The sequence below is a fragment of the Zingiber officinale genome, chromosome 3B (genome assembly GCF_018446385.1).
Source record: "Zingiber officinale cultivar Zhangliang chromosome 3B, Zo_v1.1, whole genome shotgun sequence".
NCBI lineage: Eukaryota > Viridiplantae > Streptophyta > Magnoliopsida > Zingiberales > Zingiberaceae > Zingiber > Zingiber officinale.
The window spans coordinates 19198753-19270841 of NC_055991.1; the positions used below are offsets into that span (position 1 = coordinate 19198753).

At 36.1% G+C, this 72089-nt stretch overlaps 4 protein-coding genes and 1 pseudogene across 7 annotated transcripts; 4 read left to right on the top strand and 1 right to left on the bottom strand.

Moving 5' to 3' along the window:
- Positions 1–4020: 4020 nt before the first annotated feature.
- On the top strand, positions 4021–5230 carry LOC122054725. Its single transcript, XM_042616163.1, has 6 exons — positions 4021–4270; positions 4349–4446; positions 4530–4554; positions 4624–4744; positions 4820–4954; positions 5026–5230. The coding sequence occupies exons 1-6, from the start codon at positions 4021–4023 to the stop codon at positions 5228–5230; spliced, it is 834 nt and encodes a 277-aa protein (XP_042472097.1).
- Positions 5231–5497: 267 nt separating this feature from the next.
- LOC122056073 (probable protein phosphatase 2C 59) lies at positions 5498–10510 on the top strand. Of its 2 annotated transcripts, none has more exons than XM_042617852.1 (9): positions 5498–5614; positions 5710–5926; positions 6399–6526; positions 6742–6840; positions 6922–7080; positions 8135–8221; positions 8293–8384; positions 8511–8585; positions 10102–10510. In XM_042617852.1, the coding sequence occupies exons 2-9, from the start codon at positions 5859–5861 to the stop codon at positions 10249–10251; spliced, it is 858 nt and encodes a 285-aa protein (XP_042473786.1). In that variant the 5' UTR covers positions 5498–5614; positions 5710–5858; the 3' UTR covers positions 10252–10510. The 2 variants fall into 2 exon arrangements, with proteins under 2 accessions (XP_042473786.1, XP_042473785.1); XM_042617851.1 differs by having other exon boundaries at positions 5505–5614; positions 5691–5926.
- A 1814-nt stretch (positions 10511–12324) lies between these two features.
- Positions 12325–13151, top strand: LOC121968115 (ethylene-responsive transcription factor ERF003-like). The gene is made up of 2 exons (XM_042518615.1): positions 12325–12596; positions 12679–13151. Exons 1-2 carry the CDS (start codon positions 12517–12519, stop codon positions 13013–13015), a joined length of 417 nt encoding a protein of 138 aa, XP_042374549.1. The 5' UTR covers positions 12325–12516; the 3' UTR covers positions 13016–13151.
- Positions 13152–14070: 919 nt separating this feature from the next.
- Positions 14071–19465, top strand: LOC122056076 (annotated as a pseudogene).
- Positions 19466–19880: 415 nt separating this feature from the next.
- Positions 19881–25237, bottom strand: LOC122056075 (calmodulin-binding protein 60 D-like). Of its 3 annotated transcripts, none has more exons than XM_042617854.1 (9): positions 25103–25237; positions 24793–25003; positions 23639–23714; positions 23052–23110; positions 21841–22334; positions 21590–21750; positions 21296–21499; positions 20836–21070; positions 19881–20695 (listed from the first exon to the last, which is right to left on the bottom strand). In XM_042617854.1, the coding sequence occupies exons 2-9, from the start codon at positions 24876–24878 to the stop codon at positions 20094–20096; spliced, it is 1917 nt and encodes a 638-aa protein (XP_042473788.1). In that variant the 5' UTR covers positions 24879–25003; positions 25103–25237; the 3' UTR covers positions 19881–20093. The 3 variants fall into 3 exon arrangements, with proteins under 3 accessions (XP_042473788.1, XP_042473787.1, XP_042473789.1); XM_042617853.1 differs by having other exon boundaries at positions 24793–24973; positions 25103–25221; XM_042617855.1 differs by lacking the exon at positions 25103–25237 and having other exon boundaries at positions 24793–25092.
- Positions 25238–72089: the final 46852 nt, after the last annotated feature.

Sequence of the window (72089 nt, forward strand, 5' to 3'; positions counted from 1 at the left end):
GGTATATATACTTCAATGATACATATTTATATAGTATAATCCAGATGATACTGCGGGTAATTTTTCTAATATTACTTTGTTACCCAAGATAATATTTGTAATGCATAAATATTCTGTATTATCTCCATCCATAGTTTCAACGTGATATCCATTTCGACGAATATCTTTAGAACTCAACATATTTATTTAGGGGAATATAAAACATCAATTTTGTTCCTTTGGGTAAATAGATGTTAGCTCTTCCAGAGCCTTCAATCATTTCTATACTCTTGCATAGTGTTCACATGTAGTATTCATTATTAACGATGTAAAGAATTTCTTTTCTTTAAAAATAGTATGAGTTGATACACTATCTGCGAGACAAGCATCATTGTCATTGATTGAGAATCCGATTTGAGAGTTTTCCATTTTCTTCATGTAAACACAGAAAAATTAATAAACATTAAAAAAATATATGACAAAGTAATTGTTGGGACCTTGATGCTTGACTAGAGGGGGTGAATAGCTTATCACCCAAATTGTCATTTTCTACGCTTGTTAGTGCATAGCGGAAATACAAAATAAAACTAACAAATAGGGGTGTAAATGAACTAAGCCGCTCATGAGCTATTCGAAGTTCGATTCGATAAAAGCTCGCTTGAGCTCGTTTAATGAGAGGCTTGTTAAGATAAACAAATCAAGCTCAAACTTCACAATATTCGGCACGTCAGCTTGTGAATATGTTCGTTAAGCTCATGAATCAACTTTTAAATAAAAAAATAATAGTTTTGATATTGAATTTATAGATTTTACACTCTACTTATGAAACATGTAGACAAATATATTAAATTTATTTATTAGAATAAAATTATAAATTTTAATAAGAATATTATAATTTTCTCTAAATATATAATTTAGTTTTTAATGAATATTTAAATTTATAATTTATATTTATTAAGCTTGTTTAGGCTCGATAAAAACTCGAATAAGCTCATGGGCTATGAATATATTCATTAAATAAAGCTCGAGCTCGGTTCGATTATAAAAAAGTCAAACTCAAATATTCAAGAGTTCAGTTCGGTTCGGATCGATTACACCCCTACTAACAAATAGAAAGCTAAACCTAGAGGCAATAACCAAGACAGTCAAACCTCTAACATGTTTATGTAACGTGATTTAGAGATTACTTACTCTTACTCCACAGCTGTTCGTAAGGTGGATACTCCCAACTCGTCGGTGGATGATTCCCCAGAGAACTTCTGGCTAGCTTGTGCAGCTCTTTGTGGACGGAGAAACCTCACGACAACTCGCACAAGATCACACTAGATCACTTGAGCACTTGGAGACTCTAATTAGGATTAACCATTACTAATTTTGTCACCTTTCTCAAGCATCCTGAATTCCATTAAATACAGCTCGGATGGAAACATCCAAGCAATGTTCCCGCCACCAGTCGGTTGCCATACTTACCAGTCGATTGACCTTCGTGGATTTCGATCGTTATAGGCCAACGACTCGATACTAGTCGACTAATGAAAACACTAGTTGACTGCTATAATAACATTACAATAATGATACAGTAGCACTACAGTAACGCTACAGTAACTACTACAATACCTGGAATTTGACCCTGGGTACAATCTCTCATGCACTCGTCCTTGCCCGCATAACCTAGACCTAGTCTTCTAGCCTCCTCCATCAGCCTCGCGCCCCTCAGATGACGTCCTTCGGATGTCTCCCCATCCTTCACACCTTGCCTTCTGGAGCTTCCATCGACCTTGTCATTATTGTCGGATCTTCCTTTGTTAAGAGGTCACGCCTCTAGGACTTCATCCATTGCCAAGTCACACTTGGACTTACGTTGCCAAGACTACATGCTTGGACTCACACCGCCAAGACTCACCCTTGGACTTTTCTCCTTTACTAAGATCACACTGGGACTCTTCTTGTTGTAATTATATCCTGTACACTCACAATACATATCAAATACAACAATAAACCTAACTTAAACTTTTACCCAAATATTAAAACCTAGGTACCCAGATTGTTCCAATAGTAATAAAGTAAATGAAAATTATTATTCATGATTATAACGGAAAAATAAAATATTAATTCATGATTACTGAACAATGTGATCAACATTATTCTCAGGCTCGATAAAGAAATATGCCACATCAAATTGGGAGATATCATCAAAACTATAATCAACTTTGTCATCATTAGAGACAATTTGTCTCTATCACCCTCTTCCCTTTGTTTTTCATTGATTCTTGATAGAGATCAGCAAGATATTTTGGCGTACGACAAGAACGAGACCAATGGCCTTTCATGGCACAACGATAGCATATATTTTTCTACATTTTTACTGCATTGGCCTTTTTTTTTCCTCATGTGCCTCTGTAGTACTTTCTCCCTTTTTCATATAACGAGGACGATCATTGTGAAAATATTGTCGACCACGTCCACGCCCACGACCAGGCCCGCGACCACGACCTCGAGCTTGACCTCCAAAGTTATATGTTGTCACATTTACTTAAGGGAATGGAGTAAATCCAGTCGGATGCGCCTCATGATTTTTTATCAAAAGCTTATTATTTTGTTCGATCAATAGGAGACATGAGATCAATTTAGAATACTTCTCCAAGTCCTTTGCACGATATTGTTGCTACAGGAGCACATTTGATACATCAAAAGTGGAGAATATTTTCTCCACATAATTTCATTTGAGAAGTAATTTGAAATAAGACTGAATTATATTTACTCACAGATTTAAAATCTTGCAAACACAAGTGCATTCAATCAAATTGAGCTTTTGGGAGGATGATTATTTTTAGATGATTATACATTTCTTTCAAATTTTTCCAAAGAACAAACGGGTCATTCACGGTGAGATATTTAATTTTTAAAGCCTCATGAAGATGACGATGAAGGAAGATCATCACTTTGACCTTTTCTTGGTTGAACTTCGTGATTTTGTCTTTAATGGTGTTTCCAAGATCATTGCCAACTAGGTGAATTTCAATATCTAATATCCATGAGAAATAGTTCTTTCCAGTGATATCAAGAGCCATGAACTCCAATTTCATGAGGTTTGACATGATAACTCAAAGACATAGAAGTGATGACTTTAGAAATCAAATGAATGAATTTTTTTGAAATTATCGTTGACTACCTCAAATAACTTAATTTTCTCGAACGAGAAGAGCTTCGTGCTAATAATATATTATAAAACTAAGAGCATATATAATAATGAGAGAGCCATAGATGAATATGAGAAAAGAAGGGGAGATATTTATTTGATTTCCAATCAAGTACATGTTAATAATGTTGTACATGTCCTATTTATATGACTAAGAATATAAAAAATATATTAATGAATAGAAAGATGAAGTGATAGATCTCTTAACATTAAATGGGAGATGAAAAATTAAAAATCTTAATCGAGGTAAGTGAAAGGATAGACCTTCAATTATAATCACATTCACTTATATTTTTAAATACATTCAATTTTTTAAATACCGTTAATGAATAAATTTTATTAAAAAAATTAAGAAAATAAATTTTAATTATAAAAATAAAGATAAATGTGTAGACAGTAAAATTTATAAATAATTACAGATAATGTAAAATGAATATAAGTATGCTAATAAAATATATTAATATAACAAATACGTGCTACGTGAGCACTATTTATTTTTGTTTTCAGAGGCCGTATATATTAACATATGTGATATGCCCTTATAAATCAAATAATTATTTTTTAATAATAATACATTAACCACGTGTTCTAAAATTTAACCAGTCTGTTTTTTTCTTAATTATTCACTTTGATCTCGTCTTCTTCTCTTGTTGCGAGTGTTTCTTCTTGTTGGCTTTGATTTCGCTAATGTTCTTCGAAACAACCGCGTGTTGTTAGGGATATCCTCTGATTCTCATATCGAAGCTTTGTAGATAGTGTTAAAAATCCGATCTTTTCCTTCTCTGCAACTTGGGAATCGGCTCGCCTTAATTTAAAAGGGGAAGCTTTCCTGCGCATCCTTTATGGCTTCCAACAACCATCTCTTCTCTACGAGCTTCCACGGCGCGAACCTCCCCTCCTTCGCTACGAGCTTGAGTTGCTGCTTCAGAAGAGCCCGCCATTATCCGACTCAAGCTTCTGATGAGCTTCCGTCAGCCGCTGTGAGATTGAAGCTGGCAAACGAAGGCGAATCGAGCAGACAAGTCGCTTCTTTTGGAGCTCCAGGTTTCCTGCAGAAGGAGAAATTGACTGTCGCTGTCGATGTAGATGAAGGTGATCACTGCAGCTCCATAGTCGCCTAATGCATTTTGTTCATTTCATGTTTTATTATTTCCTCTCCTCGATCTCCAGTTCTTGGAAGCTTCCTCTCTGCTCTGAACCAATTCATCGCCGACCACTACTCCTCCAATCATTCCGTCTCTGAATATCATGTTTACGACTTCTGCAAGGTACTACTATCTTATAAACTGGAGAAGATGCTCCATCTTTTTTATGCGAGTCAACTCTCACTGACAAACGACTCAATCGACAGATATGGAAGTGCTCTCAAGCGGAAGGTACGCTTCATCCTGTAATATAATCTTTCTAACGCACTCATTATGATTAATGCCTCGGCTGTGTTTTAGCCAACATCCGAGTTCATGAGTTCTTCAAAACTCCTTACTTCAAACTGGGCATTCATCCCATCCCTGGTGCTCGATCTGCTCTCACTAACCTGTCCAGTTTCTGCAACTTGTTGGTCGTCACGTAAGCATTCCGAACTCTGCATCCGCAGCATCCATTATTCACTGCCTTCTACTGTTGACTCGTTTCCTTCAACAGATCTCGACAGAATGTCATCAGGGATCACACGGTTGAGTGGATAGAAAAATACTTCCCTGGCCTGTTCCGAGAGATCCACTTCGGCAACCATTTCTCTCTGCACGGAGCTTCTAGATCAAAATCCGACATTTGCAGGTGAACAGACCTTCTTCTTCTTCTTCTTCTTCTTTAACAGTGTATCAGATTGCACCTGTATGATCTTACAGGTGTTTGGGAGCTCAGGTTCTGATTGACGATAACCCCAAGTATGCTCTCGAGTGTGCAGAGATCGGCATGAAGGCTCTGCTCTTCGATTACCAGAGTTCTTACCCTTGGTCACGGACAGGCTCGGCGACTGCGCATCCGATGGTGACAGAGGTCCATGACTGGCGAGAGGTAGAAGACAAGTTGCAGGCATGGATGCTCGCTTAGAGCTGGATGTTTCTTAATTTACAGCTGTGCTTCAGATTGCGAGATGGAAGAGAAGAGATACATCATACATTCAGACTTGCAAAGTAAAAAAATGGAATTAACTCTCACTGGAAATAGATACCATTTTGCTTTTAGAAATTTACAATAAAAAAAAAATATGGAAGGTGTTGACGTGAATAAACGAATTGAATGGGTTGTAAATGCAAATATCACGTACTTAACGCCACTGGAGACAAACTGGAGGGTATTCTCTTAATTATGGAAAGTACGAGGTTTTGCAATAAAATATAAAAGACAGCTTCCGTGAGGATTGCCAAAAGGGCCGTTTCTCTCTTTCCTCCCTTTCTCTCTCCTGTTCTCGATCTCTCGATCGCGATCGATTAGGTTTGCTTCTCCTGATCATTTCCTTCGATTGGTTTTTGTGGTTTGTTTATTGATATATTATGAATTGCTTATTCAGGTGGTCGATTTGATTGTAGATTTTCTTTTTGGGATCGAACGCCGCCTTGAGTATGAGGGTATCGATTGAGGATCTGGATCTCTCTCCGGGATAATTTCGATCCGATATAATTGGTTGATTTTTCTGAAATTCCTCTCTAAGATCTTGATTGGGAGATTTGGAAGAAAGATGAATAATTTGAATTTGATTATTGGTGCTCAAGCTAACGGGGCGCCAGTTAGCGGGGGAGGACTCAGGTATCATTTTTCTTCAATTCGATTATCTTCCTCCTCGATGAAGTTGCGTCAGACCTCCTGATTTTGATTGTCAACTCTTATTGCGGTGATTCTATTATTTGTATTTTGTATTTGTTAGCTTTCCGTTTGTCTAGTGGATCTGCTGCCCTATTTTTTCTGGAGAGCTTTCTTGTGTTTAATGTTCGAGTAGATCTTTTCTTTCTTCTAGCATTAACATTATGCATTTTTAGCTTACAGTTCAAGTCTAATTTTCATGATAGAGTTATATTCCATGGAATCATTAATTTAAGTTTTTCTGTTCAAGTGGATCGATGAACATGCCTGGTTATTTCCATGATGTAACATTGAATTGTTAGCTATGAACTAGACTATTGGTTGAAAATTTCACGCATTGTTGATATGGATCACATTATGTGGATGTAATAATGTTTCATATTACCATGAGAACTCATGTTTGTTTCTTTCACAACAGTCAAAACTTGAAGTTCAGTTATGGATATGCAAGCTCTCCAGGTAAAAGGTCTTCGATGGAGGACTTCTATGAAACAAGAATTGATTGTGTAGATGACCAAATTGTAGGCTTGTTTGGTGTATTTGATGGTAAGATTGTCTCCAGTTTCTGTCTAGTATTTCCTATTTAGTATGTTTCAGTATTTTATTTTCTTAAATTTTTAAGTGGCAAAAGTTGGAAAATGTTCTCATGAATATCCTTAACATGCCTCTTTGAATAAATCTTAAATAGGATTTTGTTGTTGGAGTTCTTATGCACTCATTATCTTGATGTCAGTTTTTTACCATAATCGTATGATGTGCAGGTCATGGTGGTGCACAAGTGGCAGAGTATGTTAAACAGAACCTTTTCAGCAACTTACTTTTGCATCCCAAGTTCATTAGTGATACCAAATCAGCTCTAGGTGATGCTAGTTTCCTTTTGTTATGTCTGGATATTTAAGTTAGAGAATCTAACTTTGTAAAATTTATTTGAATTTCTTCAGCTGATGCATACAAACATACGGATTCGGAGTTTTTAAAATGTGAGAACAGCCTAAATCGAGAGGCTGGTTCAACTGCTTCAACTGCAGTTCTTGTTGGTGACCGGTTAGTTGTAGCTAATGTTGGAGACTCCAGAGTTGTTATATGTAGGGGAGGAGATGGTAAGACCCAGTATTTACATTCAATTAACTTGAATTAGCTAATTTAAAGTTGTATGATTCACTAAAACTTCTAAGAACTAGACCCAGAAAGCAATATGAATAAGATCAAAGAAATGTGGGTCCTGATCGAATTAGAAAATTATTATATTCTAGATTACAGACTCTTAAGCCATGACTGGAGGAACAGCTGAAGTGAATAATTGTGTGCTAGATTACAGACTCTTTGGCCATCCTTTGAAGATCTATAGATTGTTTTATATTGTTACAGCAATCTTCATTGTTTAATCATACAGTGGAGACTTCCTTGATCCTTAATAATCTCATGGTTCACTTTGTATATATATATATATATTTTTATCAAGTACCACTGAATAATGCCTTCTAAATATACTCAAATTCCCATTTCATTTATGAATTATGAGCAATAAATCGTGTAGGGTTGTTCATTTGTTTTTTGGTTGAAAGATATGCGCTTATATTCTACATGTGTGTTGCAGTTTTGCATTTTGTTTTCTTCTTCCCTTCCTTTCCCCTTCATTCAAATTTGTTTATTCATTAATGGTCAAACTGATTCAAATATTTTCATGTGAAGATACTCTGAGCCTCATGCAAAATTTAGAATCTTGTCTTTTGATACATCATGTGCAGTAAATTTTTCTAGGACTTAATTTTGGGATCACTTTTTTTCATTGAATGCTAAATTAAAATCATGGTAGAGTAGTACACAAGATTTCAAAGTTTGATTGTAAGGGAATATAAATTTTTTACTTCCCAAGTGGTTTGCTGTTAAAAGCTAGCCATCTTACCAGAAATATCTTAACATATCAAGAGATTAGTTTTCAAGTGAAGGATTTGTTGATCACTTTCAGAACCATATATATTCTAAAACTAATGTGCTGGTTCAGAACAGAAACAATTTTCTTAGAATTGTTTGAAGTTTCATAAACCAACACTTTATGATATGAGCACAGGAAATAGCGAACCTATTAATTGACCTTCTTAAAATTCCCTCACTACTAGGCCTTCTAATAAGTTCCTATTGCCCCATGTGCAGCGCTAGCTGTCTCAAGGGATCACAAGCCTGACCAAACAGATGAGAGGCAAAGGATTGAGGAGGCAGGAGGCTTTGTTATGTGGGCTGGTATTTATCACTCCTCTAGCCTTACCTTTCATTGCATGAATATTTGTTTAACCTTGACTTTGTGACTACAGGAACATGGCGTGTTGGCGGTGTTCTTGCTGTTTCTCGTGCATTTGGTGATAGGCATTTGAAGCGATTTGTTGTTGCAGATCCTGACATCCATGTTTGACCTAACCCTTCTTTTCTTCTCTACAATATCCAATAAACTATAATGTTTCTTTGGCAATGTGCTATTAGATTTCACTGTTGATTTTTCTGATCCCAAATAAGTACTCATTGCTTGATGCAGGAGGAGGTGGTTGATGGATCTCTCGAATTTGTGATCCTTGCAAGTGATGGATTATGGGATGTTGTTTCAAACGAGGTACTATGCATCCATGGTTTTAAAATCTGAAGTATATTTAAGTGAAGAAACAAAACATAAATTTCATGAAGTGGATTTGTGCCTTTGTAGTTTAAGTGTATTGGTCTGATTTGAAATAAATCTAATATGTAATAACAATTTCTATCGTTATTTATGTATAAAACTAAGAGTATAGCTTATTTTATTTGTAAGTGTTTATCTTATTTCCCTTTAGAAATATGCTATAGACTTATACAAATAGTAAATCACTTGTATCTTAAGTTTTAAATTTGTATAGGTATGATTTGAACTTCGACAAGACTTGTGGCTACCAGTTAGTCTAAGTTAAGTGCAAAAATAATTACACCCATTAATAGGAAACATAAATCAGTAAATTAAATGATAAATAAATGTTGAATTAGATTTTCCTTTTTTGCTTGAGTATAACATTAATACTTCAAAGAATAAGAACCCTGATCAATTTCTAAACATAAATTGCTCCGCTTCTAAACAGATTCCAAAATAAAAGGTCCCTGAACTTATAGATAAGATCTAAAGTGAATTGTTAAAAATTAATTCGATTTTATGCTTGAAAATATCAATAAATTAGAAAATGCTAAAGGTTTGTACATTAATTTAATTGATTTGAAAAAAAATTGTATGTGCTGCATTAAAGCTCAGCTTCGTTCTTAATTTTTTTTAAAATTTTAGTGCCATATAAAATTATAAACATTATTGTTATTCCAAAAATGAGTATGCTAATAACTAATGAGAGTTTTGCAAAATAATATCTAGTACTTTCATTCATTCATAAATGAGAACAAAATCCCTGCAACTCATTGAATATTTGCCTAAAAGTCCATGCTGGCCGGCAACTGAACACACAACTCTTGCCCTTTCTCAACCGGACTTGGGACCGGCTATTGCGGGTTAACAAAATCCATGCAACTACAACTTATAAATTATTTTCTTTCATTCATTAACAAGGGAAGATTAACTAAGATGTCACTGATAGAATAAAAGAGGTTGACCGGTTAAAATAACATTTTACCGTTTCCACACACCTCTTAAGCTAAATGAAATCAATGTCAAATGTGGGCTGATGTTGGTTATGAAACAACACAAGTAAAATCAATTATAAAATATGTGATGGATACATGAGATAATTGTGATTTGTTTATAAAAATGATTAAGTTATCTAGAATATGTTAAAAATGTTGTATTAGTTAAATTAACTAATTTGAGTGTGCATAGAAAATGTAGATTCAGTAGATTTCTTTATTTAGATTGAATTTGTGAATCTGAATCTTTAATGAATAAGACCGATAATTTTATGCATCACTATAGGCAGTCATAGTAGATTTACCCATTGATGTTGAATCTTGTTGTGATGAATATTTGCTGAACAAGTTGTCCTTCAGAATGATAAACACAAAAATGAATTCTCAAAAACTTTGCCTGCGTGTTTAACAATTCCCTCTAAGAAATGAAAGAAAAGATCTATCACTACTTGCTGATAGAATCCCATTCCGTACAGGAAGCTGTGGAGATGGTGAAACCCTTTGAGGCTCCAGAGCAAGCAGCAAAGAAGCTGTTGCAGGAGGCGTATCAAAGAGGCAGTGCAGACAATATAACCTGTGTTGTCGTGCGTTTCTTGGCCGGGACGGATGAATCTACGAGAGAGTAAGCGGTGCAGGTAGAAAGCCTCCCTCTGCTTCCTTTTCGCTTTTATCCCTCTATGTTGTCTGTAATTGATTTAGGATTTGGAATTTGGCAATAAGAATTGGTTGCTCTTATATTTGGAGTGATCAATGGTGTTGTTTCTGTGCTTGTTGGGGTACTTTAAATGCCCTCCTGGAAGCTAACCTACTGAATTTGCGTGAATGTATGTGGTACATGATTATGAACCTGATGAACATTGATTGTAATACAGATATTTTCTTTTAGATATGGTAAAATGTTTATTTTTTTTTTAAGTTGGCATCAGGTATTCGGTTTACACTTACTAATCCTGAGTGATCGGTTTGGTCCTATGAAAATTTTTTAGCAACCACTAGAGTAAATCAGGAAGTACTCGGTAAGCGGCTAGTACAATGTCCATTTTGATTCCTATGACACAATTCTACTTAATGATGTGACAAATGTGGTCTATTAATGCATGATTTAATTTCTTAGCCTACAAGATGACAAAATATTTCATATGGATTTGATTGGTGTCATGTGGTAGTAACCACATGGTTTGTCTAATGATACCAACATGAGCCAATTTATAATTTCCCCCATTCATGCTACCACATTTTGTTTATTTATTTATTTTTACTTGCATTAATCCACCAATATATTCATAGAGGATGTTTCTTGCTCCTCCACAATATTTCTTAATCATTGTAATGACTTGCAAGTTCTGTTTTGTTTCAGTTTATTGGCCGCATTAAAGTTACATTATACAACTAAACATCAAGCAATCTTTTTACATATTGAATGAAAGAAAGTATATATGCCCTCTCAACCTATGGATAGGGGTAAATGTTAACTCTACTAGTAGTTTAATGGTTGGATTATTATGACCGAGGTTGACCAATCTCTATAGATAGAGCCATAGACTAGTTTGTTCTTGTTGTCCTTAATCTATGCCATCTCGACCTTAAAAAAGTAATCGACACTGAGCTAGTACTTTCCCTATATGTGTACCATTGCACACTCTAAGTAAAATACATTAATGAGTAATAATTATTACATTTATATGCTAAGGTACAATTATTATAAATTATACAAATATGCTTCACTATATAATCTTCATATAAAACAAGAAGTTAAACATTTAACAAAACGTTACAATATGATTAAAATAACTAAGGAGAAGAGGTGTTCCATTACAAAGGAATTTTTGTCTTGGTCAAACGACCACATGGAGCTTGAGGTCGGCATGGCACATGCAATGCCCAAAGCTTTGCTCATCATGTATGGCTTGCATGTGCCTTCATCTTCACCCTTTTAGATCTTGTCCATTTCCCATATCTTGACACCCACCCTTTAAAAATTCCCTTTCACTTTCTAACTTAACATTTTTATTTTTATTTTAGATAGAGTTCACGGATCCCAGCTTTAAAAATAATCTCTTATAAAATAGAATAGACTCTTTCTTGAGACTTTATATTGACAAAAATTTTATATACTGGACTGTCCTTTTTATACTCTTTGTATTAATCATTCATAATTTAACTTAGGCAAAGTAAATAGATAAAAATATATAGAAAAAAAAAGAAATAGGAGTAGTTCAATTTGATGATGTTCCCTAATGGTTGTGCAACTTAAACTCGGTCCCACTACCAATAAATTGAACATGACTCGTACCTTGTGAGTTCAATGTATCCACTTAAACAAGACACCAACACACATGTTATGGCACATGAGCCATTGCCAAGGAGCACAATTTGGAGGTGGGGCCAACCAACACAAGATCTATCGAGATCAGATCGGGCCCACTCGACTCAACAACAAAACTTAGAAATATCTTATTCTGACTAGAACATTGTCATTGTATGCCTCACATGGCTGGTAGCCATTGCGATAACAAGGCAGTTTGATTCCACTGCTCACTAACCGCCCAACAATACTATAATACATCAAATCTTTTGTGACACAATGAGTTTGAAAATGAAAGATTAATTAATTTAATTTACTTTACTCCAATGAGCTCGATGACAAAGTTGTTTACGATCAATTCCCACGAAGTTAATTCTCGAGTACATGATTTACTTCTCTTCATCTTCTTGTTATGGGACCGACAGCGACGACTTTTAACGTGGCAAAATCACCTTTTTGCTTCATCCTACATGAAAGAAGGACAAGGATGGTCTGTGTATATAAAGGGAAGGAGAGAGGCAAAGGAAAGAACACTCCAGTGCAATTGCATATTCCACTTCCTCTGTCTCTTGCAGATTAGTCCAAGATGCCAAAGTTGCAGAGGTATAGAGGAGTAAGGCAGCGCCACTGGGGCTCGTGGGTCTCAGAAATCCGCCACCCGATACTGTAACTAATTGATACATAAAACTAAAGCTTTTCATTCAGGCATTTCGTCGAACAGTTTACTGACCTGTAGGCTGGGATCCAGGAAGACGCGGATCTGGCTGGGGACGTTCGAGACGGCGGAGGACGCGGCACGGGCGTACGACGAGGCGGCGCGGCTGATGTGCGGCCCCAAGGCCCGCACCAACTTCCCCCCGGCGGCCGGATCGGCGGCGGCGCTGTCGCCGAGCCTGGTGGCGAAGCTGGAGAAGTGCTGCTCCGCGGCGGGGTCGACCGCCAAGAGGACGGCGAAGGAGGAGGATGAGGAGGAGGAGATGGGCGATGAGTACATCGAGGAGATGATCGAGGAGCTCATATACGATGGTTCCTTAGAGATCTCGTGCTCTTCCTCTTCCTCCTTTGCTTGCTCCTCATATGTTTGAGGAAATGCCAGACAGAGCTTATATTCACTTTTAAGCCACACAGTTGATGTACACATGGGAGTTTGGTGGTTGCTCTATGCATCTACATGCAACTTTGAGCATTTACTTGTCAATAAATCCTACATTTTCTGCTTAATTAATTTAGCCATATTCTAATAATTAATAAACTCTTAATATGATAAAAAAAATTATAAATTGACTAAGGTTGGAAAGTTTGTCTGTACCACTGCCTGGTTAAGGCTCCCAGTCCTTGTACCAAAGGACTTGGTTGCTTCCAGTCATGTATTCTACCATCAGTGGTGCCGGAGTGGCATCGCCGGCGCTAATGGTCGAAAGTTGACGCCTTTGGCACTGGATTACCTATAGGAGCGATTTCGGCGCTTGATTCTTACTGCCTTGTGGATGCGGCGGAGGTTGCGAGTGCGGAGAACGTTGGCCGGCGCTGCTCTTCCAAGGTGCCGTTCAGCAGAGAAAGTTGAGCTCAGATGATCGAGGAGGAGTCTGATCGTTCGCGCTCGATGAAAGGCGATGTCGCAGACGGTGTCAGGGGGAGGCCCGAGGAAGAGATGGATGGTGGAATCGCCGGCGTGGTTGAAGAAGATCGATGACGCGGTTCAAAATATGATTTTTTTTATTAATATATTTTCTATTTATATTTAAATAAATTTTATTTAACTGAGATATTTTTTAATTACCTAAATATATATATTCATTACGTATTTCGTCAATATTAAATGTAATCCAATAAACATAGATATTTAGAAATAAATAAATTTATATATTTAAATGGTATTTATTAATTGAAATTTTGATTAGATGGACCAATAAGGAGCTGTACTTAGTGACTTTTGGAGCGGATCCGAATGTCTCATCTTTTCGGCCAAACGATTTCAACGGGCCGTGTGACAACACGTCTGCTTTATTGGCATTTTCCAGATCCCTACAACTCTCCGCACCAGCTTCTCCCTGCAGCTCCTCGGTTCCTCAGCCAACTAGACTGACACCTAACGTCTGTGCCGTCGGATCGTGATGCTTCCTGAATCACTCGTTCGGCAGTCGTCACCTTCGCCCACCGGCTTCAGCAGGGCCAATTGGGGTTTTGGTTCGCTTGGTGGTCGCGTCTCTCTGCCCTTCTCTTCTGGATCTCTGGCCTCGTTGCGTAGCTGAGCAATCAATCGCCGAAACCGTCGATAGCTTCTAGGAGCGAAAGATTCTCTCGCGCTCGCGTCTCCAAAGGATGGGCTGAGGCGGACGCGTGATGGAGTCAGACAGCGAGCCGGAAAGCATGAGCGGAGGCGAGGAGGACGACGAGGGGAAGGACTTCTTGTCGTTCCCCCTGGCGGGAATGTTCGGGTCGGCTTCCTCGTGCGGGCTGGTGGTGACCGACGCGCTCGAGCCCGACCAACCCATCATCTACGTCAATCGCGGGTTCGAGGTCACGACCGGGTATCGCGCGGAGGAGGTGGTCGGAAGGAACTGGTGAGCTCGCTAAAAAATCCTCTTTTTTTTTGAGCTATCGATTTGGTGTTGTTTTGAGGACTTATGCAGCTTGCTTTGGTTTTCTGTATCGCGTTTAATTGATGCGTTTAGGAAGTGCAGTTTCAATTTTTGCTCGATTTGCTTTGTATCTGAAGTTTGAACCATCAATCTCCACTAGTCATCTAATATTAATTCCCGTTGTCAAGAAATTCTCGGTCCGCATAAGCGATATTCGTGCCTTTTTTTTATCAGATTGAAGAGTAAGGTTACCAAAGTGAAGATATTCTTTGGTCAGATTAGGGCATAATAATCTATTTTAGCAACATGCAATGAGTCACACTAGTGATTAAACATAGTGAATTGTGCTTGGTTGTTAACTTCTTATCCACACTTTCTTCGCTAGAGGGCAGGTTACAGAAATCAATTTGCACGATGAATCTTAGCTTGGTGATTTAGTATAACTTATGATGAACATGTGAATTCAAAGATATTGGAATTGGTTAGTAATCACCATGATTCAAGCTAGTACAGATCAACAAAGGGAAGCATATAGCTAACGGGGACTGAAGTCCATAGATGATTGCTTTTGTTTACTTTTCAAAGTCACCATAGTCTCTTTCGAACTGATGCAACCTGATTAAGGTGCAGATGTTTGTTTCATTGTTGGTGGCAAGCACTGAACAACATAAGTTAGTGATACCAAGTAGAGTTTGTCATTGGTTTCACTCCTTTATCACCTTGGTAGTAGCTAGAATTCCTTGATTCAACTATCTAGGTTATATGTAGGAGTGGTATTTACAAAAGAAATTGTGGTGGTACAGTAACTCATAGACTCCACAAGCATCTTGTACCATACTCAACCATCACTAAAGAAAATGTATGGTGCTGTGTTTGACCATCAAGTTGTATTTGAAGGAAGGAAGGATATGAAAGGAAGAAACTCAACAAGGTCACCTCACTCTTGGCTCGAGTCTAAGGGAAAGTCTATTGGTTGGCCTACCCATCCCAACATAGGGTATGCTGTGGTTCACAAAAAGTAGCACATCACGATGTTTATTACCAATTAGGTACCTCAAAAAGGAGAAAGCTAGGAGAGGCTACCCATTAACAACTTCTTGCATATCTTTACATGACCAAACAACTATTAAATTTCTATTTTTTTTTAAAGTGTTAAAATGGCATGAGCCTGAAGAAAATGCAATATAGAAAATCTGAGCAAGCATACATCAATCTACACGTGATTAAATAAAAGGTTTAGAAGTTGTTTCTATTAAAAGCCCGGTGGCCAAGTAATGAAAACACTTTGGCATCCTTGGCGGTGTATTTGGTGAAGTTAACCTATGAGGGATTCATTGGAAGGAAAATAAGTGGCAAGTGATAACAAGAGAGCAGTTGAATACAGATTTGTTTTTCCTACAGAGTGAAACTCGATAGCTGACTTGTACAGTACACCAACTATCATGTACTGAGAAAAAGGAGCCTCGAATGTTTTTTGCAGGTTGACCAGTGAAGTTTGAAGATACCTTTTGTCCAGGCTAAACTGATTATTTTGAGAAGTGTACCTAGTTTAGACTGATCCCTGCCATCCTATCTTGATATTAGTAGGTGAAGGGAGTGGAGGAGATTACTCTAGCGCTCACAAAAGCAGTGGAGGCAGTGGGTGTTACGATAAAAGTGTTTTAATGGTTCTTGGTAGCAGCACCATCTGTCATGACTCTTCTGGTACTTCTTCATGTACCATCAGCTCATCTTCGAAGAAACCTCTGCGACCATCCAAATATGATTTTGAAAATCTGAATAGGCATATATGTATGAACACCATATGTGATGAACCCTGGGGAAGTAGAATCTGTGAAGATTGGTCCTTGCCTAAGCCCCTAACTTCTAGTTTATGAGCACCAATTGTCATGCTGTAGTTGGCTGGCGTAAGGTCGCCTCACATGGGTATATCATCAGAAAGATGGAGACAAATAAGTTCCTACATTAGTAGGGTCTTGCATGATGTGTAATTGGATTTAACTACTCTATTGCTTCTATTGTGATTGTTGTAGAAAACAGGAAGGATTTTGAAAGCTAAACAAATGAACTATTTATGCTGGCATTTCAAAGCTTCTGGTTTCAGTATATGTGAATCAAAAATCATAAAAATATCATTCACATTATCCTGAATAATTTTGAAAGTGAAAATTTGGAACTTCTTCTATAGGTATAAACTATCAAATAGTTTGAGGAAAAATGCTCAAGGAGCACAAAATCTTTCAATATGTCAATGCATAATCTGTTTGTTAGGACCTCCCACTTAAAGATTTTTTTTTTTTTGAAGATGCTACTTGAGAATATATCTTTCTTTTGAGTTTTAGGGTGTGTTGAAATACCATTTTCCATGTTTGTGTTTTAATGGATTCTGTCTTGTGCCAAGTATATACTCATGCTAATTTTCTATTGGGAAAACAAACTACTTTTTTATTTTTAGATGGATTTTTTTTCTCTGTGTTTGATGCTTCAAATCTTTAGTCTGAAATTCTGTCAAGCATGTGCAACTATTGATTTATAAATAATCTGCACCAGGGAAGTGATCGTTTCAAATTTGGTAACCTTTTTCATCACTGTATATTTTTACCACTGGTTTACCCTTTATATATATCATTAATTTCTTCAGGTCAATCATGAATCTGGCCTCCCAAAAAACAAGTTCACGTATGATATGTAGTACCTTCAATTATGCTTGTTCATTTAATGAATTGTTAGTACAAGCTAGATTAAGCATGATAGCTTTGGAACTAAAGTTTCTAGATTGAGATGAAACATTCCCAACTTAGCCAGGAGTTGCATCATAACCATGATTTAGATACAGATAACATTATCGTCTAACATGAAAGGTGAGAAATTTGTGTTGCATTGTTCTACCAGTTAAGCTAGAAGAATGAGAAACTTCTTTAGTTATGAAAAGTAATTGCACTCTAATTTTACACCCATCCATATGTTATACCAAATTTATGTCTGTACACTCTGTATATGTATAGAAATGCTGAAATGCATAACACAGATTGCTGTTTCAATTTTTTCCCCAGCCGATTCATGCAATGCAGGGGACCCTTTGCTCAGAGGCGGCATCCCTTAGTTGATGCTACTGTGATTGCTGAAATTCGACGATGTCTCGAGGCTGGCATTGAGTTCCAAGGTGATCTATTGAACTTTCGGAAGGATGGCTCTGCAGTCATGAATAAACTGCAAATAAAGCCTATTTATGGAGATGATGAAATAATAACCCATCACATGGGCATTCAGTTCTTCACTGACACAGACATTAATTTGGGACCTCTGCCTGGCCCTTTGACAAGGGAAGTTGTAAAGCCTTCTGATCACTTGATTGGCTACCCTATTTCAATGGGACATGGACAAATCTGCCGCGAAACTTGCTGCCTGTTTCAGGTGGGTGATGAGGTGCTATCTCAGAAGATCTTGTCAAGATTGTCGCCTAGGGATATTGCATCTGTAAGTTCTGTGTGCAAGAGCCTTTATGAGCTAACCAATAATGAGGACCTCTGGAAAGTGGTTTGTCAGAATGCATGGGGCAGTGAAACTACCCGTGCATTAGAGACTGTACCAGGAGCAAGAAGACTAGGGTGGGGAAGACTTGCGAGGGAATTGACCACACTTGAAGCTGTTTCATGGAGGAAGCTGACTGTTGGGGGTGCCGTAGAGCCTTCACGTTGCAATTTTAGTGCATGCGCTGTTGGGAATCGGCTAGTTCTCTTTGGTGGGGAAGGCCTGAACATGCAACCGATGAATGACACCTTTGTTTTGGATCTAAATGCCAGTAATCCAGAGTGGAGACATGTCAATGTGACATCTGCCCCTCCTGGTCGCTGGGGCCACACTTTATCTTGCTTAAATGGATCTTGGTTGGTTGTCTTTGGCGGCTGTGGAACGCAGGGCTTACTTAATGATGTCTTCATATTGGATTTGGATGCTCAACATCCAGGATGGCGCGAGATATCTGGCCTTGCACCTCCTGTGCCCAGGTCATGGCACAGTTCTTGCACCCTTGACGGCACAAAACTAGTTGTTTCAGGTGGCTGTGCTGATTCTGGCGTACTTCTCAGTGACACATATCTATTGGACATCACGATGGAGAAACCTGTGTGGAGAGAAATCCCAGCATCATGGACACCTCCATCTAGGTTGGGGCACTCGCTATCGGTATATGATGGTAGGAAAATACTTATGTTTGGTGGTCTGGCTAAGAGTGGGCCCCTTCGATTGCGCTCCAGTGACGTGTTCACATTGGATCTTAGTGAAGTTGAACCCTGCTGGAGGTGCATTACAGGAAGGGGGATGCCTGGTGCAGGGAATCCTTCCGGAATTGGCCCCCCGCCACGCCTTGATCACGTAGCTGTGAGCCTACCTGGTGGAAGAGTCCTAATATTTGGTGGGTCTGTTGCTGGCCTTCACTCACCTTCTCAACTTTATCTCTTGGATCCGACCGAAGAGATGCCCACATGGAGGATACTGAATGTACCCGGTCGGCCTCCTCGGTTCGCTTGGGGACATAGTACTTGTGTTGTTGGAGGAACAAGGACGATAGTACTCGGAGGCCGGACCGGTGAAGAATGGGTGTTGAGTGAGTTGCATGAACTTTCACTTGCAAACTCAAATCTCTGACGAGGATGACAAGATTTTGCATCTACAACGACAAACGAAAAAGAGGTAACCATAAGAACCCTTGTTCATGGAAGGCCTATGCATTTCAAGGAAATAAATCATCTCTCAGATCTTATGTAGTAGTTTTCTGGACATCTTAATAAGTTTCTGGTTCAGACTTTTGCTGAGATATGTTACATTTAACAGCTAACAGTAAAGTTTTCCAAAATTTGTGTTTACTTGTGGAGGAGGAAGTTGGAGAGAAACAAAGTAGTAAATTCAAAAGAAAATAAAAAGCAATGCATCCTTTTCACTCTTTTTCATTCATCTTGTTTACTTGGGAACAGAATGGAAACGAATTTACTTGTTTGTGTTCCAATCTTATTCCACTGTTAGTGACTGATAGATCATATATTTTTCTTCTATATGAAACGGATGAAGATTAAATGGCACACCTTTGACAATTGTTTGCATATGTACATCACTACTTCATGGCATTTCTTATTTTGAATAAATATATTTTTGTAGCTTCTGATTGTAGATATTAATTTTTTTGAACTAAAATATTTTGTTTTTTTTAAAAAATAAATTCATTAGGTGTAATTTAATTCTTTTGGTGTTTTCATTTCCTTCATGTAAACAAGAAAAAAAATTAATACTTGTTATTTCATTTATTTTTTCTTCTCACTCTTTTCAAGTAAATGCAACAATCAATTACTGCAGCCACGATCAAATTTAGATATTGTATCAAAAATAAAATATTTTGTTCACTAGATATTATCATAAAAATTGGACAGTATTATTGAAGGAGACTCTTGCAAAGCCTTCACAATAGACCTAAACGCTACTGTACAAGGTCATATCAGCAATCACGCGAACTACTACTTCCTACTGAAGCTTTCTTTGCTAAATGGCTCAAGTTGAGTACTCAGAATCACGATAAATAACTGGCTAGTTAATCATTCAACTCAACGAGTTTAGCCTTCCTTTTATTGGCCGCCTGCTTCCTGATGAATATGCCCCATCTCATGGCTGCCTTGATCTTGAGCCACCCAACGACGGCCTTCCCGGACGAGCGGTTTTGCTCCTCATCGAAGTTGTAGGTTGGGATTGGAGAAGGCATGTACGACGGATATTCGTATCCATCATCTGGGATGTTGTTGCCGGCAGCTCCTGCCATGCTCAGATGTCGGAGAAGCAATTGCATATCATCGTGTTCCAGAATCTCGTGGCTCTTCATGCGAATCTCGTCCTCCGTGAAGAAGTCCTCAGCGCCATTATTCTGCCGTTGGTGCGACCAGTCATAGTAGGAATTCAGGTTTGAGAATGAAAGGGGCTGGCTTGCTGGTTGCACTCCCAAGTTTGAATACTGCGGTGGGGCTAATGCGAGACCAATGGTGTCTTTTCGAGGATCTTGAGATAGGCTAGAAGAACCACTGAATGAATCCTGCTGCGACAAAGCAGTTTCATAATCCAACTGGGCATTTGGACCAACAAGGGGAGAATTAGAGTATCTGGTCATTTGGTGATCATCATATCGTGTAGAACTTGCTTCTCCTGTGCACAACACAAAAAGGGAGCAAAGCCAATGGAAAAAAAACCACATTAAGCATCTAACCAATTGCCAGTATCTAACCAAAAAGTAGAGTACACAAGTGCAAGCAATCAAAGTGTTGCGAAGACAAACATAATGTTACCTCGAGCAGCTAATCCTTGGTTGTTGGAAGATTGAGGTATAGGTTCTGGAACTGACAAATGCTGTTGTGAGGCTTCTAGGTCATACGATCCAGAAAATTTTGCCAAAGCTGAAGTTTCACTTCGAGTAGTTATTGTCTTCTTGTTTGGCTTGAGGCCTAGAAGAGCTTTGCCATCATATTCTACTACATAAGACCAATTTTCGTATGCTCTTTTAACAAGAGCATCTGTGAAGACCTGCAATACCAAGAGGATAACCTATGTCAGGCAACCAAAGGTTGTCTAGAACTATTTATTATTCTCGAAAAGTAAAGGAACTAGATTGATATGTGGAATATTTTTCATTTGATGAACCGCACAACAATACATTGTATCCTCTAATATTAGACAAAATGCTAATTATGTAAATTTTATTTTATCAATGCAAAAGCCGAAGCATCGAAGGAACAGAATAACACATACCTTTTGACTATCTGTCAAAGATTCAGCTGAACAGAACTGCCCTCCAGCAACCAAGCCACTGAACTCGTAAATATGATTGAAGATTGCACCGACATCTCTTGTGTCATCAGAATAGTAAACATAATACTTTCCACTTAGGGGACAGGTTTTGGAATGCTCAATCAGACTTTCCCACATTTTATTTGACATGCCACCTCCAAGGATCTGCAGATATTTTAAAGGGGAAAAAACACCAGAGAAAGTTACAAGCAAAGTATCAAAGATCCTGCAGCAAAGGAGATAAAAGCATCATACAGTTCGTAATTTTTGTGGATCCCTGACATAAAGCCGGAGAAAATCTTCAACTGTAAAGATTCCATTATTGTTCAACTTCTTGTGGAATGACCCATCCTTGCCGATCTTTTCCAATCTCCAAACCTCATCCTTCCATGAAGGAGGATAATGTTTCTTGTATACTGCAACAGATGCGACAGCCTAGAGTACTTAAGGAAAATCATAGCAAACAAATGGAGGGCAAAACAAACTAATGAGTATGAGTGGCATACACTCTCCTCTGTGATCCTTGACTGCGAAAGCTTCTGTTTTTGCCTCACGAATGCGTATGCCCTCACAAAAACCGGGAGAGACTTTTAGCCCAAGTCTGAACTTCCTGTTTCTTATCCAGCTAGAGTTATCCGTAAATGTAAGTTCTCCAAGTGTTCCTATACCTTCCTTCAGTGATATCTGTAAGTCTCCAGTCAAAAGTGGCCTCTTGCCTTCACGCTCCTTCACTATATGACTTTCAAACTCTTCTTCGGTCCAATCATCATCATCTTCATTGTTGAAATCACCCTCGAGAACAACAACATCTAGTTTTGCAGAAGACTCAGGCTCTGATGTCACAACAAGACCAGTGTTTGCATCTAGCAAAACAACATGAATTGCAGAACCTTGCTCTCCTTCTACTTTACCACCAGTAAAAAGTGGTAGGGACAAAGTTGATCTGAAATGCAGCTGCAGCTTTCTTCCACTGGACCATTCGATGTGTTTTGGAGAACTCCTGTATTTTCTTGAAAAATAAGAATATTCCTAGTGCATCAAAGTGTGCATGTAGAAAAACTTTTGCTTGTAACCAACCAGATCAAGTATGGAAATAAATAATTTCTCATGCAAAATCATCATGTGAAGAAAGAACCATTAGACCAAGATCAGCAAGATAATAACATACAAGCAATGAAACCATAAAATGAAACATCTGCTCACAAACAATATGTATAAACCAAAATCTCAATTTGCAACGAGACAATGTCACGATCAACCAAACAGTTTGCAATTTGAATAGCGAATAAGAATCCTAAGTAGGTCATCCAAAGGGAGATTCCTGATCTCAGCCTCAACTTGTAGATTATAAAATTTTCAAATAAAACAGACCAAAAAGTAACAAGATAAAATTGATAAATATAAAGGCGAATATTAATCCAAGCAAGCCAATATGTATGTAAACTGATTGGAGTGAATACAATTTTGAAGTAATAAACCTTCCAGTGGCAAAAAAAGAGTACCAAATCATTAAAATTGGGGAAAAACATTCTATTGTGCTCAGCAGTGCAGTGTCAAAAATATCATCTAGCGGAAACATACACAATCTTTAAGAATGGTGTAGCAAACCATAAATCTTGATAGAAATCCATTAACTTCTCCACACAAAGAAGAAACAACAAAAACAATCCTTAGTCATCGAAATGATAAATATAATGAGTTTCATAACCATATATACCTGTCCCCAATTCTTGCAGGTTCAAGTTTCACCAATGCCCTTTCAACTTCCTCACTAACCTACATTTAAACATGAATAGGGGAATAAATATAAACAAAAGCTAAACAAGAAGAAAAAATGCATGATTAATAATCATACTGTTGGCTAAGCTCGACTAGACAACCAGTGGTTGTGATTAATTTCAATAACCACAAAATCAGCAGTAACTAACCAAGTCGATCAAAGTTAAGATGCGGAAGGTAGACATTAAACATGTTATAATAAAGCATATGTTTTTTAGGCAATCCATCCCCTTGTTACTTAAGGAGCCTTTTGGCATATGTTTTTTGGCATTCATCACATGTTAACAAAAAGGGAAAAGAATCTTTTGCTACAATGGAGAATGCAGATAAAGAATAATAATAACAACAGTAAAGCAACCCTGATCTAAATTTTTTGCATGAGTTTGTCTTTCACTAGTCAAGATTCAGAATTTACTAGCTCAAAAGTTAATGCATCACTCCTTTTAAAAATGCTAACGTGCTAGAAATGAAATTAAGTAAAATTTTCACCTATAAAAGTTAATAAAATGTAATCATATGACTCACAATTCTGCGGAGAATTGGCTCCAGTGAAGAACAAAGTTTTTGCAAACTGTCCACCTTCAGAGCTTCAATAACCACACTGCAGGGATAAACCACCAATAAAAAATCCAAACAGTTCAATTATTCATATGATTGGATAAGGTGAAAACATCAGATATCATCTTTGCTGAACAAATTGTTAGATTAACCTATATAACCCATCAACATAAAGCCAACATTAGAGCTGGATTTTTTTTTTAAAAGAAAACAAGGAATGACAGGATGACTTGGTAAAAATGCATGCCATTTACAAAAATCGAGTTGCCCAACAATGAGCAATGCAAGTAAACGATCAACGAAATTCATGGCAAAACAATTATAATCCTCTACATGATATACCAAAAATATTAAAATGTATGTTGTTGATCGATCTCACTCAACCACAGCATGCAAGATTTCATTTAGAAGATGTATATAATGCAAAGAACAAACTCCATGTAGACATTCATCTGATGGAACACATGGATGCAAGATATATAGCACACAGAGAAAAAGTGAAGAAAATATTTTTATTCATTGCATAACCAACGCACATGAAGACAAATAATTTACTCGTTAAATGGTGAACTAATTGACATGACCAATACGGAAACAAAACTAAGTATCTTTTCACAATGGATAGCTAGAATGTATCCTTCTTGGATATGATATGAAGGTTAATGGTTATTGCACTAACCTAATCAAATAACAATTGGCTACACAGACTGTCTTCAAAAAGCTTTTTGATTAGTGAATGGGCAATGACAACCATCCCTATATATTGATAAAACAATAAGGATTCCTTGTTTTTGAACTTTCACAAAATTCAAAACCGAGCATCCCTATTCCATGTCCAAGATTGTTTTTTCATACATAGAAAACTACCAGTTACTCATGAGCTCAATTTCAAGAGGTAGCTCACTCTAGTATTATCATTTATTCACAAATCAAAGTCCCATAAATCTACCACTCCAGTATCCTATACTTTTCCCCCTATGTACGCAAGCAAAATATAGAAGACCTGAGTTCAATAAGCTAACAAATCAAGCATTCAACTCCCAAAATGTAACCCAACTCGTAGAGCCCCAACCAGAGAACAACATAACCAGAACCGTATCACGTTTTAAAGATTCCTCTACCTCGCAAGCGCAGGAACCCTCTGCCTTTTAGGTTCCGGATGCAATAAATCGCTGCCTTCGGAGTCCAATACGCGCTTCTCCTTCATCCTCCGTGCGATTCCAAAGGCCCTAACAGCCGAAAATAAGTCCAAGCTCCAGATCCACCTTCCCGATCCGGAGAAGACCCCAAAGTCTGGGTTTTCTATGGAGGAGCAAAAAAAAGCTCAAATTCCTGCCGCATAAAACATCCAAAAAAAAATTCATAGAAGAGCCAATTAATCGATGGAGACGAGGGAGTGAATGAATGAAGTGGAGGAGGAGGAGAAATTACGTGTTGCTTCTTCTCTCGTCTTGGCGTTGGAGGGAGGATGAGAGCCTTAGAGCAGAGGCGATCCGAACAGAGGAAAAAGAGTGGACTTGGTGCAGACTTCTGCTACCTCAGCAGCCAGCTGCGTGGTTGGCCGGTGTTTTCTTGGTTCATTTATTGTTATTGGGATATTTTATTTTATTTTATTTTATTTTTAAGAAAAATTTCTAGATCGGCCCTTTACTAATAAAGATTTCCAATTTATAGACTTCTGAAAATGTGAATCTCTTCTCTATTATTTCAAACACTTTGATAAACACAAATCCAGGGGCGGATTCAGAATTTTAAATTTGGGGAGGCCGCATGATAAGTGACAAAAATAATTATCGTCAGAAACTTCTCAAGTTGCGATATTACTTCAAGATTTTGATATCAAACTACCAATAGAAAATTTAGATTACGGACTTTCTAAATATGTAATCAATTTTGAATTCTGACGATCAACGATGTTACAATTGACAATGAAAGCAACAACAATGATTTTGGTGTGAATTGGAAAAGATCGAGATGTCTAGCCATAGGAGAGAAAATGCCTATATCATAAATTAGAAAAGATTTCTATATAGTAATAAACTAATAATATTATTACTAATAATATTTGTATATAATTAATGATTTGTAGTTTCCTTTTGTTAAATTTTTTTTTTTCAACATAATTCCTATTAGGTAAATTAAAAAACTTCCAAAAGAAATATTTTTCTCTTAAATTATATAGCATATTTAATAAGTATATCATTCATCAATTATATTAAAATATATAAGATTAATTTCATCATTACTCTTTCACCATTCTAATTAATACTATATATATATATCCTAGTATATATAATACAACCATGTATATATAGGGAGGATTTACATGGAGATTTGGGGGGGCCGTGGCCCCCCCAAGCCCCCTTGTAAATCCGTCTCTGCACAAATCTATATCGAAATTGTGTCGTTCAGTGTGATAAGTACATTATTTTACAAAAACCATTTTGAGCTCAATTTGTTTTTGTTTATTTAAATTTCTTTTTTTAGACCATCTAAAAAAATTCTCATCCACCATCTAAATAAATTTAAAAAGTATATGTTAAACCATAAACTCTAGATTTTTGATCCACTATTAAAAGATCAAACTATGAAACAACAGCAGAGCCATTATTAATAGAGTTATTATTTTCATCCGGGCATCTAAATAAATTTAAAAAGTATATATTTAAAAAGTATATGTTAAGCCTTAAATGCTAGATTTTTGATCCACTATTAAAAGGTCCGAACTATGAAACAACAGCTAAAGAGCCATTATTAATAGAGTTATTAATGCCCCAGGCAAGTTTTATATTGTTAAATTTATTTGATAAAATAATTAAATTAAGCCAACTAAATCTTAATTAGTTCCATTAATTATTTCTAAAGGTAATCGACTCGTCCTATCAAAATTTTTTGTCGGTTATCAGGATAAATTAGACCTGATTGAGAATCGAATCTTGGATACTTGAATGATAACCTGAATATCTTATCCATAACTGAGAATCGAATCTTGGATACTCGAATGACAACTTGAATATTCAGGTTTAATTTAGCTTAGTCATTTAAATGCTATTGAATTTTAAATTAAGTTTGTCTTATTATTTAAATTTTTTTAGTTAATGATAAATTTAATATTATGAATTTATTTATTTATTTATTGTATGAGTTTTTAAATTGATTTATAAGTCTAATAAAAAATTATTAAATATATTTTATAAATTTTATTTATAGATATTGTTTATAAAAGTAATTTACTAAGGGTGCGTTTGATTCAAGTCATCATGTATAACCTTGGTTATGTGATTACCAGGTAATCACATAACTAAGGTTATAGGGAATAAAACATAACCAAATGTTGTTTGGTTCAACTTAGGTAATGCAACAAAAACTTGTTTGTTTGAAGGTTTTAATGAATACCCTAGTTTAATATTTACCGTATTACCCTCAGTTACAAAACCAACTATACATAATATTATTATTATTATTTATTTATTATTATTATTATTTATTTATTTTTTTTAATATTTTTTTACTTTTCTTTTTCCTGTATATTTTTTTACTTTTTAATGTGTTTTTTTATTTTTTAATGTTTTTATATTTTTATATTTTTATATTATTTATATTTATATTTTTTTTATTTTTTTACATTTTTTAAATTTTAATTTTATTTATTTATTTTATTTTTAATTTTACTTTTATTTTTTAAATTTTTTAAATTTTTTAAATTTTTTAAAAATTTTAAAATTTTTATAATTTTTTTTAAAATTTTTAAAATTTTTATTTATTTTAAAATTTTTATTTTTTTTAAAAAATAAAATTTTAAATTTTTTAAAACATTTTTTTATTTTTTTACAATTTTTCTCTTTTTTTTCATGTTTTTTCTTATCGAAGGGTATTTTTGGTAAAAAAAATTCGTTAATCCCGGAATCAACAAAAACCTTAGTTTTCTGAGGTTTTTCGATTCCGGGCTGCATGACCCTTTTGCTAACGTGTCGGGCATGGAACATTACTTGGGAATCATCAAATACTTAAACCAAACAAGGTTTTTGTTGATAACCTTGGATGGATAACCAAGATTATCAAGAATAACCCCGAACCAAACGCACCCTAAAAATGCCCCACCCCAATTCACTTCGACGGAAAAATTTTCTGACGATGGACGGCGACGAGGAATCCGGCGACGAGGACCACTTGAAGCCGCCTCTAAATGCCCCAAGTTCAACTCCGCCTTCAGGGTTCACCAGAAGGGGCGAGAACAACGACGACTCCCCGGTATGGATTCCGGACTGCGCATTCTCTCTCCCTTCCGCCTTCATAGTCGGTAGGGTTTCTCGATCCCGGCGAATCCCTCGATGCAGCCTGTTCGATGAAGGTATCTTTCTTCTCTAACCTTCGGTGAGATTAGTCTCAGTGTTTTATTGGGTGCTTTCTAAGGGGATATCCTGGATCTCACAATGCACCCTGATCCATGGCTATTTTGTGTGCAACTGCGATTTCTGGATGATTTGTTAGGGGTTTCTTGAATCACCATTCCCTAAACCCTAAACCCTAAACCATTCCATCTGCCGTAACTTGATCCACCTCCCATTCCACTCAGCCGGATGCAACCAAAGTGTTGTCTAGAAATTAACCATTGATAACTATGATATTGCTATTATTATCAAGGGCGTGAAACTATCTTCTAAGTTCCTCCCAAAAGCTAACTTTCAGATTCGCTAGTTTTCATTGATTTAGGCAACCCAAACTCGATACTCCCTGCAGATTCTTTGGTCGTGCGATGTAGATGATCATATGACTCAGTGCTTAAATTCTGCTTTCTTTTTACTTCTTGTCTTGAAAATTTTCTCCTTTTTGTTTTGGCTGGAATGAATGAACTGCAAGGGTCCTAAATTGCTCATTGACTCTCCGATAAGCATGAAATTTGGTGTGAATCTCATGGTCTGATAACCTTGATTAATTATACAAATGTCTTGTCTGAAGTATTCAAACTATACACTCAAGTAAAAATGTCAACATTACTTTCTACCGTTTTTTCCCTCTTATTTTCCTTAGTCAAACCAAGTGAACAACATGTGTTCCTTATGCACATCTTTTTTGCTCCAAGCAAAGTGGCGGGTTCTACTTGCTTCGTCTCTCTCCGTGGGAATGCATGCGTATCTTTATTGAATTCTTAGCCCCTATCTTTTAGAGGTTGCTTTGTCAGCGACCTAACTTAATTACATTTTTCCTAATGTCATACGCAGCAACTGGATAATGACAATTTGGTAGATGTGGCCTTGCTATTCATCTTTGTCAAGTAAGGCTTAGGTTAGGTGGTAAATGAGTTGAGCCGAGTCAAGTTTTGAGGTGTTTAAACTTGTTTGATAAGGTAATCAAGTCAAATTAAGCCAATCTTAAAATGAACCAAACTTTTGAAATGATTGTTTAAGCTTGTCTTGGTTTATTTTTTTATGAACTTGAGTTTGTTTGAATCTTGACTTAAACTTGTATCGAGCTCTCAATTCAAAAAAGGTAGATCCGCTATCTTAGCGGCCCCCCTAGTGCCGGTCCCACGAATATGGAGGGAGGTTCATGCAGGTACACAGGCCATAGGCGCATGGCGGGGTAAACCCCAGGTCGTCAGTTCCTGAGAATCGACCCCTGACCATTACACCAGAGATACTATGCGCCCACCGTCTGCGCTACGCCCTAGGGGCATCGAGCTCTCAATTCAAGCTTGGCTTGAACTTGGTTTGAGTTTGGTTCGTTTAGATGTTATCGTGCTCTCAATTCAAACTGATTTGATTGTTTAAAACTTTTACTTGTTTGCTTGATTATTGAGCTTGATAATTCAAACTTATTTGTTTATTATATTTATTTTATTTTTTATTTATTTAGCATATTGATAAGAGTTTTATTAATGAACATGATTTGTGAACATTATTTACGAATATTGTTTATGAATGTTGTTCACGAATATTATTAACGAGTTGAATACGTGTTCAAGCTTGTTTATTTAGTTTAACGAGCTATCAAACTTATTTATTTAATTGATCTTGTGTACATTGAACAAAGATAAATAAGTTCTTATCAAGCCGAACACCGAATCTATTCATTAACGTTTGGTTCATTTACCGTCCTAAACTTAGGGGACTAAAAATATTTTTTATTGTAGTATTATTATAGTAATTTTAACCAAAATTATTTTAACATGGGTTTAAAGTTGCTCTAAATAATTTTGATTAATTACTCTATGGTGGAATAGTTGTGATAAAAATTAATTCTTATTATAAATAGTAATTAAATCTGACTAATTTTAATTAACTTAAAATAATTTTAATTTATATTTAGTAAAAATATTCAAATAATTTTAATTAAAATTTTATAATAATATTAAAATAAAATATTTTATGGAATATCTATTTGATATTTTCCTAAAATCGAGCGCCCTTTTTACACTTTATATTTTTTTCAGTCCTTTATTATATCGTGTGTGTATCTAATACAAGTGTGGGCATGCAGCGCTTAGCTTGTCTTTGCAGAATCTTGACGTATTTATGGCAGCATCATTTGCTTCGGAAGAAGAGAAGCAACAAAGTCTAAGATAGAATAACACATCAGGACACTTGAACACCGATCTTGGTGGGCAATCCTCATAACTGCAATCGTCCATCTCTGCCTAGTTAATATTATCATTCATGTGAACAAGGACCTTGACTAGCAATCCTCATAACTGCAACCTCAGGTCCACATCTGTCTCTGTATAGTTAATAAAGTTAATGACTAAATAAAAGACAGACATATGCAGTAAATCTGTAATTATAAAATGTACAGGAAGTAAACCCAGATTTCACAGTCCACTGTCCGAGGGCTATAAATGAATCAAGTGGGACTGTCCGAGGACTAGACCTGACCACGGTTCGAAATCAACGGTTTGACGGCTCGGAACCGCCGGTTCGACGGTTCCAGACAGGTCGATCCTTAACCTTAACCATCCAAGACGGTTACGGTTCACGATTCAGAACTGTCGGTTCACGGTTCGTCACGGTTCGTCACGGTTCAAGATTAATATGTTAAAAAAAATTAAAAATTAAAAATTAAACATTAAAAATTATTGAAAAAGGGCTTGCACTTATTTAAGTTGTCTACGTATCCCTTTAGGGGATCAAAGCCCACGTAGTTCTTTTACTTTTTTATCCTTTTACATTTGCATTCACTTCCATTTCCTGTTCCTGTCGTATTTGTTCCTTAAGTATCAAAATCTTTAACTTCGTCATCTGAAAGTTGCATTCCTTGGATTTTTTTTCTCCACTCTGGTCCAATCGTCCAGTAATGCTTGGGCTTCCAATGAGTCGGGAGACAAAGTTGATCGTCGTTCATCTAATATGTTGCCGCCTGCTTCACAGCAACAGTTGACACTGGACAAGCTAAAATTTCTTTTGCGATCACGGAGAGAACGGGAAAACTTTGAGCCTTCTGTGACCACCACTTTAAGATATCGAAGTTTTCGCTATCTGCTTCATTAAAATCAAAAGAAGTCGTAAAATAATTCTCAAGTTCCCGTGTGGAACTTGAGGATCCTCGTGGACGTTTTGTCCGTTCTTTTAATAAGAGTTGTGCTTTTGTAAGTTTTAAATTACTACTAGTAGTTTGTTAAATTTCAGAAATATTAATTTGTGTTCCATATTTTACATAATATTGATTATAAATATCATATAAATAAATTCTAACATTATATATAATATTAACTAGATCAGGGGAAGAAGAATCTTTAATTGGAATTAAAGCGTCATAATATAAAGTTAACATTTCTTGTAAAACTTCTAATTTAAATCTAGGATCTAAAGCAAATGCAATTAAATATATTTCAGGAATTAAATAAAAATATTTTTCCCATTTAGTTTTCATAGCTAAGATGCAAGGAGATAAAGATTCATTATTAACATGTTCATTTAAAACTAATACTATATTAAAAAAAATTTCTAAAACTAATTGAGCAGTGGGATAATAAATACCGGAAAGTTGTTCGGTTGCATTATTAAATACTTTTAAAATTTCACAAATACTACTACAAATATTCTATTGTTGTGAAAATAAATATATATTAGTATTAGTGTTTTGTTCAAAAAATGAACATAAGAATTCTTTATATTGAAATGAATCTTGTAATAATTGGTATGTTGAATTCCAACATGTTGGTACATCACGTGGAAATTTTTTAGGTCTCATTCCATTAATTTTACAAAACCTTCCCCATTGTTTCATTATAGATGGATGAGACCATAAATAAGAAATTACAATTCTAATTGGTTTAATACAACTTTCTAAAATTTTTAAACCATCTTGAACACATAAATTTAAAACATGGCATACACAACGAATATGAAAAAATAAACCTCCAATAATAGGTTGACAAATAAATTTTAGATCATCTATACAAGCGGTATTAGAATTAACATTATCTAATGATATTGAAAATATTTTATGAGTTAAACCATAATCTTCTAAAATTAAACATAATAATTGTGCGATATTATGAGCATTATGTGATTCATCAAAAACTCTATAAGCTAATAATCTTTTTTGGAAGTTCCAAGAGTTATCGATCCAATGGCAAGTCACACCCATATACGAATGTGTTTGCCAATGGTCACTCCAAATATCGGAACATAAAGAAACTTTATTATCTAATTTACTAAATTCATCAATTAAATTCTTTTTTTCTTGTTTTACTAATTTTTTAATTATACGAGTAAGTGTAGTCCTAAGAACACGTTTAGCACATGGATTAAGAGATTTTTTACAAAAATCTTCAAATGTGTAACGACCACCCTTCTTACTACTGCTACTACTCTCTAAGAGTGACCGTTACTTAACTACTAACTCTACTTAACCGGTACGCTACTAACTACGAGAAATCTCTACCGAAAAATTTCGGCAGAATCTCCCCTGTACCGGTGACCAAATCATCAATACAAACAAACTATACTCAACCACAGGCGGCTGGAACATATATCTTCACAAATAAAAGAAGGAAACTACCCTAACAATAGCAAACATCAATATCACTCCATCAATAGAACTCAACTACAAATGCGGAATAAACTTAATTACAATATTGACTCATAATAGCATTAAAAGAAAACTAAAGAACTCTAAACAGAAAAGTCTTAACGATTCCTTAGCAAACTCTTGATCTCCCCATAGTCCAGCCATCACACACCTTCATCACCACCACCTTGTCGCCTTCCTTGCTAAATCTTTTCCTTTCCTTTATCTGCAGTAGGAGGAAGTGCAGTCTATAAGCATAAAGCTTAGTGAGCGCTATCTACTCACAAAAACTCGATATGCATGTATATAAATAAAAACATGCTAAAACTGAATGCTAACATATAAAGCTACTCATGCTCATAAATAGCAAAGGAATCATACTATCTGAAATACTAAACATGTATAGCTAATCATGCTCATAATCCAATGAAGGAATCATACTAACTGAAATATTAACATGTATAGCTAATCATGCTCATAATCCAATGAAGGAAACATACTAACTGAAATACTAACATGTATAGCTAATCATGCTCATAATCCAATGAAGGAAACATACTAACTGAAATACTAACATGTATAGCTAATCATGCTCATAATCCAATAAAGGAATCATACTAACTGAAATACTAAACATGTATAGCTAATCATGCTCATAATCCAATGAAGGAAACATACTAACTGAAATACTAACATGTATAGCTAATCATGCTCATAATCCAATGAAGGAAACATACTAACTGAAATACTAACATGTATAGCTAATCATGCTCATAATCCAATAAAGGAATCATACTAACTGAAATACTAAACATGTATAGCTGATCATGCTCATAAACTAATAAAACTATAACTGCATGCTGAGAGCAAATAAAGCTAAACATGCTGAATAATCTAATAGCAAGAAACAAATAAAACTACTACTGCATGCTTCAAATAACAAGAAACTAAACTTTCTAATTCTAAACATATTTGAAGCTTGTTTCATTTGTTTCAAAACTTATACTTTAATACTTTAAAATAATAATCAACTTCTTCTTGGGCCCGGCATTGTACCACTTTGCGCGCATTCTTAATAAGAATCGAGGTAGCTAATCCCGAAACTACTAAGATACTTCTAGGCCATGTGCCTAGGGGCAACTTGGAGCCCATCCCTTGGATCTTGTGTCCGGTACATGCCCTTTAAAAGTAAAATACTTTCTTTTTAACTATAACTTCTTTATACTTGCCCTTACTTGGCATTTAAGCAAACACCTTGTGTGCGCTTTTGATATTCAATATTCTGGAATTGAAATCAAGTCTAAACCTTAGTCTTTCTTGCTTATAGTTCCTAAAGATAGAAACTCATGCTTATGTAATAGCAAAGAAACTAATAACTGCATGCTTAAGATATTCTAATAGCAAAAGAGACTAAAAAGTATCACTGTGCACATCTAATGGCAAAGAAAAGGAGTCTACTCATGCTTACTAATAATTAAAGAAAAGCTAGAAAAGAAAACTGCACTTCTATTAGCAGGAAAAGAAATCTGCTCATGCTTACAAATAAACCGAAATACTTAAATCACATGTTGTTCATGTCCAGTTAATGACATATTACTAAAATATGCACATTCTGATTTATTCTAACAAAGTGGGACACATGGAAAGGATGCAGTTAATACTTAATGAAGTTAATACTTAATGAACTAAAATTCTGCACTTATCAAATCTACAACTAAAATCCGGAAACCAAAGAAACCACATCGAAACACTAACTATGCTGTTCTGTACTGCATACTTTAAATAAAGGCTATTCTTGCCTTTTTGAGTTGCAAGGAAGATACTAATCCTATTCTTATACATGGCAGCGAGATGAAACACTAATACTACAAAGTGAACAGCCGAAATTCTCAAAAATCAGCAAGCATAAATAGAACCTGTTTACACACTTTGATTTGCAATCTAGATCATGCTAACCTTCTAGAAAAGAACTAAACTCAACAATAACTAGCATACCTAGCCAATGTTATAGATTAGCTACGCCACTGATTTGTATCTCACAGCAGGAAACAACATAACAGGTAATCTAAACATTTCTTACTGCGCTTACTTGCTAAGAATTAAAATGAACTCCTTCTATACATTTAAACTCAAACCATAAATTAGCATGCTTAATATGTATGCTACGGAAGGTAAGGAATGAAAGGGAAAAAAAAAACCCTAGCTTATAATCCTGTTCAACAGCCACCCAAGCAGGAAACTTTCGGCACAGCAACTTAGCATGGCAATTTGGCATAACAACTTCAAAAAGGAAAAGCTAACACAGGAATTTCAACACAGCAACCCTAGCTTACTCCAAAGAGAAACCCTAGCATAGAAATCCGAAACCTAATGCCCTAACATGGCAAATTCGGTCCAGCACCCTTAGCACAACAAATTAGCACAGCAAAAACCGAAAGCAAGAAACGAAAATCTGAAACTCGGAGCTACTCCTGCTGCAGGTGAGAAGCAACTCACATCGCTGTTCTTGGACTTACAACCGAAAAGGAGGAGCTTCTAATGCTGCTAGGGTTTCGGATAGCTTGGATTTCGGCTCTTCTTCGTGCTCACAAGCTCTCCTCGACGATGGTGGTCGCACACGGGTGAAGACCGGCCGGAAAAAGCCTAGCTCCGTCGCCCTTTTCGCCCGAACAGCGAAGTCGCCGCCGCCGATTCAGGTTCGGGTGAGAGAATTTTAGGGTTCAGGAAAAACTTAAAGCTCTTCTTATAACTAAGATTTTTATTAATTACTATACCTTAAATATAATCCATTCTTTCCTTAATTAACAAAACTCGCTAGCACAGTTGGTTGGCTGTATTCTGCTTGAGGCGTGGCTCGCGAGTTCGAAACTCGGCTGCAACCATTTTTTTCTTCCTATTTATTTCCTATTCATTAACTACTTCTTAAATAGAATATTTCTCCTTCTTTAATAAAAAACGCCCGCGGGAATAGTTGGTTGGCTGTGTTTGACCGAAACCTCTGGTCGCGGCTTCGAAATCTCAGCCGAGCGTTTAATTTCTCTTTTATTTTAACTGTTCTTAACTACTACTTAAATATATATCGCTCCATATATGATTAACAAAAACCGTGTAGCTCAGCTGGTTGGTCCGGTTTTGCTTGGGTCAGTCCGACCCGAGGTCGTGGGTTCGAATCTCACCTTCAACGTTTTTTTTTAAACTTCTTTCTTTTTGTAACCCTACTAAACGACCTCCAAAAATTACGTAAAAATACTCTAAAAATTCCAAAAAATCTCTAGAATATTTTAAAAGTATTTCTAAATATTTTTATGGACTTTTAAAACTTGAAATAGGGAAAATTGGGTCGTTACAAAATGTGCATTTAGATCCAAAACTAAAAGAAAGATGTTCTACGGAAACAAATTTAGCTAATGATTCTCTTAATTTATTATACGAATATAAAAATAAACCGGAATCGGTACTACCGCTAGTTGAAGAAAATCTTGATAATTGTGTTTGAGAACGGTTGAGTCCATATTCCGTCGGGTGCTTCGTTTCTACATGTCGTTTCAACGACCCATAGCCGTGGCCGGCTTGGAATTTGTATGAAGCATTGCAGTGCTTATATTTTGCACGCATTTCTCCCGACGGAAGAGTGACATTCTCAAAATGTTTAGTGAAAATAGAAGACTTTAGAGGAGGAAGTTCCTGAACCTTAGAAGTAATTGCATCGGTACTTCCTTGTGTTTCGGGTGTTGGATTCGGAAGATGCTCGATCTCATCATCGGTGGATTGAATGTTGGGGTTCTCCTCCCGCGGATTCATTATTTGTTTTCCCTTCCGAGCTCGAGATGATGCACCTCCGTGGCCTCCTTCCATTGTAATTAAAAATTGAAAACGAAAGTGTGTAGAGATTAGAGAATACGAAAATGAGATTAAGAGTAAAGAAGATGTGTGTGAAAAATGATGAAATGAGCTCTCTATTTATAGAGTTTTGATAGTAACAGACACTAAATCATAGCCATTGATCAAAAAACGATCAAATGATCCTAACCGTTGAAAAAAAATACCCAAAAAACCCTCCCAACGGCTACGAACCGTTGGTTAACCGGCGGTTCAAGCCGTTAAAAAAATATATATATATTTTGCGGCTGAACCGCCAGTTCAACACGCTGGTTAACTGGCGGTTCGCCGGTTTTACAACCAATGAATCGGAATCGGCCCGACAACTTGCCGGGCCGGTTCCTGTTCGACCCGGCGAACCGGGTCAACGGGCAACCAACCCGTTGACCCGGTTACGGGCCCGGGCCAGACCCGGCCCGGGGTCGAGTCTACCGAGGACTATAAATGAATCAAGTGTTCGTAAATAAGTGTTCAACTTGATAAGAATTCGTTTATGTTCCTTCAATATGTATAAAGGTAATTAAATAAATAAATTTGAACAATTCGATAAGTTAGATGAACAAATTTGAACATATATGTATTCAGCTTGTTGATGTTCATAAATAATGATCGTGAATGATGTTCATAAATAATGATTGTGAACTATGTTTATGAACTATGCTTATGAACAAAGTCATTTATGAGCTTGTTTATGGGTCATTTTATGAGTTTGTTTATACTCGCTTGTTTATGGGTTCATATTTTAAAGATATTTTTTGAGAGGCAAGTTAGGATATTTTATAACCATTTTTATTATGGATAGAGGGAAACCCTCATGATTTATGGAGTCGACTGATTTTTTTTACTATAAATTTTATTATTATCGGTATTGACATACAGAATGATACTCTCTTATCCAATTAATCATTTTTTGTAAAAAGATCTATCGAACTTAAACTTTGTAAAATGAATGATTTAATAATTAAATATTCAATTCTCCTTTAATTTCGATTTTTTTATATTTTAATTATTCATATAATATAATGGAGTCATGATTAATCATTTGATTTGATATGTCAGGTCAATTTGTTTTTTTAATTTCGAATGAGTTAGATAATTTATAAATTAGTTTATATTTTAAAAATTGGCACCATGATTACATTCTAATTTATTAAATAATTTTGAGCAAAGTTTTTTTTTTATTAAAATTAACTATTTAAACACAAGGATAAATTTTCTATTTCGAATGTTTCATAATTATAATATAATAGTTGAAGGAATAATGATTAAAAATCATCTTAAAATTTTATTTATGATCGAAATGATTTTTTTTATTTTAAAATATCTCGAATTGATTGGCTAATTCTGTTGAAGGTATACAAATATTAGAGCATCCACAATGGATACATTAATGGAGTGATACAACACCCTCTTGATGTTAACATCATTGTAAAGAGGTGTTATAATACCCCTTCATTTGAACATATTTAAATGGTTAAATACGTTCAAGCAATGTGGGGTGGGCAATGATCGAATGATTTGGATTCCTTATTCTCCATCATTGTCCCCATTTATTATATTCACTCTCTTAAGTTTTAACTTTCATTCTCATTCTTATACCGGTTGGAGTATCAAATATACCTTATACAAATATCCTATTACCACCTACGATTTCGATGAAGCTATGTGTTGGTCTCGGTGCGACCAGCAAGAGGGGTGAATTATCTGAAATGACAAAATGTCCTTTCTTGAAACTTTTAACTTTAGATAAGACAAATAATTTAATAAACAAAACTAAATTACATAAAAGAAATCATGAGACAAAAAAGATTTACTTGATTTACAAACAGGGAGGTTGCTAATTCAAAGTAAGATGAGGCTCAACTCTTGAAAACAGAGTAAGAAATTCGAGTACAGAAAGTGTTGTGTTAAATCTCAAGTACTAGGGCTCCTTTTATAGGCTCAATGGTCGAAGTGACTGTTTGATAACGTGATACGATCTGGGCGCTTGGATCCGATCCGAGTGCCCCAGCTTGTCGCCTAGCTAGTCATCTCAATCCACTTCATAATGGTAAAGGGATAAGCTTTTATCCACTCCCAGGCGCTCGGACCATTTCCGGGCAGCCGGACCGCTGCTAACGTGGATCCGAAGTTGATCCACTATGACGAGCCGTTCGTTGGGTACTAAAGTGGTCCGGGTGCTCGGACCATGTGCTCGAGCCAGTTGTTCCAAGCTCCCAGACTAGTCCGGGCATCCAGATGAGTCAGCTACGTGCTGACCGTCTAGCGCCTTCTCTAGACGCTAGCTTCTTCTCCGGTCGTTTGGGTGATCCTTCGACTTTTCAGAGTTGAGCTCACCTGAACCCAACTCTGGCCTTCTCCTCGAGCAGTCTTTCACTCCAGCTTCTCGTTCCTCGGAAGCGTCACGTGCATCCTTCTCGCTCCACTGGCGTATTTTTCCGCAGCTTCTCGTCCCTCGGATGCACCAAGCCCGTCGACTTAATTCTCGTGCCATTCTTCTCGTTCGTCACGTCTTCCACTGATTTCTTGCATGTATGACCCCTGACGGCCGACTAAGGGGGTGAATAGCTATGAAAAATAATCAAATACCTTTTCTCGATTTCCGGACTAAGTTAGACAAACACTTATATAATAACAGAGGCAAGAAAGATTTATTTGGTTTGTAATAAGAGGATTGCTAATCCAAGGCAAATGAATCTCACTATGAAGATCTCCTTTGGGTGCAATAGTCTCTTACAACGTTGATAGCTCACACAATAGTAGAACAGAAAGAGAACTCGTTTATGTAGAATCGGAAAGACGCTGTAGGGAAGTGGGTAAATAGTGATCGTCGAAAACTCGATTTAAAACTAAGTTACGCGGCGAAAAATGGAAAAAAGAAAACGATGTTAATATAAGTTGGTTTTACTTAGTTCAGAGTCTTCAACGACTCCTGCTTCAAGGTCCGCACTCATCGAGTTCTTTCGTTGGACAATTCACTATCAATTCGAATGGTTACAAATTAAGTATAGGAACTATATATGAAAATTACTGACAACAAAGAAAACTAAGTAAAGCTGAAGTCTGGTTGTTGGTGGAGCGTTGCAGCGTCGCGGGAGTTTTTTCGGAACACTGAGGAAGAAGAAAACTTGCAATAGTTGTTGTTCTAAAGCTCCTGGTCGAAGACTTTTAAATAGATCCATTATGGGCGCCTGAACTATGTGGCTCGGCCAATCGGCGCGCTCCACATCAGCTTTGTGGATGAAGTTTCGAGTCCGGGCACCTGGACTGAGTCTGGGTGCCCGGACCGCCTGGGCGCCCGCATCCCCTGTCACGCCCCGGAGGAGTCTCTGTCCGAAGAAATTTCGGCAGCATCTCCCCTGTACGGCGGACAATCTGAAACTTTTCTACAAGCACTATATACCTCAGCCACATGCGGCTGGAATAATAACAATAAAAGAAAACAAACACCACGCAGTTAATATCAAATTCAGCCTCTGGCTGACACAACCACGCAGTTAAAAATTAAGCAGCCCACTAGGCTGTACCAAAACCAAAACACAAAACTGCTAGCCGGCTAGACTTACACAACCAATAACATAAATACAAAATACCACATAACAACGTCAACACTCCAAAAATAAAACCAGAGTATAGAGCTAAACAAACCGATACATAAAACAAACAAAAACATACGTGAACCGATAAGTCTTCTGATGTGACGTGGGGACCAGCAGACAGGATGGTCCAAGCGACACCATAAATAACCTGGTACCTGAAAAAGATAGTGTCAACGGGGGTGAGTTCAACAACTCAGCGAATACCAATGGACATGAGTAGTAAAATATATCTAACAGCAACAAACATGGAATACAGCTTCCTAATCATATATAGGGAATATACAAAACTGAAAGGTAACTGAGGAAGCTGTACTCACCAGGAACTCCTATCCAGACAAAAGGGTCGTCAAACCAAAAGTGTCAATAATCCTGTATGCAGGTCACAAGTATGCATCCAACCAAAATGCAGCAACCAAATGCAGCAAACACAATCATAAGAATATAAATGCATCAATGCATATGATGCTAATGATGCGTCCTGGTCACCCCTGACGCCAGTCAGTCATCTCACACACAAATGGTGAGACCGAGTGGGTAGGGTTGTGACAACCGTGCACTCTGTTGTCACTACTCCTGATGAGTGACCGAGTGGACGGGATGCTGTCGGAGTACTCCTGTGACCCCAAATCATAAATGGGGGAGCTCAATGCTCTCAACTCCCGGTACACGATGACGGGGAGGTATCTCTGCCGGCTACCACGCTGAGTCACCTGACCAACGGAGCCAAACAGAGTCCACCGTCTGCCGGCTACTACGCTGCTACACTAAATGCCAGCGGAGCCAAACAGAGCGGAACTGACTGCCGGCTACCACGCTGGGTCATATGACCAACGGAGCCAAACAGCAGAACCGCCACACACCTGCCTGATATACCACTAATCCATGAGTGGTGGTGTGTGCAGTACATGTAACTGGCGATGTGCTCAACCATAGTGGAGCCGACAATCGCGCAGCATGCAATCATGATGCATGACACTAAGCATAGTCATAAACTGATCAACATAACCATATCCATATATATATAATATGGGTACCACAATATCAGTGAGTCAAATCCACGAATCTAGGGTATACAGGTCCTCTATGGTATAACAACCTAGATCCTAAACATATCTCCCTTCCATAACATATGTACCAACAATATACACAGATCAAAGAATCAAAGTCTAGGTACACGAATCATATGTGATATACAAATAGAGGTACACAAGCCGGTCATGGCATAAAAACCTAAGTATCAGATAATCTCGATACACATGACTGAAACCAAAAGTCCAGAACCTAGTCCTAACCTCAGTAAAACATGGTATGTCACTTATTCTAGATACTAAGATACTCATGGTAATACAGTACTCATGGCAATAAATCACATGATGTAAGCACGGATACGTCACAGGCGATAAACCTAACATGCTATGGATATCAAACAGTGACATACCAAAGACAAACATGTTCATTGCTTGTAGTTATAAAATACTATGCATATCCAAAGACAATATCATAAAAGATAAGTCAAGAGGTACCCGCCTCCAATCGGAAGGTCCAAATCCAGTCCAAATCCGACGTCGAGATGCTCGTCTCGTGTCAACGTCCTGTGATACATGGTGTCCAGTTTTAGCTAATTACATATAATAAATTAGCTAAATCAAATCCTCGAGAAGCTAACATAAATCCAGATCCAATCATAAACTCTAATTGGATCACCTAACTCCTCAATCGATTCTAATTAATCCAAAACTTAAATCCAATTACACATGAATCTAAAACATGATCAACCATGATATAGCATGTATCAAATGCCCTACACCTTACCTTATTTCTCAGCCGCTCCTGTTAATCCACAGGCAAGGAAAATTGCTGTTGGACGAAGTAATTGCTTAATGTCACCAATCCTCTACTCCACCAGAAGCAACTAGCTGTTCCAGAAGCCACCCAACGCCTCCGCTGCCATAATCAGTCCACAGATAAATTCTCAACCCTTTAATATATCCTGATCCCACCAATAGGATCTAAATCTAATAGGACAGAAATAATCAAACCCAAACTCACCAGTTTCGGATGCTCCCCTGCTGGTTCACTGTAGGAGGTGGCGGAAGGAAGACATAACAGGGGAATTAGGGCACGGAAAAGAACACCAAGGCTTGAGTTGCTACTCCTAACCAAAGACCTACTCAAATTTCTGGATTTCCAGCGATCTAGGGCACAGATACGCCGGCAACAAAGCACAGTGAGGTCGGCGTCGTCTGTGGTGGCCGGCATCAACTCACGAAGTGGGAGAGGCTCGGTTGTGCCAGGTGGTGTCGACGGTACTCGGCGGCTACGGCACAGGCACTATGGCAGAAGAAAAATGTCGCGAAGAGGAGATCAGAGGCGCCTACAGTCGGGGAGTCAGCGTCGGCGCAAGAAGAGAAGAAAGGAGACTCGGTCGGCGGTCCCTCGAGCGTCGCCGGCGCTAGGGCACAAGGAAGGGGCACCGGCAAAGCACAGTGGCGTTGCTGGCGGCAGTGAAAACTAGGGCACGACTCGGCGTCGGTGGGCAGAGATCAGGCTCGGAGAAGAGGAGGCAGTGGCCGGCGCTATGGCGGTGAAGTCAGCGTCGCCGGTGTGGGGAAGAAACGGCACAGTGAAGAATCGGGGAAGAAAGGGAAACCGTCGGGTCGGGTGAGGGGTTCGGCGAGGGAAAGGAACGGAGGAAAAGAGAAATAAAGAAAGAAATAAAAGAAAAATAAAGGAAAAAGTAAACTTTTCCTCACTTAAATGGGTAGCCAAAACAGGCTTTCCTGGAACCCAAATCTTATCCCCGTTAACTCGTCCATACGAGCTCCGAAAAATTCCCGAAAAATTTCCAAAAATTCCAGAAAATTCCCTTATCATTATTCGCCATTTTTCCGGTATTTTACATCCCCTCCCGGGCGAGCCTACTCAGGGAGCCCAGATCCCTTCCGAGCACCCGGAACCTTCTTCTTCAGCATTCTTCTTCCTGCAAGAAAAGGTTAGTCCAAGCAATAGAAAAAGCATTTACCCTGCAAAACAGAGTTAGCACAACATCATCATATGAGAGTATTAATTAGATCCTGTCTCCACAAGACCAGGACCTAGTCAAGGTCTCAGCTTAGATTTCCTAATGGACTTAAGCTGGACTGACGCCTACAGTTCCCTCAACGGGGAACACATCCTCACTGGATTTCTCCTTCAGTTGCTTACCTTCACTTACCACTTGCAGTCACTTGATTTGCCTCTGATACAACAGGTCTTCCTGTCAGTTGTCAGGTTCGCAGATCCAACTGGACTTCGGCCGGATGTCAGGTCTCGCGGATCCAACCAAACTTCCCGCCAAATATCGGGTCCCTCAGATCTATCTGAACTTCACACCAACTATCAGGTCCCACGGACCTAGCTGGATTTCAGCTTAGTGTCAGGTCATTTAGACCAGTCAACTCCTGCACTTTTGGTAAAAGCGTTAGACAAACAACACATCTAATTTTAACCTATTTGTCATATATCAAAACCAGACTGTTAGTGCAACCTGTATTAACAATCTTTCCCTTTTTGATGTAATGACAACTTAGGTTAAAGTTAGAAAAAACAAATGCAAATAAGCATTAACCATGAAATGTTTAAAGTGAGTAGATTTTTTTTAACCTAAGCCACTATCCTCCCCCTTTGACATACATTAAAAAAAATAAATACATAAAGCATAAAATAAGGTTAAAAGGAAGTACAATGATACAAATAATTTTACAGTAATATAGCAAATAACCGAAGGCAAATGCTTTGTATATTTCAGTTCGAAGTGAATATTTCAAACAAAATTTCTAAGACAACTGAAACTATTTGAGTAGATTTCTAAAATTTATAAGTAAAGTTTTGAAAACTTCATAAATTTTCTAAGTAAAATTTTTCAAGAATTTTTAAGTTTAAAATTTTTAAGTGAATTTTAAAAATTCCTAAGTAGATTTTTTTTTTAAAAAAAATTCTGAGTAAAATTTTTCAAAAATATCCAAGTAAGAATTTTCAAAAATTTCAAGTTTGAAAAATTTTTAAAGTAAATTTCTCAAAATAATTTAAAACAAAATTTACTATGTAAAAATTTCAAAGTTATTTATAAAAAAACTTTTCTATGGGAAATTAGAAAAGTGATTTATAATGTTTTAATACTTTTGTAGGAAATTATTTACAAAGTAATTGTAAAAAAAATTTAATAAAGATTTTTAAAGTAAAAGATAATCAAAAAAAATTTCAAAGTAATTTATCTAATATTTTAAAAGTAATTTTTACATAGAATAACTTTTTAAAATATTCTAAAAATATTTTTCAAAGAGATTTTCAAAATATTTTCAAGGAAACTTTCAAAAATTTTTTTAAGGCAAATAAAAAAAATAAATTTTAAAATATGGTTTTGAAAATAGATTTTTTCAAATGGTATATTTTCAAAACATTTTTTAAGATGATTTTTCAAAACTTTTTAAATAATTTTTTCAAAATTTTCAAAGTAAGTTTAAAAAGAATGTTTCTAAGAAAAATTGTTAAAATAATTTTAAAGAAATTTTTTTCTAAATAAGATTGAATAAGTAATTTTAAAGAAAATTTTTCTAAATAAATATTCAATGAAAAATATTCCCAACAATAATCTTTAAACGTATATTTCCCAACAAAAGATTGGTAAATATTTTAAAAAGGATTTTAATATCGATTCAAAAGAAATTTCCAACTATTCATAAAGGTCTGATTATTAAAAATCTTTTAAAGTTGTGTATTTTTTAAAAATAATTTTTGAAAACATTCTTAAGTTGTCCTAGCAAATCTTCCCTTTTAAGTTAATATTTATCCTTAATTTAATACTCCCCTTTAATTTAACTCTCCTCCTTAATTCATACTAAGATTTGAGTATGTTAAATTTCAAGACAAATGTGACAAAGTGAATAATTAACATATTCTAATTATCTTTATTAGTTATAAGAAGTTCTACCAAAGTATTTAGGAGATTTAGTGCTAGTAACATTTATGTTAAGCAAGTATATTATTTACATAAGTATTTTTATATGCTTAGTATATTTATTCATTTAAGTTTGATTAATCATTAATTATTTAAATTAATCATTTAATCAATTATTAACTTTGGATGTAGTTAATTATGTTTCAAGTTAAATGTGTTGATTTGTTAGTAACTCACTAACCGTCTAATGAATAATTTTTAAACAAATTTTTAAAAAGAAATTTTAAAATAATTTTTAAAATAAATTTACCTTTTTAAATAAATTTTAAAAAGATTTTTAAAATGATTTTTTTAAAGAATTTTTAAAATGATTTTTAAAAGAATTTTTAAAAAGATTTTTTTAAAAGAATTTTTAAAATGATTTTTAAAAGAATTTTTAAAAGATTTTTAAAATGATTTTAAAATGATTTTAAAATGAATTTATTTTTTAAAAGAGTATTTCAAAATGATTTTTAAAATGATTTTTTTAAAATAATTTTAAAATGGTTTTTAAAAGAAATTTTAAATGAATTTTTGAAAGAATTTTTAAAATGATTTTTTAAAAGATTTTAAAATGTTTTTTAAAAGAATTTTAAAAATTAATTTTTTAAAAGAATTTTAAAAATATTTTTAAAAGAATTTTTATAATGATTTTTAAATGAATTTTTAAAAGATTTTTAAAATAATTTTAAAAAAAAATTAAAATGATTTTAAAAAGGATATTTAAAATTATTTTTTAAAGATTTTTAAAAGAATTCAAAAATTAGTTTTAAAAGATTTTTTAAAGAATTTGTAAAATAATTTTTAAAATGAACAAATGTTTAAGATAATTTTTAACAGATTGTTAATGTAATTTTTAAAATGATTTTTAAAAATATTTTTTAAAAATCATTTTCAAAGATTTTTAAAATAATTATTAAAATATTTTTTTAAAAAAAATTAAAATATATTTAAAATAATTTTTAAATAATTTTTTAAATGATTTTTAAACAAATTTTTAAAAGATTCTTTAAATGATTTTTATATAATATGTTAATTAATATATGTTTAATTCAAATTTTGATTTTATTATTTAATGAAATTGATATTGGTATTTATTTTAATTTAATCCTTATTTAATTTTAATACAATCCTTATTTAATTTTAATCGTTATTTATCTCACCCAGTCTAAGATTTTGGACAAGGGATTATATGATTTTGTGAGATGAATTAGGTAGAATTTTAGGGTTTGGTTTAACTTATGTTTGATTCAAGTTTAACTTTGGGTTCAATAAATAGACATTATTTGGATAAACTTCTAAGTTGTGATTAGTCACTTGGACATCATTAAAATAACCACGTCTTTAAGGTTTTCCAAAATGTCTTATCCAATACACTTAATAATAAAATTTTGGCCTAACTAACTAGGATTAGTAAGGAGTAGTTTCAGTTAGTTCCACTAAGCCAAAGGCACTATGTCAAAGTCATATCTTCTTAGACATGTATAGACAGAGCTTCCCTAACCTACTATCATCTAAAACTTCTCCAGTGTTATTTTTCAAGTTATACTTTTTGTCTCTTCTTATCTAATCTTAATTACCCAGCCGGGTAAACTATTATTTTAGAGGTGCCAACTAGTTTGATGTCTCCCCCTTATTGATTTTTCTTGTATAAATAAGGTTTATTTTAGTTAAGATTTAAATTTTAATTTGTAATTTAAATTTAAGTTTTTTAATTTCGAATTAATTAAGTTGGTTAAATTATCCTTATTTAAAGGAGTGTAATTAAGATTTAAGTTTTCTTTTAATTTTGAATTTATTAAATTATTATCATTATTTAAGATATTATATTTGATATTTAAGTTTTTATTAATTCTTAATTTTTGATTGATTAATTTGTTTGAATTATCTTTTTTTAAAGGTTTATTTTTAATGTTTAATTTCAAATTTATTAACTTTGATTTCGATTTTATAAGTGTTTGATTTTATACTTATAATTTTTTTTACTTTTAAATTTATATTATTAGTTGATTTTGTTAGATTAGTTTTATTTATGTTGTTATCTTTAAGATTTAAATTTTTGTTAATTAAATTATCTTGATTTTAGATAGAATTTTCTAAATTGATATTATCTAGATTATTAATTAATTTAATATGGTATTTATTGATTTTATCTAAATCTATTTTCTCATTTTTAAGTTTTAAATTTGAATTTATCTTATTTGAATTAATTATTTATAAATTTTTATTTAATTTTAAATTTTTTAAATTAATTAATTTATTTGAATTGATTTGGTCAGTGTCCTGTTTGACTAAGTTAAGGTTTAAGTCGATTTGGTCAAAGTCTTGATTGACTTGATTAGAATCTAGATTATTTTGTAGTTCTAAATTTAAATCATGTAAATCTAGTTGTCATGGATCATATTTGGGATAATTTTATATTTATCTAAATTATCATATAGATTATTTAAACTACTACTGATAGGAGTATTTGGATAAATTATACTAACCTTAAGCGCATCCCCTAATTCAGTAAGTTTTTCCATTGGATTTGACTCGAGTCTGGATTCACTTTTGACTTGATCCTCTAGCTCCATTGGATCCTCATGAAGTTTAGTTAGCTGAGTCTAGAATTAATAGGCATCTCAGTGTTCTCCAATTCTGCGTGTGATTTCATTAGGTAATAATTTTACAATTGAATTTATTACCTTTCTATTGACTTATGTGTTTTAGGTTGATCGTCTCAGTGTCATGCTGCTATTAAAGTCGTTCATAAGTATGAAGCATTTCATCTACATCCTCCACAGATTGAATTTGTGCCTCTTGTACATCTCATATAGTGGTGGTTCGTGGATGCTCTGTCCTTCTTGATGAGACATTGATATATTTGCAAAAAATATAAACAAGAACCAATTTTTAAGACTTTGTCTTGGGGTAAGTAGTGTGGGAGATAAAAAGAAAATAAAGGTGTTTCACTAATTTCAAAAAATAATAAAATAACAACAAAAAATAATAATAATATTATGAAAAATTTTATGAAAAGAGTTATTTCACCAATTTTAACTAATGGTGAAAAAATAACAGAGAATTTTTCAAAAAAAATTGACGGGTAAAAATGAAAAGCGTAAGAATAATTTTTAATAAAAAATGATATATAATTTTCCTTTCAAAAAGGAACCCCTTTACTTAATTGGTGGTTGTACCAATTTAGAGCGGTACCCGCTCTGATATCACTTGTAGGATTGGAAAGACGTTAGAGGGAGGTGAATAATGATCGTCAAAAACTCGATTTAAAACTAAGTTACGTAGCAGAAAACGGAAGAAAGAAAACAATGCTAACATAAGTTGGTTTTACTTGGTACGGAGCCTTCAACGACTCCTACTCCAAGGCCCGCACTCATCGAGTGCTTTCATTGGGCAATCTACTATTAGTTCGAATGGTTACAAATTAAGTATAGGAACTCTATATGAAAATTACTGACAACAAAGAAAACTAAGGCTGAAGTCCGGTTATCGGTGGAGCGTTGCAGCATCGCGGGAGCTTTTTTGGAGCACTGAGGAAGAAGGAAACTTGTAGTAGTTGTTGTTCTGAAGCTCCTGGTCGAAGACCTTTAAATAGGTCTATTCCGGGTGCCTAGAACCCCTCTAGACGCCTGGACCATGTGACTCAGCCAGTCGACGTGCTCCACATTAGCTTTGTGGATGAAGTTTCGAGTCCGGGTGCCTGGACCGAATCCAGGCACCTGGACCACCTGGGCGCTGGCGACCTCGCCCGGGCGAGCCTACTCCGGGTGCCCAGATCCCTTCCGAGTGCCGGAAACCTTCTTCTTCAACATTCTACTTCCAGTAAGAAAAGGTTAGTTCATGCAATAGAAAAAGCATTTACTCTATAAAATAGAGTTAGCACAACATCATCAAATGTGAGTATTAATTAGATTCTGTCTTCACGATACCAAGACCTAGTCAAGGTCTCAGCTTAGGTTTTCCAAATGGACCTAAGCTGGACTGACGCCTACAGTTTCCTCAACGGGGAATGCGTCCTCACTGGATCTCTCCTCTAGTTGCTTACCTTTACTTACCTCTTGCAGTCACTTGACTTGCCTCTGACCCACCAGGTTTTCAGCCTGGTGTTAGGTCTTTCAAACCAATCAACTCCTGAACTCTTAATAGAAGGGTTAGACAAACAACACATCTAACTTTAACCTATTTGTCATACATCAAAACTAGACTATTAGTGCAACCTACACCACCAATTAAAGGATCAAAAAGAATTTAGATATTTCCATAATAGTATAATATTATCCATTTTGGGCCTAAACCCTTATGGTTTTGCTCTTGGGCTCTACCCAAAAGGGCTCATGCTAATGGAGATATCTTTTTCTTACAAACTCATGATCTTTCCCATGTGTTTTCAATATGGGATTATGTTTGCAACCTTGCAACCCCAATAGTTTATAAGTGTTGTTTTGAACTATTGAAATCAGGGATGTATTTATAGCGCTGATCTGGGCGCCTGGAAGGGTTCCGGACGCCTGGTAGTGGATAAAATTTTATCAACGATGCAACGGATTGTGACAGCTCAACGTAGATAAAGTTTTCTAGTCCGAGCGCTTAGACCAGCTCCGGGTGCTCAGACCGCCTTTGCACAGGGGCGCCTTGGCAAGGCTCCACTACAAGAAAAAAGCTAAACAACAACGCTTTTTTGGCGTTGTCGTATGTACTTAAAAAGTGATGTTGTAGATGGTGTTGTAGAAAGTCATATCAAAGACAACGCTTTAAAAGCGTTGTGGTTGGTCACAAAGACAACGCTTTTTAAGCGTTGTCTTTTCGTTCTTAAAAAGCGTTGTTATAGATGCTATTGTAAAAATGCACATATCAAAGACAACGCTTTAAAAGCGTTGTGGTTGGTCACAAAGACAACGCTTTTTAAGCGTTGTCTATTCGTTCTTAAAAAGCGTTGTTAAAGATGCTGTTGTAAAAATGCACATATCAAAGACAACGCTTTAAAAGCGTTGTGGTTGGTCTCAAAGACATTGTTTTTTAAGCGTTGTCTTTTATTACTTAAAAACGTTGTCTTTTTAAATTGTTTTTTAAGCGTTGTCCAAATAGTCAAAATTATAAAAATACTCAAAATTTACATATAATTGAATATCCACAACCACAATCATTTTTATAATAAGACTATTTAACAAATAAATAAAACTTTATATTATACAAACAAAATGTATACATATTGATCCACAAATTAAATTTGTATCATACAAGTTATCCTTAACTTCATGACAATAATTTTTCAAACACACAAGTTTTACAAAACCTCATCATTGACTAACCGCTGTTGTTGGTGTCCATCGCATGGAATTGCTTCTTTAAGTCCAGCAATCTCTTCTTCTGAAAGGCTTTCAGCTATCACTCTTAGAGCCATCTTCTTCAACTTGTCATCAGCACACCTGGGGTTGTAGGCAATCAAGAAATTTTGTATGAAAACTTTCATACATGTAAATCTCGTACTAAATAATATGTCAATGTTATATATACATGTAATTCATACCGTAAGTGTGTTTATATCATAACTGACAAGTTTTCTTTAGGGCCAACTTCTACTCAAGCTCTTTAAACACTGCATCAAAATAAAAAAATTGGCATTAGTTCTGTGCTAAATGAAAATCATATTTAGAGGAAAAAGCGGGAGTGTTGTAGATGGATATATTAACCAAGCATATTAATGTTTGACTTGTCTTTAAAAGTTCTAAGCATATATATTAACCAAGCATATAACCTAAGAGGAATAAGTTACAAAATGCTACTTGATGTTTGACTGTCTTTATTGGATTTTGCGGCCCCGGTCTTCTTGTAGCTGGCACAATGTAATACTTGATGTTGACTCTACCTTTGCAGTTGTTTCGGCTTGAGGAGTGGCAAAGAATGGTGGAGTAGAGGATGGATTTCAGGTATTCATCCGTGCCATCGAGGAAATGACTCCAGTAGGTGACTAGCATGTTGACCAGGGCATGCTTGGAGAAGATGACTTGTTTCAGAAGCTTTTTAGATCAAAGATACGAAGTGCATTGTTATAAAACTAGATGCACGAACACTTGCTTATACGGTTCTTGAAATAAAATACATTCATAACCATCACTAGCCCAAGCTCAATAAGGAAAATTCACGGTAAATGTGCATAGTATACCTCAGATACTGCAGATGATAGGGAAGGCCAGAAGACAGTTTGACGCAAATATTGAGATTGCCCAAGCCAATCCATGGTACTAATCCTGACAGCTCCTCCAAATCGCACTGACTTGATTGTGTCCACCCATCCTTGTTCATCAGCTTGGAACCTTTGAAATGAAAGTTGCATTGGGTACATGGAAAAAACAACAAAAAGGGAGGATAAATGATAGCCACCAACCTAATTGTTCACAAATATCTGTATAAGTTATTAAGGGTGTTCATAGAAGTTGATCCTTTAGCCGTGTCTGTTAGATGGTCAAATCTAGGCGCCAACTCAAAAATGTTGGCGTCCAAGTGTTAGTGTTCAACTACTTCTGATTTTCTTCATCTTTGAATTGTTAAATACATAGGGTATTTATAGGGAATACTCAAGATGTATCTAAATAAATACATGAACCAATATTAAATGACATACATTCATCATCCGAAGAGTCATTCATGAATCCTCCAATATTCATGCTCCAGATGACCATACATTAGATTATAAGTCCAATTAATTTGATTGCAAGGTTGTAAACAGTCCTTGAGGGCTATTGATAGTGATTCCAGTACGTACTGGAAAATAATGGAATAAACCTATGAAACAGCTATCAAGGGATTCACTTCAACTTTCCTAAACCAAAGAAGAAACAGATGGATTACAAAAGAAAACAATTTACTTATTGGTTTGTTTTTCTTAGGCCTCTACAGGGCATTTTTTTCCATCGCCAAATCCCACCAAGACTCATTGTCACCACTCCTATTGAGCCTCGGCCATTGCCAAGTCATACCTCATCTTCTCCAGTTGTGTCTACTCAAACCTTGTCTACCCGACCTCAAAAACCTACACTTAGATGTAGCTTTTCTTGATCGCCTCAGAAGGGGTTTCTTCATCATTTCACCTCCCTCCCCTCTCTCCCTGCACTTGTCTGATCTTGGACAAACATGTTTTGGATGTTTTCAGCTTCCAAAAAGTCAGTTGTGGTGCCCTTCCATTACTAGATTTGCTGGAGTGAACACTGGAAATACTAGCCATGCCACCCCGTGCACATAGTTATTTTCCCTCTAAAGGGAGTACTAAAAGTTGAGATCCTCAAATTCGTCCATTCACAGGAATAATGCATCAAAGGGCAGGATCCACTCTTGAACCTTAGAAGACCATGGCTTCACAATCCGAGTCAAATCATCCTAATCTTTGAATCTACTGCAAGCCAAACTTGGTACATGGACGAACTTGCTACTTAACAAAAATGACTTGGACTTTAAAGCGCATATGCAGTGAAGAAAAGAATCAGCTAAAATCACACCATCAGCAAAAGGAGTATGCCGTGAAGAAGGAGAAGAAATCTAACCAAGACAAATACCAGATCTGAGGCAGTGAGCAATCTGCTTGAACAAGGTAATCATGCAGCGTTGGAACTCTGTCGTGAGCATCAAAGACCAAATATTACCAAATATTAAGATCACTGACAAACCAAATAATACCTTATTTTTAACAGCTATCTAGAGGATCTGGCTTTTTGACTTGAAGCTGGTTCAAAGAAGACAAATCAAATATACAAATACTAAGATGAAAGCATAATGAAGTAGTTAACTTTTTCTACTTTACCTGATTATAAGATCTACAGCTTCTTGCTCAGTATTTTGTTGCACGAGTAATTATTAGAAAAACAAACCCAATAGTGGAACAAAAGCTAGATAAAGAAACTAGATAATTTACACTGACAGAACTTTACAGAATAACATATAATACAGTGCTTTGTACTTGCATATTAATCCAGAAAACATCCTTTCACCTAAGTGACAATTTTTCCAAAACATCATCATTCACAAAACATCATCATTCACTAAAAATTTTCACAAGTTTTTAAACTTCAGTGACAACTTTTCTTTGGGGTCAACTGCTCAAGGTCGATCTGGTAACTATGCACTGCATCAAAAAAATTGGCATTAACTATGATTCCACCAAAAAAAACCACCATTCCATGAACTTAAATCTAAATAGAATTATGGCAACTATCATTCCATACCTATTCATAAATATGATCTTGTATGCACTCCGCCAACTCGGACCGAACCTCATCAATTTGTTCACGAGAGTACCCTATTTTTGTGAACTGTGAGCATACACAATTTATGTTAATGGAAAAATAATCAACACTGATCACTTTGCAATTTTAAATAGTTTATGTCAAATAATTTGAGATAAGCTAAATAATGTTACTATTGATTGCAGCGAATCTCTCTCAATAGTCTCAACTTCTTCAATAATTTCTCTCATAAATCGCATCACAAAAAAACCACATTGTTTCGCATCCGGTTGTTGAGGAGCCTATATATAGTAATTAGAGTCAAATTGTTAATGAAAATTATACACATTACAATATATGTTAAACAAAAGTACACATACCTTAACTACTTCCCACTTAACATTTTTCCTACCTTTCCTTCCCTTGGTTGAATTAAACAATTTTAAGGCCCTTCATACGTTAAGAATATTTGTTAAATAATATTTTTATTATAATAAATATTTACTAAAAGAAATCTGAACTCACATTTCCATTACGTATTTTGAATCATCATCGCGAATGCGGCAACTTAGGGAATCCAGCAGGTAAATAGCATCCTTGTAAGGTTCAATAACACTAAGATTCCAATGGAAACTAGGCAAATACATAGGATTAGATCATAAAATTGAATAAATTATCGAAAGGAAGCAATTGAAAGTGATGTTTTACTTCTTGCTTACCCGACATTACATGGCACTAACACTAGTTGATCTGTTGATGCACTTGTCAGCTTATCTGCTAAAAGAGTTGCCCTTTGATTCAGGGTTTCAAGCTTAACTGATTTGTCTTGTGCCGTTTTTGCCAGATATGGGAGTTTGTGAGGATTCATAAATATGAATTTCTTTGTCTTGGTATCTTTCACCATCTTTTTATACAGACACCTATCATTGCAAAGAAAAAAAATATTTAGATACTAAATAATAAAATTTAGATACAAAACACTCATAATAAGTTGGAAAAAATAATGATCACTCATAACACTAAGTTATGGTCGATGATAGTAACATCCATACATGAGAACTTACTATGAGCAGTCTTGCATATTAAACATACCAGAAATGTATACATGCAAATTCTTTTATTTCTTGAGGACAAGCACATTTAAGATACTTAAAAATATACAAGAAAAAGATATGAGCAAAGTACTTCCTGTCTAGAAGAACAAATGGCAGAAGGCAAACATTAAGGGTCGGTTGAAAATGAATGAGCTATATTTATGTAAAGTGTACCACATCAATTGATATTAGTAAACCTCTCAATAGAAATGATGAACTATTAACTTAATGAGAATAACATGGTATGAGAAAATTACTAGAAGTTGAATTTTTCAAGAGTAAACTTGTTCACACAACAATATTAGTAAACTTCTTGCAGTTCAAATCAGGGATTTTCTGTCTTGCTAGATATTAGAATTTCCCAGCAAACATAAAGCAATGCAGTAATTTCCCAGCATAAGTAAAGCAATGCAGTTGCAACTGAGAAAATAATATTTAGATACTAAATAATAAAATTTAGATACAAAACAATCATGTGGATTAAAAAATAATGATCACTCATAATAAGTTGGTGAAATTGTAACAATAAACCATAATAAGTTGCTAAAATTGGGAAGCAAACATGTGATGAAAAAGTTGCTGAAATTGCTTAAATAAACTTACTTACCATATGTAGGCAACGATCAAATTTCCTGAAATTGACTCCAAATGATACAAAGAATTGATGTCCTCAAGGTCAAGAAAAAGTTCACAATCTTCATCAAACACTTCATTATCTAAGCACATTGATATACATTTTCCTCCATCTAGAGCATGCTTCCTGTAACAATATAACATATGTAATGCTCTTGGGACACTTGTTGACAAAGTAGGTTTTGATTTTTTTCGTTCAAACTTCTTCCTTCTAGGCTTCTAATAATTTCAAATATAAACAAGTTAGATAGCTAGGTTGAATAATAATAAAGTGGCAATATAATTAGAAATATAATAATAAAGTGACAATATAATTAGAAATATAATATCTCATATACCTCATCTTGCTTCACAATCTGCTATTCAGGCCAAGCCACAACAGTTCCTATGGCATCACCAATTACTTCACATTCACTTGGAATTGGATATGGCAAAGGAGCGGATTTGTCCACTGCTTGATCAATGGAGACTCGAATGCAATTCTTGGGAAATGGAATACCATGAAGCATTTTTTCCATGCCATTGAAACAAACAATTGTACCATATGCAACAATATTTGAGCAAGATTCCAATGTCAATGCAACTGATTGACCCTAAAATATTAAAAAAAACATGTTGATTATATTTAGTTTATAATGCTATAATAATAATGAATATCACTATAACTTGTATTTTACTTGTAAAACTTCGTCTTTACCCACAATCTGTACGTCATCTTCTTCAATATTCTTCTGATGAAACTTCACCGAGCAACTGCCTTTGTCATCAATTGAATTGTCCCATGCACCCCTTTTATGCATTAATGCTTCAAGTTTTTGGATGCGTACATCTTGTTCTAAAATTTGCATCTTCGCCTCCTTCAGCTCCCTTTTATGCTCAAGATTATATCTAGGGTAACATCATATTTCTTCCTTGTTCTACCAACATTGAAATAGATTGTTGGGTTGATATGACCTCGATACCCCGGACACGCCCAGAATATTCCTGAGTTTCAAGTGCCTTGGTAAGAATATCCTCTTTTGCTCCTTCGCATTGCAGCTTACCCTCCCTCTTTTGCTGTATATATTCATCCTGTAATGCAACATTAAAAAGAATTATCAGTACTTTACCAAGGATAATTACCAAGGATATGCAATATTGGTTTAAAAAATACTGATGTCCAGGCCGGTTCTTCCCGTGATAGCTCAAGTCAAGTGCTTAGTAAGTCATATTGAACAAATATGAAGTTGACTTTGAAATATTTTTTCCTTTTTTGGCATTCAATCATATATTTACTTCTGCATAGTTCTAAAAAAGGCACATATTTGATTGAGCAATTGACTACAAGTTTAATAAAATGACAAAATTTTAATAAATTTTCACTACACAAACCCATAAAGAGAGGACCACCACATAATTGAAGCTAATTGTCTGGAGTTGCAGGAAAGAATAATCAAAAGTAAAGTTGTTCCCAACCTCTCAAGTTCCGATTCATGAATCTTATGCTTTAATTCAAACTAAAACAGCACAAAGAGAATGCTCAAGGAGACAAGGAGCTTTATTTGTCACCAATCAAGTGGGAAAACATAATAGAAGCTTCAGAGCAGTGGTTTGGGGAACAACTTTACTGGCCCTTGGGTTACTGAAGCTTACAAATTGCTTACTGCCAAGAACGTTTCAAACCTGGTTGATTTATCTGCATCTGTTCTATAGAAACTCTAGCTATCACCTCTAAGTTCTCAATGCATTCACCATTAATTGATTGCAGCAAAAGGAAACCACTGCATGTAATAGACTTTTCGACTTGATCTCTTCTCCAAGTAAGAACATTTCAAACCTAGATACCTAGTAAATCCACATCTGTTCTATATAAACCCGTCACCTCTAAGCTCTCAATGCATTCATTCACCATTTACTTCCTCAATACATGCTCTAGTAATGAGAATTCAAGCTATGCAAGGAATGGCTGTTAAACTCCTCATTGCACTGCTTGCCTTGGCTTCCTCACGCAAAGGGTATGCATGCATGCAACTTTACTCTAAAAAACTAGAAGATATATTGAAGTCATTATCAGAAGAACATGAAAATTTACTTACAATCTTGTGTACTGTGTCCACCAAATCTTCACCTTCAAACTCTCCTCCTTTGTTGGCGCGTCCTTTCTTCCACATAATAGCTCTATTGATGTCATTATCATCACATAATTCAGTCCCCTACAACAAAGAAAAATCAAATAACAAATGTGAAATAATTTAATGTGAATCAATTAGAGGGTTCTTAGAGGAAATATATTTTAAAAATACTTACAATTTCTTCAGCAAAGCGTGCATACCCTTTGCGTGAGAGTCGATGAGGATATCTATTTTTTTTCCTTCGCTCTTTTTGTTGATCACTGAGTTTCTAGTTATTTCAAACAAGCGACATATCAAATTTGAATAATACATAATGAATTATGATCGAATAGTTTCAAAAGAAAAAATTTAGAATCTTACAATGAAATCTTCAGAAATGCGACTAATGACAAACGCACGCCAATCTTCTCTTGTAATTTCAAAGCCAACAGGTGGCTCATTCAACTCCTCAGGTTTGTCACGCCTGCTTAAAATAAATTTTTGGGTGAGATGGGTCTTGTATTGCCTCCACTTACTGTTTGCAGACCTCAAACATCCCTTTTTCCACTTTGAGTCAACATTATAAATCAACTGTACATCAAATAAGTGGAAAACATTAATAAGATTAATTAAGACAAACATAAAATATATCTATCATTAGTAGTGAAATATTATAATTGTTAAAACATGCTAACTTGCTTACATTGACTGATTCCCATATTAATTCTTTGACAGCAATTGGGACTTGCTTCCATGTCTTGTATTTAATATTAACCTTTTGCCGAGCCAAGACACCAATGTAACTTTGCATGGCTACAGCAGCTGGTCCTATCGGTTGTCCAAAATTATTGAATGACACCTCATTTCTAATACCTTGCATTCTTTGCTTTGTAATCTTATCCAACTGTGTGCGACCTCTAGAAGTTCTTGAGGAGATAGTGTCTTTGGAATCCAACACTTTATCACCCTCGCAACTCTCTTCACGGGCAGCTGTAATGACTTCTTTACCCTTGTCCAACTTTGCAAGTTGCCCTATTCTCTTACTCTTTCTAGTAGAATCCATTGATCTGTAACAACTTAGACTGATCAACATAAGTTTAGTTAGAAACATGCATAAACTCACAGCAAGATGATATATTTACACCAACAAATTCACAACAGTATGAAAAAAAATAAAAGATAAAAGCAGAAACTTGCAATAACATCACAACATATCTGATTCGAATTAAAGTGAGGAATATAACATATTAATATTGTCCACAAATTCATCCTCATAGGTAAATTGTTTACACACTTATATTCAAAAGCAAAAATTCAGCAATTAAATATTGTCAATCCAACTTCCATCACAGTCTTCACGAATACATGGTGGTTCATTATCATCTTCTCCGTCAATATCCATTGATGGTAACCCCCTACTAAAACATTGATAGTGGATAGCAGTGTCCTCTAACTCTTCGCCCTTTAGGTATTCAAAGTAGTCTCTGTTTGGTGTTGCAAATACAACACTCCATAAAGGATCTTCAGGATCTTCAATGTAAAATACTTGCTTTGCTTGGCTTGCCAGGATAAAAGCGTCAGATTTGAATCCAAGTCTATTGAGGTTTACCAATGTGAAACCAAGATCATCTACTTTAATGCCGTTATTATGCTCCACCCAATTACATTTAAACATTGGAAGTTGAAATTTATTGTAATCAACTACCCATATTTCTTCTATAACTCCATAAAAAACCATATCTGACACAATAGGATTTTTATCCTTTGCACTTGCAACTTGCATTGTCTTTGCAACTAAGCTGACTCCGGAGTTTTGAACAACTCGTATAGCATCACGCTCTTTTGTAGCATAAGTAACCCCATCAATCAAATAGCTAGAGTATTTTAGTACTTGCTTGTTAGGCCCGCCAGCTATCCACATCAATCTTTCTGAAACTTGATGAGTGGAATGGTCAACTACATCAGCAACCTAAATTTTTTATGCAATAAATTTTTAATTATGCATAAATATGAAAATGAATGTATGCCAATATGTAATACTAAAGAAACTTACACGATCACGCAACCAAGTAATAAACGTTCGATTATGCTCATCTTGTAACCACTTCTTGGACTTAGCCTTACGAGGAAATCTTGCATTCAAATACGTCATGTGTTCCCTAATCAAATTATTTGGTATAAATAAACCAACAGAATGTAAGCAAACCACATTAAAATATTAATAAGTTAGATACATTACTCGATATAGAGATCAATCTCAAGCATCATTTGCCAATACATAACGATGTGCTTGCGTCAACTCATCGTGAGTAGTGGAGTAGACTACTGCACCTGATAAAGGCTTAGTAAGTTCTATTTGTCGATGACTTGATGGGATCCCAATTGTGTGCACACTAGACAGATAGTCTGAGCAAAATTCAACAGCCTCTTCAGCAATATAAGATTCAGCCATACACCCTTCAGGTCAATTGCGATTTCGCACATAACCTTTCAAAATCTTCATGTATCTTTCAAATGGATACATATACCTATACCAAACCGGTCCACACAGTTTCACCTCCCGCACAAGATGAACACTTAAATGAATCATTATATCAAAAAATGAAGGGGGAAATACTTTTCAAGTAAACACAATATTGTCACAATCTCTCTTTGCATATCATCCATCCTTGAAACATCTATCACTTTATTACATAACACATTGAAGAAGAAACACAAGCGAGTGATAGTGTCTCTAACATGTTTGGGCAAAACACCACGTATCGCCACAGGAAGCAATTGTTGCATTAAAGCGTGGTAGTCGTGTGACTTAAGGCCAATAAGTTTTAAGTCCTTCAACGACACGAGGTTTTTAACATTAGATGAGTAACATGATGGAAGTTGTATTCCAAACAAAGAATTCAAAATTTTCCTTTTCTCATCCTTACTAAGTGTATAACAGGCTGCTGGCAAAAATGTTTTCTTCTCCCCCATCCTTGGTGCCAAATCTGTCCTGACATTCATTTCCAAAAGGTCTAATCTCGCTGCTACTCCATCCTTTGTTTTTCCTGGAATATCAAGTAACGTTCCGATAAGACTTTCACAAATATTCTTTTCAATGTGCATCACATCAAGAACATGTCGAATGTATAGATGTTTCCAATACTGAAGTTCAAAGAAAATTGATTTTTTTTTCCAGCATGATTTTACATCATCATTCGACTGAGACTTTCTACTCATTTTTCCCCAATGACAATTAATTCTTTCAACTCTTTCAAAAACTTCATCGCCACTTAATGGTTTTGGAGCAGGGTTAAATTCTTGGTTCCCATTAAATGCCTTCCGTTGCCTTCGATAAGGATGAGTTGCAGGTAGAAACCTTCTATGACCTGTATAAGACATTTTCCTACTATGCTTCAACCTTGTTGAATAGGTATCTTCACCACAAATAGGACATGCATGATATCCTTTCACAATGCATCCTGACATGTTCCCATATGCAGGAAAATCATTGATCGTCCATAATAAGATAGCCCTAAGCATAAACGTTTCTTGGCGATATGCATCATATGCTTCAACACCTATATCCCATAAGCATTTTAAGTCATCAATTAGAGGTGCTAAGTAAACATCAATATCATTTCCCGGCTGTTTGGGACCAGAAATTAACAATGTGAGCATCATAAATTTTCTCTTCATACACAACCATGGAGGAAGATTATAAGTAATCATTAAAACTGGCCAACAACTATATGCAGAACTCATTAAACCATGAGGATTCATCCCATCAGCTGATATAGCCAATCTGAGATTTCTTGCCTCAATACCAAAATCTGGCCATTTGCGATCAACTATTTTCCAAGAAGGTGTATCAGCTGGATGGCGTAAATATCCATCACAAAGTCTTTTTTCGGCATGCCAAGTCAACTCCTTAGATATCTCTTTATTCCGAAACATTCTTTGAAATCTTGGAATAGGGGGGAAGTACCACAAAACCTTGGCAGGAATTCCTTCATTTATCATATTTTTTTTCCCAACTTCCACCTTGACATCCCGCAAGTAGGGCAATTAGTTAAATCCTCATACTCCTTCCGGTATAAGATACAATCATTAGGACAAGCGTGAATTTTTACATAATCCATCCCTAATGCAGATAAGCTTTTCTTTGCATCATACAGAGATAAAGGCAATTTATTGTCATCTGGAAGTATTTCTCCTAACAAACTGAGTAGGTCAGTGAAACTTTTATCACTCCAACTATATTTGGCCTTCAAGTTGAATAATTTCACAATTGCAGATAACCTTGTAAATTTAGTGCATCCTGGATATAAAGGTGTCTCGGCATCTTCAAGAAGCTTATTGAATTGGGTTGGATTCTCAGCATAACTATCATATGCATCATGAACCATATTTATTGGTTCCTCACGAACATATTCATTTGGCCCTACTTGGTCACTTTCATTTTGTGAAATCCCTATCGTAGATCTTTCGCCGTACCATATCCATGTATGATATGTCATATCTATACCGTTACAATACAGATGTGCCCTGATAGTTTGTATATTTTTCTTCTTTAGATTGCCACATTTTGCACATGGGCAAGATATTCCCATATTCGGATCATTAGTGTTTTCCATTGCAAATTGCAAGAAAGACTCAACTCCATTCTCATATTCACGTGATAGTCTATCCTTTGACATCCAATCTTTGTCCATTCTTTATAACTAATCAATCAACAATGAGCTAATACCTAAAAATATTAACACAAACAATAGTGTGAAACTATAACAAAATATTTAAACAATTAATCAAAATTGTATTTCTACCTGAAAATTTTTGACCATACAGGTTTCTCATCAAAATGCAATCCCAATAGCAAATTTCTCACTTGGGGAGATAACCTAGTTATCTATATTATCCATATGTACATGTTTGTTAGAGTCTACGTATAGGTAGTTAGGTACTTTTGCCTTGGTATAAATTGTAGAGTCATATAATATTGGAGCATTCACCAAAACATATTCTCTATTGAAACATGTTAACCTTTAGTTGAAAAATGAAACCATTCCAGGAAAATGCTTGAATTATAACTTATAATAAGCAACTTTGTTTCTTTAGCACTTGAGAATCTGCAACTTCCTCAAAGGGACATCAACATAAGCAACTCAATGCAATAGTGCATGATGTATTAAATCATACTTAAGCCATTAAGCTCTTAGAAGGCAAGTGACATAAATATAACAATAGTAGTTGATATAAATTCAACAAACTGAGTAGGCACAAGTCAACGCCTGAATTAAGATGAGATAATGCAGAACACAAGTTTTAGATACAATAAAAATGAGAGATATTCTCTGCGCATTAAGGGTACACAATAAAAATAATAGTAGAATAACACTAGAGATTGATTAATTTCAAGCTGCACATTATACCTGACGACAAAGAAAGGCTGGAATGTAAATAATATCTGCAACTTGGCCAACAGCTTCACACTGAATTTGAGAAAAAAGGATAGCATGTTATATGCTTCATGCTATTTTTAAGGATTAATACCTACTGCCAAAGTCTATAGCTAAACGTTTAAAAATTCCAGATTAAATCATGAGAAAATACAATCAGGGGAGGGGGAAAATTGATGCAGTATGAATCCGGCAAAATGGCTAGTTCGGAAAATAATTAAAAATAAACAAAATCTTATTCTAGAGGGATGGAAGAAATTTTACCTTTCTTTCTTCCGTTCCTCCTACTCTCGAATCTGCTCTGCGAGGAAGGAACTAAGATCGAAGGGTTCAGAGGAGTTGAGGAGCCGTGAGAAGATTAGGAAGGGTAAGCTGACTTTGATTGAGGAGATGGGGAAATGCGAGATTAGGGATCTCGACTTGGAGGAGTTGGGCCGGCGTGAGGAGTTTTGCGTGAGGAGTTTGGGTCGAGATTAGGGTTCAGAGGAGATCACGCGGCAAGGAGAGGAGAAGGCGCTCGTGGAGAGGAGAAGGCGCTCGTGGAGAGGAGTGGAGAGGAGAAGGCGCTCGTGGAGAGGAGAAGGAGAGGAGAAGGCACTCGTGGAGAGGAGAAGGAGAGGAGAAGGCACTCGTGGAGAGGAGTGGAGAGGAGAACTCGTGGAGAGGAGTGGTGAGGAGAAGGCGCGCGCGCGTTGAGGGTTTAGAGTTTAGCAAAGCGAGGGTTGCGAATTTATTTTAAGTGAGTTTAGGGGAAACATACACAACACTTTAAAAAACGTTTTTTAAAAAAATGTTGTCTTTGACCATAAACAACAACACTAAAGACAACACTTCATTAAAAACCGTTGTCTTTAGTAAAAAGTAAATACCATAGACAACGCTTTTCACTAAAAGCGTTGTAAAACAAAGAACGACAACGTTTTTATTAAAAAGCGTTGTCTATTGGGTGTTGTTGAATGCAAAAATTCTTGTAGTGCTCCTAGGCTAGACCAAGTTGGTCTGGGTGCCCAGAGTAACTTCAGGCGCTCGGAATGACTCTGGGCGCCTGAACTCCAGTCAACTCGGTGTTGACTTTTTATCCGGGTCTTTCGCTCTAGCTCTACTTGCTTGGGTGATTTCGGCCATCCAGAATAGGGCTCATCCGAACCCATTTTTCGGCCTTTTTGAGCAACCTTCCGCTCTTGCTTCTCATCCCTCGGAAACGTCGCGAGCCTCCTCATCCGCTAGAGTACTTTTCCGCTCGCTTGGGTGATTTTGACCATCCGGAATTGGGCTCATCTGAACCCATCTTTCGACCTTCTCCTCGAGCAATCTTTTGCTCTGACTTCTCATCCCTCGAAAATGCTGCGCAATCCCTTCTCATCCGCCAGCGTACTCTTTCGCAGCACCTCGTCCCTCAGACGTACTCAGCCCGTCGACTCTCTCCCGTGTCGTCCTTCTCACTACTTGTGCCTTTCGCTTAATTTTCTATGCTCCTAAGTTCCTGTACACTTAGACACAAAACATCAAACATACACAGGACCTAACTTGATTTGGTTGATCACATCAAAACCTCCACGGGGTATTTACAATATCCTATTTTTTGATGTGGATCAACTTAAGTTAAATTAGGATAAAATAAGACATTTAAATTAAATAAATATGCAAGTTTAGAACTTTAAATATGCAAAAAGTTGTATCTCCCCCTTAAACTTAACTTCTTAATTCTCCTCCTTTGATCACATTAAAAATAGAAGTTTTGCTAAATGAAATTGAAATTAGAGTTTAAGGAATATACTAACAGTGACTAACACTCAGGAAAAAAAATTTAGAATTTATTCTCAAAATTCTGACTTTTATGATTAAAAGGTAATTTTTAACAAAAATAATTTTAGAAATTATTTTGTTTGCTTAAAAATTCTGAGAATTTTTATAAAGGTTAAGCAGACATATCCAAAGTAGAAAAAAAAATTTCACAAAAAATTAAAATTAATTTAAGCAATAATAATTTATTTACTATAGAAAGACATATTTTCTTTAAAAGATTACTTAAAAATAATTTCTATGCTAAAACAAAATCGTGAATAATTTTTAGGAAATGTATTAGAGCAAGTACGAATGAAAAAAAATAATTAAAAATGATCTTTTCAAATAATTTTAATATTAAAAGTTAGCATTTAGATAAGTAATTCATATAAAAGTCAATATTAGTAAAAAAAAATTCGATAATATTTGGATGGACTGAAAATATCATAAGTTTTTACCAAAAAATTAATTTTATAAAAATAACTTTGCAAAATATTTTTAAATTAAAAAATAAAAAAAATCATAAAAAATAATACAACGGTCAAAATATTTGAAAATTTTTTCTACATATATGAAATGAAATCTTCTTTTTCAGAAAAATTAATAACTAATTAATTTTGAATAGAAATAGAAATTTATTTTAACACATTGGGTAATTAAATGACAAATATTAAATCAAATTCAAACTAGAAATATGTATAATTTAATTTAGGCATAATTTTGGAACCCAATATAGGTTTCTTCCTACTAGATTTATTAAATATTTTCTAGAGATGTATGTTTTCATTACTTTTCTGATTTGATACTTATGAAATTTATAATACCAATTTAGTCCTTAATAATATCTATAATTTGAGCATATAAATTTTTTTAAATTTTCTATTTGTTCCTTTAAATTAACATTTCCAATTTATCATGATCCTCTATTAAACAAGATTTTGCTAAGATTCTTTTTATTTCTAAATTTTCCTTTTTTGTTTTTTATTTACACTTTGATTTAGCCATTGATTTAATACTGCAATAAAGTTGATCAGGAGGTAAGAGACATACCTCACTTACCATGTCAGATCTGAAACTTGATTCTCCCCTTGCTTCGCTGCATTAATCTGATGTTGCTCCCCCTTCATCAATGTTGGCTTCTAAGGTGTTTTGTTCTTTGTGATTAGCATTAGTGCTAGTCCGACGTATGCTTCTATTTCTGTCTCAGATAATGAGCTTTCGTCCCAAGTGGCCTTGAGATTCTTATGCTTGTTTTGCTTGAGCCCTTTGCCTTTTTTCCTTTTTAAGATTTGGGCAGTCCTCCTTTATGTGCCCTTCTTCTTGACACTAGTAACATCGAACCTTTCTTTTATTTCTTGGATTTTTTCTGTTCTACATTTCTTTAAATTTATTAGATTTAATTTTTTTTAAAATTTCTTTACCGTATAAGCTTCTTGGTCTCCTTCTAGATCTAATTTTGACTCAGGTTCGCCCCTTTTGGTGGCTCTTAGTGCCAGGTTTTGGCTTGACTCTTTTGTTGTACCTGCACATCTGGTTTCATGCAATTCTAAAGTTGAAAAGAGTTCCTCTAGGATACTTACCTCCAGGTTTTAAGAGATGTAGTAGACGTCGATTATCGAAATCTATTATGGAGTCCTGAGAAAAGCGTTGAGTGCATAGCGTACTGAGTCCCGGTTGGTTACCGTTTCACCAAGGTTGATCAGTCTGGTGATCAGCTCCTTGATCTTTGCATGTAGTTCGGCTACCTTCTCACTTTTTTCCAGACGGATGTTCGTCAGCTTGTTCCGAAAAATGTCCCATGGTGCAAACTTCGCTTTGGATGTGCCTTCGTGGAGTCCCAAGGATTTCTCCTAGAGATCTTTGGCCGATGTGTAGCTTCCAATGTGATTGACTTCTTGAGGTGGTAATACACTTAGTAAATGATATTCTACTTTGTTGTTGGCTGCAAAGTCACTTTGCTCCTTATTCGTCTAAAGATACTCCTCTTACTCCTTACCTTGCTAATCATTGGGAACTACAAAACCATACTTTATTATCAAAAGAATTTCAAAGTTAGTTTATAGGAATACCTCCATTCGGTGTTTCCAGTGTGTAAACTCCCCCTTAAAACTTTAGCGGGTTGAGGCTTGGTCCGGCCATCAATTTCTTTCCTTCAATCGACAGTTAGTCCTTCTGAAGTGACCTTGCTTTGATACCAATTGTAAGACCCCCGGCGGTCGACTAGAGGGGGGTGAGGGTGAATAACCCTGAAAAATAACCAAATATCATTTCTCGATCTTCAGACTAAGTTAGGCAAACACTTGTATAATAACAGAAAATAAATTCATAAAATAACGACAGAGGCAAGAAGGATTTACTTGGTTTGTAATCAGAGAATTGCCAATCTAAGGCAAATGAAGCTCACTATGAAGATCTCCTTTGGGCGGAGTAGCCTGTTATAACGTTGCTAGCTCACACAGTAGTAAAATAAAAAGAGAACTCGTTTACAAGTATTGTTTTGAACTACTGAAATCAGGGCTGTATTTATAGCGCTGATCCGAATGCTTGGAAGGGCTTTAGGCACCTAGGAGTGGATACAATTTTATCCATGATGCAACGGATTATACACGACGCAACGGATTATGACAGCTTGACGCAAATAAAGTGTTCTGGTCTTGGCACCTGGACCAGCTCCAAGCACCCAGACCACCTTCGCACAGGGGCACCTTGGCAAGGCTCCCCAACTAGACCAAGTTGGTTTGGGTGCCCGGAGTAGCTTCAGGCGCTTGGACTCCGAGTGCTTAGAATGGCTCCGGGCACCCGGACTCTAGTCAATTCCGTGTTGACTTTTCGTTTAGGTCTTCCACTCTAGCTCCGCTTGTTTGGGTGATTTCAGCCATCCATAATAGGGCTCACCCGAACCTATTTTTTATCCTTCTCGAGGAACCTTCTGCTTCGACTTCTCGTTCCTCGAAAATGCGGCACTCCTCCTCATCTATAAGCGTACTCTTCCACTCGCTTGGGTGATTTCGGCTATCTGAAATTGGGCTCACCCGAATCCATCTTCCCGCCTTCTCCTCGAGTAATCTTCCACTCTAGCTTCTTGTCCCTCGGAAACACCGCGCACTCCCTTCTCATCCGCCAGAGTACTCTTCTGCGACACCTCATCCCTTGGATGCATCTAGCCCGTCAACTCTCTCTCGTGTCGTCTTTCTCGCTAGTTGCGTCTTTTGCTCGACTTCCTGTACTCCTAAATTCCTGCACACTTAGACATAAGACATCAAATATATACAAGACCTAATTTGACTTGGTTGATCACAGCAAACCTCCACGGGGTACTTACATTGCATTCCTAAGTTCCTGCACACTCAGACACAAGACATCAAATACAAACAAGACCTAACTTAATTTGGTTGACCACATCAAAACTACCACGGAGTACTTACAATCTTTCCCTTTTTGATCTGCATCAACCCGAGTTAAAGTTAGGGTTAAAACAAAATGTAATATAATAAATAAGTTAAAACTAATTATTTTATAGATAAGTATAGGAATAAATTTTTAATTATCACATATCTCCCTTAAATTATACCTATTTCTTCTCCATTGATCACATAAAAGAATAGGAAAAAATTAAAATAAACAGTTAGTCTAGAAACATAAACACTACCGTGCTATTAGTCTAGAAATTTTGAACAAAAAGTTCTAATAGAAGCTTATTGAAAAAAATTCTAAGACAAACAATTTCTACCTTAACAAAAAAATTGGGAATTCAATTTAAAAAGATTTTCGGAACCCAATATAGGTTTCTACTTACTGGATTCATTAGAAATTTTTATGGTACATAATTCTTAGGGATTTTTCTTATTTGTCTTTTATGATTTCTAATGTACCAATTAATTTTATCATAATTTCTAAATCGTGATTTTTAAAAAACATTTGAACATGCATAATCATTTTCTAGTTTCTCTATTTATGCTTTTAGTTTTTCATTTTCTATTTTTAAATTATCATATATTACTAAAGGACATGAATTTGCTAAGTTTAATTCTAGCTTAACATTTTCATTTTCTAATTTTAGCATATTTTGAAAAATATTTAAATAAGTTTAAAAGATTCATCAGGAAGTAAGGCTCGTACCTCACTTACCTCGTGGTCTGATGCTTCGTCTTGATTGCTATTTTCTTCTAAAGATCCTCCCCCTTTGTCGATGCTTATTTCTGAGAAACTTTCGTCGTTCCTCTTATGGTCTGCCATCAGAGCTAATTCGGCGTACTCTTCTAACTCCAATTCTGATGATAACGATTTGTCCTATGTCGCCTTCAGGGTCTTGTGCTTTGATCTTGTTGGTTTTTTACCATTGTCTTTCTCCTTTTTCTTTAATTTAGGGTAGTCGTCCTTGATGTGCCTTTTTTGGCAGTTGTAGCATCGAACTTTTCTTTTGCTTCGAATGTGTTTTTTTGCCTACGACTTTTTAAATTTATTAGCTTTAAGAAATTTACTAAAATTTTTTACCATTAAGACTGCCTCGTCTTCGTCGATTGATACTTCGGAGTCTGGATCGTCCATTCTTGCCTTTAGGGCAATTGCCTGACTTGACTCTTTCATTAATTCTACACATCTAGATTCATGAAGTTCTAGGGGTGAAAACAAACTTTTTAATGAACTTACCTCTGGATCCTTAGAAATGTAGTATGAGTCAACTATGGGCGTTCATTCTTGTGTTCTAGAGAAAGCATTCAAACCGTACTTTAGTGAATCTCGGTTTATTACCTTTTGTCCGAGATTCGTGAGTCTGATGATCCGTTCTTCAGTTTGGTGTGCAATTACGCTATTGACTCTCCTTCTTTCAGCCGAAGGTTCGTCAGTTGGTGTGCTTTGGACATTCCTTCATGTAGCTCTAAGAATTTCTCCCAAAGTTCCTTTACTGATTCATAGCCACTGATCCTGCTAACTTTTTGAAGTGGCAGCATGCTTAGTCGGTGGAATTTGACTCGTCCATTTGTCACAAAGTCCACTTAATCCTTCTTTTTCCAAAGGTACTCCTCCTTTTCTTCTCCTTTTTGATCTTTTGGAGGTATAAAATCGTATTTGATTATTAATAAAACCTCAAAGTCGGTTTTAAAAAAATATCTCCATTCGTTTTTTCCATAGGGTGAACTTCCCCTCGAACTTCGGCTGGTGGGTACTTGGTCCGACCATCGTCTTGTTTGCTTCAGTCGAAGGTTAGTTTTTCTGAAGCTCCCTTTGCTCTGATACCAATTGTTGGTCCTAGTGCAACCAATAAGAGGGGGCGAGGGAGGTGAATTGCCTAAAATGATAAAAATATTCTTTCTCGAAACTTTCAACATTAGATAAGACAAACATTTTAATAAACACAACTAAATTTCATAAAAGAAAATACGAGACAAAAAGGATTTACTTGGTTTGCAATCAGGGAGGTTGCTAATCTAAGGTAAGATGAAGCTCAACTAGTAGACTCTTTTTTCGACACAAGTCAGAGGTGGAGAAGCCTCGTATAGAACGTTGAAAGCATAGAACTTGAAAACAGAATAAGAAATTTGAGTATAGAAAGTGTTATGTTAAATCTCGAGCACCAGAGCTCCTTTTATAAACTCATTGGCCTAAGTGATCATTTATTGACGTGACGCGATCTGGGCACCTAGACTTAGTTTGGACGCCCCCAGCTGGTCACCTAGGTGGTCATCTCAATCTACTTTGCAACGGTAAAGGGACCATCTTGTCTGGGCACCCGGACGATCCAAGCACCTTGATCAGTCAGCTACGTGCTGACCATATGGAGCTTTCTCCAGTCGCTAGCTTCTTCTTTAGTTGCTTGGGTAATCCATCGGCCTTCCAGAGTCGGGCTCATGCAAATCCAACTTCGGCCTTCTCCTTCAGCATCCTTCCGCTCCGGCTTCTCATCCCTCGGAAGCATTGTGCGCATTCTTCTTGTTCCACCAGTGTACTCTTCCGCAGCTTCTCATCCCTCAAATGCACTAAGCTCATTAACTTGATTCCCATGTCATTCTTCTCGTCTACCGCATCTTCTGCTCGACTTCTTGTGTTCTGAAGTCCTTGCACACTCAGATGAAAAACATCAAATATAAACAGGACTTAACTTAACTCGATTAACCATATCAAAACTACCATGAGGTACTTACACGACCGGTCATGGTCGGTCCCAAGCCCGGATAAAGGAGGAGGATTGCGTTAGGTTGCCAACTAGCGTCAAAACTATGGCAAATATTCAATGAATGGATCCATTAAACTATTGTGCTAATGGTAGGTTGTTCCCCGAAAGGAACGCGTTGTAGGGTCCGACTGTAACGTTTCGGCAAGAACTGCTACATCTCCAGAACTCGGGTGTAGTGCTAAATGTTGGGACCTTTGTGCCCGCTAGAAGGGGGGGGTGTGAATAGCGTTTCTTCGCGCTTGCGTTGATTTGCTTTGTCTTGATATGCAGCGGAAAATAAAACACAAACACACAACAAACCAACACGCTAACACCTAGAGTTTACTTGGTATCCACCTCAAGAAGAGGTGACTAATCCAAGGAGCAACATACTCGAGCACTCTCCACTAGTAAACAACTCCTTCTCGATCGCAGCCGGAGGCGGAGAAGCCTTGTACAAACATACACAATACTACAACACTCACACAAAAAGAAGATACAAAAATACAACTGAAATACACTCTTCTTCTTGCTTACTTATTGATTATTATTGCCTCTTGAACCTTGGGGATGCACCCTAAGAGCCTTCAAGAACTGGCGGAGAAGCTCATAGAAGATCGCTGAAAAATCGTTGTGAGCTTGTAGGACACGATCGCAAAAAAATCTACGGAGAAAACACTCCTCCAAGGCTTTAAACAGTGCTCCCAATCGATCCAATTCATCCCCAATCGATTGCCACGTCAGCACCGCTCCAACCCAGCTATCCATCGCTCATTTCCTGCCCAATGGTCACTTCCCAATAGATCGACCGATCGATTAGGACTGCCTGAATCGATCGCCCGATCGATTCAGAGCCTTTCTGTGCTCTCGCGATCGCGCGAGAGCTTCTGCTGCCCAATCGATCGACCGATCGATTGGCAGCTCCCAATCGATCGCCCGATCGATTGGGAACGCTTCTGTGCTCGTGATTTCACATCCCAATAGATCGACCGATCGATTGGGCCTTCCCATAATCGCAGCACACTCCAATCGATCGACTGATTGATTGGACCCTGGTTCAATCGATCGCCCGATCGATTGACCAGCCTGGACTTGACTCGAACTTAAGTCCAGAATCTCCAACCCAACTCCTGGTCAACCGCGACCTGTTGGGTCTCCGTGCCTAGCATTTGGCCATACCCGACCAACCTCGAACTAGCCTTCTAGCCTCCTCCATCAGCCTAGCGTCTCTCGGATATCTCCCCATCCTTCACGCCTTGCCTTCAAGAGCTTCCTTCGGCCTCATCCTAGTTATCGAGTTCTCCTTGCCATGTCACACTAGGACTTGCCTTGCCAAGACCACATGTTTGGACTTACAATCTTTGCCAAGATCACACTTGGAATTTTCGTTGCCTGGTTCCTCACCAGGACTTCCCAATTGCCTGGCTCCTCACCAGGACTTCCTCCTTTGCCAAGATCACACTTGGACTTTCAGTTGCCTGGCTCCTCACCAGGACTTCCCAAATGCCTGGCTCCTCACCAGGACTTTCTCCTTTGCCAAGAT

Excerpts from the sequence above, each read along its gene's own strand:
- LOC122054725 (XM_042616163.1), top strand. The coding sequence starts at position 4,021 with ATGGCTTCCAACAACCATCTCTTCTCTACGAGCTTCCACGGCGCGAAC. Across the intron at positions 4,271-4,348 it reads CGCTGTCGATGTAGATGAAG|TTCTTGGAAGCTTCCTCTCT; the intron begins GTGATCACTGCA and ends CTCGATCTCCAG. Across the intron at positions 4,955-5,025 it reads TCAAAATCCGACATTTGCAG|GTGTTTGGGAGCTCAGGTTC; the intron begins GTGAACAGACCT and ends ATGATCTTACAG.
- LOC122056073 (XM_042617852.1), top strand. The coding sequence starts at position 5,859 with ATGAATAATTTGAATTTGATTATTGGTGCTCAAGCTAACGGGGCGCCA. Across the intron at positions 5,927-6,398 it reads GTTAGCGGGGGAGGACTCAG|TCAAAACTTGAAGTTCAGTT; the intron begins GTATCATTTTTC and ends CTTTCACAACAG. Across the intron at positions 6,841-6,921 it reads TGATACCAAATCAGCTCTAG|CTGATGCATACAAACATACG; the intron begins GTGATGCTAGTT and ends GAATTTCTTCAG.
- LOC121968115 (XM_042518615.1), top strand. The coding sequence starts at position 12,517 with ATGCCAAAGTTGCAGAGGTATAGAGGAGTAAGGCAGCGCCACTGGGGC. Across the intron at positions 12,597-12,678 it reads GAAATCCGCCACCCGATACT|GAAGACGCGGATCTGGCTGG; the intron begins GTAACTAATTGA and ends GCTGGGATCCAG.
- LOC122056075 (XM_042617854.1), bottom strand. The coding sequence starts at position 24,878 with ATGAAGGAGAAGCGCGTATTGGACTCCGAAGGCAGCGATTTATTGCAT. Across the intron at positions 21,500-21,589 it reads ATCCACAAAAATTACGAACT|ATCCTTGGAGGTGGCATGTC; the intron begins GTATGATGCTTT and ends AAATATCTGCAG. Across the intron at positions 20,696-20,835 it reads CCAAGGATTAGCTGCTCGAG|GAGAAGCAAGTTCTACACGA; the intron begins GTAACATTATGT and ends TGTTGTGCACAG.